Here is a 59,411-nt window from a genome sequence, read left to right as displayed (position 1 = left end):
GTAGTTTATATTGATTAATAGTTTGGCATTGCTTGTGTTGCAAGTCCAGTTTGTTCCATAGTTTTACTCCGCACATCCATCCATCATCCATCATATTCCGCTGATCCGAGGTCGGGTCGCGGGGGCAACAGCCTAAGCAGGGAAACCCAGACTTCCCTCTCCCCAGCCACTTCGTCTAGCTCTTCCCGGGGGATCCCGAGGCGTTCCCAGGCCAGCCGGTTGGACGTGCCCTAAACACCTCCCTAGGGAGGCGTTTGGGTGGCATCCTGACCAGATGCCCGAACCACCTCATCTGGCTCCTCTCGATGTGAAAGAGCAGCGGCTTTACTTTGAGTTCCTCCCGGATGACAGAGCTTCTCACCCTATCTCTAAGGGAGAGCCCCGCCACACGGCGGAGGAAACTCATTTCGGCCGCTTGTACCCGTGATCTTATCCTTCCGGTCATGACCATAGGTGAGGATGGGAACGTAGATCGACCGGTAAATTGAGAGCTTTGCCTTCCGGCTCAGCTCCTTCTATACCACAACGGATCGGTACAACGTCCGCATTACTGAAGACGCCGCACCGTCTTTACTCCGCACACAGACACACAAAAACGTTTGAGCTTTTGGCAATGAGAAATATGCAAAACTTCTCAAGTTATGAGCCTGCACTTGTCTTTTATAAAACGTAGATTAGGCAGCAATCATTTGTTAAATAAGATTATTGATGAATATTTAACAAGATCATCAAATTTGAGCAACTTTGATTGCATAAACAGATGAGTATGTTCTAAAAAAAACAACGTGAATGATCACGGAACCTCGGGGTACACCACAAGCAATGCCAAGAGTATCTGATTGACTCATTTTTACAAACTGTACCCTCCCTGTTAAATAACTTTTTAACCAGTTTCCAGCCAGCCCCCTAATTCCATATATTTCAATCTTGTCCAGTAGATTTGAATGATTAATGGTTTCAAATGTTAGGGTTCCCAGAAAACCCACACATACCGATCAATACTAACTTTTGAACTCAGCACCCACTAGAACAAAAACTGGGCGGTATCAGAACCCAGAACACAGAGCTGACAATGTTCCCAACAGTCCACAGGCCAAAGACAAACAGCACAGGTATTTGAGGGAAGCCCTCAAAGCCTGGTTTTTACAGCTGGTCGTTTGAGAAAAGTGCATCCACTTCCGGAAAAAAACAAGAACACAGTGGGTGAGGAGAAACAAGGTGACAGACGCAAAATATATTGTCATTCCATGTGTATCAGGTCTGTGTGTTTTTAACCAACACAACTTCCCAGTACACTTCAAAGCAGGCACCACCCTGAGACAGAGACTGGTGCATCTTAAAGACCGGACACTCCACACCTACAAAAACAACCTGGTGTATGCTATCCAGTGTAATGATGAATGCAACAATTCATATATTGGTGAAACAAACAAACACCAAACTGACACATGATACTGCATAGACTGGCTACCTGCACCTCAGGGAAAAACAGCACTTATCCATCCATCCATTTTCTACCGCTTGTCCTTTTTGGGGTCGCTGGAGCCGATTTCAGCTGCATTTGGAAGGCGGTGTACACCCTGGATGAGTTGCCACCTCAAAACAGCACTCCGTCATATGTTATACTCCATTCATCCATCCATCCATTTCCTACCGCTTATTCCCTTTGGGATCGCCGGTGCCTATCTCAGCTAATATCAGGCGGAAGGCGGTGTACACCCTGGACAAGTCGCCACCTCATCGCAGGGCCAACACAGATAGACAGACAACATTCACACACTAGGGCCAATTTAGTGTTGCCAATCAACCTATCCGCAGGTGCATGTCTTTGGAAGTTACTTGGGAGGAAGCCGGAGCAGTCACGGGGAGAACATTCAAATTCCACACAGAAAGATCCCGAGCCAGGGATTGAACCCAGGACTTTCGTATTGTGAGGCAGACGCACTAACCCATGAGTGTCAAACTCTGGCCCGCGGGCCAAATTTGGCCTGCCGTTTAATTTCATTTGCCCCTTGAGGCAATATCAAATTAACATTAGAGCTGGCCCGCCGGTAACACCACATTCACATCCAACCCTCCCGATTTTCCCGGGAGACTCCCGAAGTTTAGTGCCCTTCCCGAAAATCTCCCTGGGCAACCGTTCCCCCGATTTCCACCCGGACAACAATATTGGGAGCGTGCCTTAAAGCCACTGCCTTTAGCGTCCTCTTTTCCTCCATATAGACAGCATGCTGGCCAAGTCACAGAATATATGCGGCTTTCACACACACATACTTGGCCAACAGCCATACAGGTCACACTGAGGGTGGCCGTATAAACAACTTTAACACTGTTACAAATATGCGCCACACTGTGAACCCACACCAAACAAGAATGACAAAAACACATTTCGGGAGAACACCCGCATCGTAACACAACATAAACACAACAGAACAAATACCCAGAACCCCTTGCAGCACTAACTCTACCGGAACGCTATAATATACACCCCCCGCTACCACAAAACCCCGCCCACCTCATTTTTATTTTATTTTCGAATTTGTTAGCCTGTGGAAAAAGTTGATGTTGATATTTACCTCAGAAGGCTGCAAATAGAAAAGAGGCATTATTTTTTTAAATTAAATTTTATTTAATATACCACTGATGTTTTTTCGTTTGTTTTTTGAAAGTTGATTTTGCATTATGACATTATATAAGCTCTGCCTGTTCCATGGGAGGAAGCCGGAGTACCCGGAGGGAACTCACGCAGTCACAGGGAGAACATGCAAACTCCACACAGAAAGATCCCGAGCCCGGGCTTGAACCCAGGACTACTCAGGACCTTCGTATTGTGAGGCAGATGCACTAACCCCTGTACCACCATGCTGCCCTATTTAAGCCTTCCTTGTTCAATATTTATTGCAAAACTTGTTTGGGTCCCTATTAAAAGGTTAATTTCTTCAACCTTGGCCCGCGGCTTTGTTCAGTTTAAAATTTTGGCCCACTCTGTATTTGAGTTTGACACCCCTGCACTAACCCCTCCTCCCCCGTACTGCCTATGTTATATTTTGTTTTATTCTTTTATTGTGTTGTTTTTTTATTTTAATTATTAATACTACTATTATTATTTTCTCAATTTTACGTTTTTTAACTTATTAATGTATTATCTATTATTTATATTTAATTTTTACAGATATTTTATTATTTGTTTCCTACAATTTTTTTTAGATGGTGTTCATTTGAGTTATTCTCCAGTGTGGACACTTCAAAGGTGGCGTTTTTTAAATATAAATATTCCTAAATTATAGATCCTTAAAAACAAAACCATCCTTCAGAATCTTAAACAAATAATTCCTCACAGCTGTGGAAATCTACAACTTTTAGAGAACCCCTAAATGTGTTTTTATTTATTGTTTCTTTTCTTGTATTGAGCATGTCTTTTCCTTTTTTTCATTCCTGTGTGTGATGTGCGCGTTGCCATGCATGCCATATCGGTGGTTATTGTTTCACTTTGTTGAATAAATGTTTAATAAAAATCCTACTTCCTGAAATGCGAAACACGAAAGGGCCCAGAAGCTATTAAAGTGTAGTAACATCATCTCGCCACAAGATGTCAGTAAGAGTCTACAGCTGTGTCTCAATTCGGGGTCCGCATCCTTCCAAGGACCCTGCCCATGGGGTCGACAAAGTGTGGGTCCTAGCGAGAGTCCTCCAGCAGTGGCTGGAGTGATATTAACTGGGACAGTATTGCCCATAGACATATTTTAAGTAGACGCAGCATTGGCTGCTGTGACGCGAGAAATTCGGCCACCATCTTGAAGTGGTGATGAGGAGCCTGCTAGCAGCTTAAACTGACAGTTGAAAGGTAGTAAACAGCCCTGTGATGAGGTGGCGACTTGTCTAGGGTGTACGCCGCCTTCCGCCCGATTGTAGATGAGATAGGCGCCAGCGCCCCCGCGACCCCAAAAGGGAATAAGCGGTAGAAAACAATGTTTTCCTGCTCAAATGAGCGGACTGTTGAAAATAAGAATCGGGGCATTACTTTTCACAAGATTTTACATTAAGGTACTATTGGTTGTATTTTGTGAAAGGAATATTACCACAGATTTGAGAAGGAGCAAAGATCTTCAATAGTACTGAAATCGTAGCCGCATTACCATAATAGAACTGCTTGTCAATTAAATTAACAATACTTTCTTTACAGTATAATTGTAACCAGGAATAAGTCTTTAAGTAAAAATTTTCAAATAATAACATTGTTGGGTAAGACAGAATTTGGTTTTATTCTGAATCCAGTGAAACAGATTGGTGGTTTTAGCTGATATAAAGACTTTCAGATGTTTATATATGTTTATGTTTAAGTATTTGGCAGACACTTTTATCCGAAACGACATACACAAGAAAATAAACATAAAACAATCACTGTAAACATTATCATTTAAGGGAATAATGAAATACAAAATATCAATACAAAGTGTCAAGACAGAATAAAGTCCCTAAGATATATGGAAATCTAAGGTATTCATACATTGTTTGTGTAGGATATACGCATGTATATACAACTTAATCATATTTTTCTTGAATTTAAAGATAGCTGACCGTTTTTTCCCCTTTCTCTGGGATTATTTTCCCAGTTTTGATCTCTTATAGCAGTGGTCTCCAACATAAAAAACACAATATACTTACAAATAGTGCACCAACCACAAAAAACTCCCCTTTTCATGACAAAAACGTCCCTTTTTCATGACAAAGAAGAAAGAAAAAAAAGAAAAAAAAAAGGACCCGCCCCCCCCCAGGGCCGCGGGACAAATTATTAAGCGTTGACCGGTCCGCGGATACAAAACGGTTGGGGACCACTGTCTTATAGCATATGAGAATATTCTATTACTGTTAAGCAAACTATGAATAATAAAACATGCCAAAAAATGTGTCCTTCATCATACCTGTAGCTATACGTATGACAAAAAAGCGCAATAACAATTACAGTAAGTGTAACCAACTTTAGTTGAAGCATACATTACTTACTGCATAAAGGTCTGTGGAAATACATTTAAAACATTGTTCATATTACAAAGAGCAATAAAGATAATGGAATGGATTATCAGGACCCAACAAATGATTCATAAAGTCGCACATTTTAAAAGTGAATGATCTTCTATAAGATACAAATGGTAAAATTATGTATGAAGTAAAAAAAATATGCTTCCAGAAGAGGTCCAGAAGATGGTTCAGTTGTGAACCAGTAAATATGAACTAAGAGAGATGTATGTGTACTCAAAAGCAAAGGTATGAACACATGTAAAACAAATGTGTATTATCATATCTAAAGACATGACAATATATAATACTTTATTTCAAAACTCTATATAAATCATTACTATACAAACGTATAAAAGTGAATTATGAATATCTATAAACAGAAAACATGGTTATTGTACGTCACACATGTATTGGACTGTTTACCCAGGCCTTTTAGGTCAAATTGCTGTTCAATTAAAACTAAGTACACAATGGTGTTTATCAATGCATGTACTTGACTTAAAAAGCATCAATTTAAAATCTCTAACCCATACTTAGTAAAAGAATATTAACAAGTTTGAAAGGGACAAGCTGTAGAAAATGTATGCATGGATGGTGTTACCACACAACAACGTCAAACGTTATACATGCTCATGTTGTTACAGACGCAAAGTCTTGAAAGTTTTTTTAAAGGCCTACTGAAACCCACTACTACCGACCACGCAGTCTGATAGTTTATATATCAATGAGGAAATATTAACATTGCAACACATGCCAATACGGCCGGTTTAGTTTGAAAACGTCGCGGAATGATGACGCTTATGTTGACGCGTGCTTGTGACGTTATTGGTTGGAGCGGACATTTTATCCCAGCACCACTCAAGGCTAAAAGTCGTCTGCTTTAATCGGATAATTACACAGTATTTTGGACATCTGTGTTGCTGAATCTTTTGCAATTTGTTCAATTAATAATGGAGACTATAAAGAAGAATGCTGTTGGTGGAAAGTGGTGGATTGCAGCTGCCTTTAGCAAACAAAACAGCCCGTGATTTTTTGTTTGTTGTGAAGCTTTAATATGGAACAGAGCGGTCAAGCGAACATGTTTCTTTACCACATGTCAACCGTCAGGTTTCAGTGAGAAAATTGTGGTAATAAGTCGGCTCTTACCGGAGACACGAGCGGAGCTTGCGTCCTCCTGCAGCTGTCAAAGAGGCAGCTGCGACTTTCTTGGCTCCTCCATGGCTTCCATCAGAGACACTGGCGGTCACCACACCCCTCTGACTTTCAGGTATGACTTTATAATCTCACTAAAACACGAGTAACACAATAAGCAGATAAGGGATTTTCCAGAATTATCCTAGTAAATGTGTCTAATAACATCTGAATCGCTCCCACTGCCATCGACTTTTTTTTATTTTTTTGTTTCTAGTGCTTCACTCTAACTTTCCTCATCCATAAATCTTTCATCCTCGCTCAAATTAATGGGGGAATCGTCGCTTTCTCTGTTCGAATCGCTCTTGCTGCTGGTGGCTATGATTATAAACAATGTGAGGATGTGAGGAGCCCTCACACCGGTGACGTCATGCGCACATCGGCTGCTACTACCGGTACAGGCAAGGCTTTTTTATTAGCGACCAAAAGTGGCGAACTTTATCGTCAATATTCTCTACTAAATCCTTTCAGCAAAAAATGGCAATATCGCGAAATGATCAAGTATGACACATAGAATGGACCTGCTATCCCCGTTTAAATAAGAAAATCTAATTTCAGTAGGCCTTTAAACCCTGCAGCTTCATTTGCTGCTGCTGTTCTCACCAGCACACTTGTGTTTCTTACACTGGTACTCATAAGAGAATCTTTCATCACACACACTGCAACTCAACACTTTCTTTCCAGTGTGAGTTCTCATGTGAATTTTTACATATCGTCTTCGCATAAAATGCTTACAGCAGATTGAACAGGTAAAATGTTTTTCTCCAGTGTGCATTTCCATGTGAATTTTCAAACAGTTTGCATCTTTAAAACTTTTACCGCATATTGAACAAGACAACATTTTTTCTCCAGTGTGCATTTTCATGTGTGCTTTTAAATATTGTCTCCGTACAAAAACTTTATCACAGACTGAACACGAAAAAGGTTTTTCTCCGGTATGTATTTTCATGTGTTCTTTCAGCACTTTGTTTTGTCCAAATTCTCTACCACATTCTGAGCAGGAAAAAGGTTTTTCTCCAGTGTGTGTTCTCATGTGTGTTATCAAATGCTGCCTTTGAGTAAAATCTTTACCGCAGACTGAACAGGAAAAAGGTTTCTCTCCAGTGTGTATTCTCATGTGTGCTACAAGGTTTGATCGGCCACAAAAGCTTTTGTTGCAGTCTGAGCATGTAACAGTTTTTTCACCAGTGTGTGTTCTTGTGTGTTTAACAAGTGCTGATCGGTCAGAAAATAATTTTTTGCAGCTTGAACAGGGATATGGCTTTTCTCCAGTGTGTGTTCTCGTGTGTCTCTTCAAATCGTGACTTTGTACAAAACCTTTACCGCAGATTGAACAGCGAAAAGGTTTTTCTCCAGTGTGTATTCTTGTGTGTTTTTTCCAACACTGTCTTTGTGTAAAACCTTTTCCGCAGATTGAGCAAGAAAAGGGTATTTCTCCAGTGTGTCTTCTCATGTGTACTTTCAGATAGCTTTGGTCATTAAACGTTTTGCCACAGTAAGAACATTTAAAGGGTGTGTTGTCAGTGTGACATGTCTTCTCATCTTTAGAGTCTTCATCATCAGTGTCAGGAGAGTGTGACTTTGTGTCATCACTATCTGATAGTGGAGCTAAGAGCTTTTCTGCTTGTGATCCTCCACATTGGTCTCCATCAGCTTCTGTTGTCATGTGTTGAATTGAGCTGCTGGTTGGAGGCTCCACCTCTCTCTTGTCCTCACTTTCACCTTTGACCTCATCTTCTTCACTCTTCACAATCACACCAGTCAATGGCATCTTGGTGACATCAACCTCCTCCAGTCCTTCAAGATGCCCTCCCTCCTGACTGATGTTCTGTTCCAGCTGATCCTCCTCTTTAATGTGGTGGGAGTTATGACTTATCTTTCTCTGTAATGTGGAAGCGGGCTTTGACTCATTTTCCTCCTTAATGCAACAAGTATGGGGCTCCTCCTCCTCTTTAATGTGGGGTTGCTTTGGCTCTGGAGCTTCCTCTTTTATTTGCGGCGGCATCTCCTCTTCCTCTTTAATATAGAAAAGTTGGGTCTCATCCTGCTCCATCGTTGAGGTCCACTCCTGCTGCTCAGGGAGTTGTTCTTCACAAGAACTTGTAAATATATGCTTTAGAAAAAAAAAAACAGATTTACTCAGTCACATGAGCCATTGTCCTGCAAATGTTCTGATAATGTCATTCAAGATCTCATCAGTCTCCATGTTGGTATTTAACATGTCAAAACCATACAGTATATCGGGGAATGACAGAAGCCACAGAACAGGACAAAAAATTAAAACCTACTTTTCAGAATCCAAGAACCCAGCTGCATTTGTTTGTAATAGTGGTTTAAGAGAACATTTGAGCAAATACAATGTCTATATTTGCCACACTTTCAAATTAAACTTGTGTTTTACTTTTGAAGCCGTGTGTAAAAATGGCACCACTCCCATTTGCATCAGTTGGGGACGTCTCTGCGCTGCTAACTTGTCTCCATTGAAGAAGATTCCGTGCTGTCCCCATTATAGACTGGACTTTCACATTATGTCGGGACCCGGGGAGACCACTCTTTTGCATCAGTCGGTAACGTCTCTGCGCCTTGACGAGTCTACATGCAAGAGGATCCCCTGCTGGACCCACTATAGACTGGACTCTCACATTATTAACTGTATCCACTTGGCATCCATTCCACCAGTGCTTCATGGTCGCCTCTAAATTAATGAAAAGTTAATTCTAGATTATAAATCACACATCTAACCTGCAGTGTTTCCCCATAAAGCAATTTATTGTGGCAGCCTGCTGCAGAAAACTTAAAGTCATCACACTTTAAAAATAAGTTTATAAAAATAGTTTTATCATGTTGGTTTGTTTATCTTGTTTAGCACTTAACAATACTGCTACACAATACTTAGTGTTTCACTAAAGCTGCATCTTTTTATATCATTACATCTATACTTATAGCATGTATAAAAAATGTTGTATAAAAAATGTTGGAGGTCTTTGGATGTTTTTTAGAGTGCTTTATATGCAGAATAGGGGGACTCCCATTGACTACATTGTAAGCTGACTTTTAAAAACGTTTATTTACGAGTTAAAATCTTTTTTTTTTAAACGTGTTTTAGTCTTCCAATTTCTGAAGTGTTTTTTTCTTCTTTTCATGTGTTTTTTTTCTCTTATTTTGGCAGACTATTTGTATCTGCACTGTGAACAGATAATTAGCCCATCGTGGGATAAATTAAGTATATTCTATCCTAAAACACTTCCACACGTACATGTATGTAAACATGCGTGCACATACATTGTACAATGTGCAACTTTATATCATGTTCTAAAGATTATTTAACAACAGAAAATGAAGTTATTTACTTACGAGTGCTGCTTTCATTTTGTCCAGCAGCAGACATGCATGTGTGAGTCTTATAACACACACAGGAAACAAAAGTGTCCTCCATGTAAGTGTACTGTCATTTCAAATATAATGTACACATGATTGTACATGTAATATATCACTATATCGATGGTAAATATAAAGTATACATGATTATACTGTAATATATCACTATACTGATGTTAAATATAAAGTACACATTATTGTACATGTAATATATCGCTATACTGATGTTAAATATAATGTCCACTTGATTGTACATGAATTATATCACTACATTGATGTTAAATATAAAGTACACATGATTGTATATGTAATATATCACTATATTGATAAAATATGTGTTATGATGACATCAAGTCAGCTTTTCTGCTTGGACACAATGTGAATGACAGTGGTGAATGTTTTTATGTGAACATAGATTGTTTTTAAACTACACTTGTGTGTCTATCTACACCCCACTGAATGTCTCATATTTAATTTTGATAAACCGGATTTGGCTTAATTGTATTTGCTAAATCCAAGGTCATGCAGATTTATTGTTTTTTATATACACATCTTGCACATCCATGTATTTGTGGATGCTGATTTTTTTCAAAATGCTTATACTTTTTCAAAACGCAATTTTTTTTGTATATTGCGTGTATCTGTATTTTTACTTTATTTTATTCTTTATATTTTGAATATAAAAGAAAAAAATAAGAGAGAAACGTTTTTATTTCCCGGCATGTCCAGCACATGTTGAAAATGGACAATAAAGATGACTTTGACTCAAACTATAGTAACTATTGGAGTTTCTTTTGAGCAGTGGAGAGATGTTGAAGGAGGAAAGGATTTAAAAATCAGATGTTATGTTGGTTTACATGATTCTTACATGCATGTGCACTTCATGTGGGTTAGCTTACAACATCTCCTGATCTACAGCTACATCCGGGCAAGGAAAAACTAAAAAACACTCCAGCTAGGGAAAAAGAAGAAACCCTGAGAAGGGACCCAGATGAGGGGATCCCCATTCCAGATGTCGATGATCGTGGCGCACCACCGCGGCAAAATAAAAGCCACCCCACCTTAAAAATTTGATTTTTTTTAAGGAAAACAAATTTAGGTAATATATTAAATGAATTGACTTACTGTATATCGTCTATTATTTATGCACTATTGGCAATAATTACTTGGAAAAACATCTCAAATATCGTAAAAATGTTGCCCTGTGCTTTATTTTGAAAAACGTGCATCTGAATCGCCTGTCAGCATAAGCACTATGGCTGGTCACACGCCTGATCAACCCCGAAACGGAGTTGGCACTAACCAAAATAAAGAAAGAAAAAAGTTCAGTACAAAGGTAGTTCAAGGTAATTACTGTATTTCTTTTTTCAAACCTGTGATAAGTACCCTCATTTTGACATTATGCACAACCGACAATAACGTCTAAACTTTACTACGTAAATGTCTTCAAACATTCGTTTGGACATCTTTGTGTGCAGAGTGCATGTTGTCGCCGTGCATGCGTGTTCTTTTCGGGTACTCTGGCTTTTCCCTAAGTTTAAAAAAGATCCATGTTAGTTAGCTTCATTGGAGACTTTTTTATGTCCATAGATATGAATGTTAGTGTGAATGATTATTTGTCTATCTGCGCCCTGTGATTGGCCATATTAATTTTTCTTAGCCTGTCAATGAGCTGGTCCAACATACGTTAGCATTAAGCAAGCGGCATGATAGCCAATCTTCATCATGCATAATTGCATTGTTTTTTTCTGTTTATTCCAAACTGCATTAATCATTTCACATGATTCCTACATGTATGTACACTTCATGTATAAAATGATTACCGTATTTTTCGGACTATAAGTCGCAGTTTTTCTCATAGTTTGGCCAGGGGTGCGACTTATACTCAGGAGCGACTTATGTGTGAAATTATTAACACATTACTGTAAAATATCAAATATTATTATTTAGCTCCTTCACGTAAGAGACTAGACGTATAGGATTTCATGGGATTTAGCGATTAGGAGTGACAGATTGTTTGGTAAACGTATAGCGTGTTCTATATGTTATAGTTATTTGAATGACTCTCACCATAATATGTTACGTTAACATACCAGGCACCTTCTCAGTTGGTTATTTATGCGTCATATAAGGTACACTCACTCAGCCTGTTGTTCACTATTCTTTATGTATTTCAAATTGCCTTTCAAATGTCTATTCTTGGTGTTGGGTTTTATTCAATAAATTTCCCCCGAAAACACGACTTATACTCCAGTGCGACGTATATATGTTTTTTCCCTTCTTTATTATGCATTTTCGGCAGGTGCGACTTATACTGCGGAGCGACTTATACTCAGAAAATTACGGTAACTTTCTGCAATTTTTATTTTACATGTAGTGACTTCTTTGTAGAGAATATCAATATACCATCTCCTTACTTAATAATAATAATGGATTACATTCTATATTCCACTTTTCTTTTATCAGATACTCAAAGTGCTCATCATTCATTCACACCTGGTGGTGGTAAATAACAATCGTAGCCAAAGCTGCCCTGGGCTAGACTGACAGAAGCGAGGCTGCCAATTTGCGCCTACGGCCCCTCCGACCACCACTCATTCATCATTCATTCAACAGTGTGAGCGGCATCGGGGACAAGGGTGAAGTGTCCTGTCCAAGGAGACAACGGCAGCGATTTGGATGTCAAGAGGCGGGGAGCGAACCTGCAACCGTTAGGTTTCTGGCACGGCCACTCTGCGCCATGCCGCCCCTACTTATTTTAGTGCAGCCTGTGTTACATTTTACAATAAGCACCAATAACAAAAAAATAGAGCAACGATATGAAAACTAAAAATATGGTAGCACTAATAACACCTATTTGGTTATAAATGTATGTACAAACCCTGTTTCCATATGAGTTGGGAAATTGTGTTGGATGTAAATATAAACCAATTCAAGTATTTCATACTAACTTCATGTATTTGTTTTGTTACATGTATAAATAAAAGAAAATTGCCAAAATTGAAAAAAACTAATATTTTACAAATAAGAACAAGAAAAAATTAGTTATTTCTAATTTATTTATAATCTGACCCCGAACATTTTTTTTTTTTGTACTTTATTTTGATAAATGACCGGATTCTCTCGGTTATGTTTTGGTCACGTGAGCGGCAAAATTTAACCTAGCTAGGAAAGTGAGTAAAAAACAGACATCTTTGGAAAGTTTCTTTGTGAAGGGGAAAAGGCACAGTGAAGAGAGAGAAGAACAGCCTACGACTTCCAAAAAAAAGAAAGCTTTTAACAGACAATACCAGGAGTCTTACTTCAACTATGGATTAATCGCAACAGGTGATTCCCACGCACCAAGCCCGCTCTGCATAATATGTTGCGAGCAGCTCTCTAATGAGGCAATGAAGCCTTCAAAACTGCTTCGCCACACAGAGACCAAGCACCCTGGATTAAAAGAAGAGCCCCTGGAGTATTTTGAAAGAAAAAAAACATGAACATGAAAAACAGAAGAAATAACTGACACCACATCAGTAGATGAGAATGCACTGAGAGCATCGTACTTAGTGGCTAATCGTATTGCTAAGGTGAGGGAGAGGAGGAGAGCTTGTGAGTCGACTCGTGCACGCAAACATGCAGGAGGGAGGCTTATCTGACGGTTCAAACTGACAACTTTATTTCGGCTGTTGAAAAATAACATTCATAATGACAGTAGTGAGGAATTGGTGGTTCTTGTCTTTTATATATTTTTCCACGTGATTTTTTGATTTATGTAATGGGCTGAAAGGAAAGTACCAGAGACTTTTGATGTTATACTCATGTTATGTTGTTGGCCCAATGTGCTAATAAAGGTTCATCTGAGTACACATTGGATTCACGTTAGTTATTTTACTTTTTTCATGACAAAAAAAAAAAAGCTATAGCCAACATTCACCAGGAGATGGCGTCGCCATGGCTGTAACTTCCTCGTTCTTCTACTTGTCTCCTTGTGTGTGCAGTTTTTTATTAAAATCCCTCGATGTTGTAACGTGATTGGGCACGCAAGCTGTTTATATTGTAGGAAAGCGGACGTGAAAACAGGCTTTTCCCACTCAGGTCTGCACGGAGCTGGCGGGGGCGTGGCCTCCAGCTCCGTCTGAATTTCGGGAGGTTTTCGGGAGAAAATTTCTTCCGGGAGGTTTTCGGGAGAGCCGCTGAATTTCGGGAGTCTCCCGGAAAATCCGGAAGGTTTGGCAAGTATGGCCTTCACAGATGTGTAAGTTACCCATGCCTTGGGCACTAATGCACCCTCCTACCATCACAGATGCTGGCTTTTGAACTTTGCGCCTATAACAATCTGGATGGTTCTTTTCCTCTTTGTTCCCGAGGACACAAATGTCCAGTTTCCAAAAAAAAATTAAAATGTGGACTCGTCAGACCACAGAACCCTTTTCCACTTTGTATCAGTCCAACTTAGATGATTTTGGGCCCAGAGAAGCCGGCGGCGTTTCTGAATGTTGTTGATAAATGGCTTTCGCTTTGCATAGTAGAGCTTTAACTTGCACTTACAGATGTAGCGACCAACTGTATTTAGTGACAGTGGTTTTATAAAGTGTTCCTGAGCCCATGAGGTGATATCCTTTAGAGATTGACGTCTGTTTTTGATACAGTGCCGTCTGAGGGATCGAAGGTCACAGTCATTCAATGTTGGTTTCCGGCCATGCCGCTTACGTGCAGTGATTTCTCCAGATTCTCTGAACCTTTTGATGATATTATAGACCGTAGATGTGGAAATCCCTAAATTTCATGCAATTGCACTTTGAGAAACGTTGTTCTTAAATTGTTTGACTATTTGCTCACGCAGTTGTGGACAAAGGGGTGTACCTCGCCCCATCCTTTCTTGTGAAAGACTGAGCATTTTTTGGTAAGCTGTTTTTATACCCAATCATGGCACCTACCTGTTCCCAATTAGCCTGCACACCTGTGGGATGTTCCAAATAACTGTTTTATGAGCATTCCTCAACTTTATTAGTATTTATTGCCACCTTTCCCAATTTCTTTATTACGTGTTGCTGGCATCAAAATCTAAATGTAATGATTATTTGCAAAAAAAAAATGTTTATCAGTTTGAACATCAAATATGTTGTCTTTGTAGCATGTTCAACTGTATATGGGTTGAAAATGATTTGCAAATCATTGTATTCCGTTTATATTTACATCTAACACAATTTCCCAACTCACATGGAAATGGGGTTTGTATAACATTTGTGAAGTGAAATGAATTATATTTATATAGCGCTTTTCGCAAGTGACTCAAAGCGCTTTACATTGCAAAACCCAATATTTAACTTCCTTTTTTTTTAACTAGTGTGGGTGGCACTGGGAGCAGGCGGATGGCGGAAGCGGGGATCTCTTACTGCTTATATTATACACCCCGCTAGCACCAAACCAAACCCCCCCCTGCGCGTCGGTTGAGGTGGGCGGGGTTGGGGGCGCGGGGGTGTATAACATAAGCAGTAATCGTCATGGATGCATTGCATTCTGGGTAATTGTTATGTTGTGTTTATAATGTGTTACAGAGCCGATGTTCTCCAGAAATGTGTTTGTCATTCTTGTTTGGTGTGGGTTCACAGTGTGGCACATATTAGTTAGAGTGTTAAACTTGTTTATATCACAACCTTCAGTGTAACTTGTATCATCACCCAGTATGCCTTCCAATCTCGTCCGTGTGACGATAGAAGCGTCAATTTTAGGTTATTCCAAGCCTTCAGTGCTGAAAATAACTACCGTAATAACGTTTTTTTTTTTATTATTAAATGTGCTCTTCGTGATAGTAACCTCACATCACTCTCAATTTTTTACTGCATGCCATTGGTAAGCGCAGGGGTGAAAAGAGGTTTTAAAGTTATTACCGCCTGCTTACTATTACCGCATGCCTTGAATAGGCGCAGGAGTGAGAAGAGGTTTTAAATTAATTGGCGCCTAGGTGGCTATTCAAGGAAATACGGTATATATGATGACATCACATTGACAACGCCCCCACCACCACATATATATTGCCAATCTGGGAGGAAACCCTGGATTGGTTTATATTCTATTAATATTTGGGTACCTGTAGAGTCAGGCCTCATTTATCCACCAAGGGTGACATTTTGTTTGGTCTGTCGCCTCTCTATTAAGACACTTTGTTGACCTCCACTTTTCTGTGTAATGTAGGCTTGTCTGTGTCCTTGTACAAAGAAAAAAGAAACATTAGTCACAATGACAATAAGGAAACTGTGTTGCCTACTTGTACTACAAGTAGTTGCAGTGCTTTACAAACCTTTACTTCTGGTATGTGCTTGGAGAGTCTTTATGGCAAGTTGTGTCCTATCTGAGCAGGTCTTTGGTGATTGTGTCTGGCAGCGTGTGTCAGTAAATAGCTGCTGACTTTGTTGTATCTCTCTGTGGAAACACATTTCATAATGCACTTTGTGAGCATTACTGCTCTCCAATATCATTCACACACGAGTGTTACTTCAACTGTCAGCTAACTAAATCAAAGGCAAACATAATTGAGCGCTGAAATTGTGTAGCTAATTACAGAGCAAATATGTTTATATGCCCACGGGGATTAAACCAAGAGATTTGACACATTTTAGTAAAACACCAAACAGCTTGATAAAATAATGATGTTAAATGTGTGTTTAACAAAACTTACACAAGGATATTTTGATACCAACTTCACTGCTGCTTTGACCCAATTTGTAAACAATAGGTTAAAGCTCCTAAAGTTTTGTTTTGTTTGTCTAAGCATGGTGCAATCGTGTGTGTAATATGTAATTTGGAAGGTTGGTGAAGCGGTTGTCCTACATTAGAAGGCTAAGCTAAAAGCTCCACTACAAATGGAACTAACATTGTTAATGTTACAGGTCCCAAGGTACCAGGACAGTGATAACAAATAGAAATCTTGGTTGGTGGACAGGTGTTCTTCCTTCTCTAAAAAATAGGTATATTTTAACACAGGAACGAAGCAACGACACTGTTATTTTTTTCATCCGACATCCGTCTCTTTATTCCACAATTATGAAAATAATTAAAACTTTTCCCTGGTTCACATGTCTATTTAAATATCAAAGGGTTGATTGTCAAACACAACATAAATAATATACGAACACACAGTAAGGTCTATATTTAATAATTCTGCTCACGCACATTCAAATACACATATAAGTTGAAGCGCCTGTTTTCAGTGTATTTGCTGGATCTTTATAAAGCTATTTCACATAGTGCAATTAAAGGCCTACTGAAACCCACTACTACCGACCACGCAGTCTGATAGTTTATACATCAATGATGAAATATTAACATTGCAACACATGCCACTATGGCCGGTGTAGGTTATTAAATTGCAATTATAAATTTCCCGCGAGGTATCCTGTTGAAAACACCGCGGAATGATGACGCGCGCGTGTGACGTCACCGGTGGTAGCGGACATGTTCTCCCAGCACCGAACACGGCTAAAAGTAGTCTGCTTTTATCGCATAATTACACAGTATTCTGGACATCTGTGTTGCTGAATATTTTGCAATTAGTTCAATTAACAATGGAGACTACAAATAAGAAAGATGTTGGTGGAAAGCGGTGTATTGCAGCCGGCTGTAGCAACACAAACACATCCGGTGTTTTTTTGTTTGTTGTGAAGCTTTAATATCGAACAAAGCGGTCAAGCGAACATGGTTCTCTACCACATGTCCACCGGCAGGTTTCGGTGAGAAAATTGTGGTAATAAGTCGGCTCTTACCGTAAACATGAGCGGAGCTTGTGTGGTTCCTCCTGCAGCCGTCAAAGAGGCAGCTGCGACTTTCTTGGCTCCTCCATGGCTTCCCTCAGAGACACTGGCGGTCACCACACCCCTCCGACTTTCAGGTAGGACTATTTAATCTCACTAAAACACTAGTGACACAATAAGCAGGTAAGGGATTTTCCACAATTATCAGGGTATCTGCAAGTTTCAGAAAGTTAAAATTAAGACTTTTTAAGACCTTTTTAATGCCACCTTGAATGAAATTTAAGACCGAAAAAAATAATAAAAAATCTATAAATATAAGCGATGGTTGGGGATCCCACTGTACTACAACCTCAATGACAATCAGTCAAGTTAACTTTTTGTATGTTTATTAATAAACAAACTGATAAGCACCACTCTGCCAAACAGCTTATTAAAAATCTTGAGAGATCCAAAAACTTTTGACATCCAAAACAAACAAACCAACACCAACAGCAGTAAAAACATGATAACCGAGGTGAGGGTAAAGATAAATTACATCTGGTCAATAATAGTGCAAAACAGTATTATAACATCAACAACAAAACACTGAACACACACTCAAATGAGCCTCAGTTGAGCTTCAGCTGGCTGTTTTCATTTACGAGTTCTGCCTCTATTTTTTTCAGCTCACTTATTTTTTCTTTGTATCTCTTGAAGAGATACAAAGAAAAAAAATGAGTGAGCTGAAATCACTCACTTTTACTCAAAGACGTGCCGTAACTTTTACTCAAAGACGTGCCCCGAAAAAAAAAAAAAAATAAACTGGCCGGACAATTTAAGACCATTGAGTACTGAATTTAAGACCATTTTAGGAATTTCTAATAAATGTAATACTTTTTAAGGCCTTAATTTTAGATACATGAATTTAAGACTTTTTAAGGATCCGCGGATACCCTGATTGTCCTAGTAAATGTGTCTAATAACATCTGAATCGCTCATGCCCTCGTCTTTTTTTTTCTTCTAGTCCTTCACTCTCACTATCCATATCCACGAATCTTTCATCCTTGCTCAAATTAATGGGGAAATTGTCGCTTTCTCAGTCCGAATCGCTCTAGCTGCTGGTGGCTATGATTGTAAACAATGTGAGGATGTGAGGGGCTCTACAACCAGTGACGTCATGCGCACACTGTCTGCTAAATTCCGGTAAAGGCAAGGCTTTTTTATTAGCGACCAAAAGTTGCGAACTTTATCGTTGATGTTCTCTACTAAATCCCTTCAGCAAAAATATGGCAATTTTCGCGAAATGATCAAGTATGACACATAGAATGCTATCCCCGTTTAAATAAGAACATCTCATTTCAGTAGGCCTTTAAGATATGAGCCCTCTTTTAAGGCAACACTTGCCTTGACCTTAAAAAGTTTAAATTCGAGGCCTGCTGCGTGTGTTTCCACAATATTGTGTGGCGAACGGCCGCGGCCATTTTAAACACGGCCGTTTGCTGCGACATCTCAACAAAGGACTTTCAAACTAAATGATTAACTCAATATTCCAAATCTGAAATCCAACATGAAGTTTGTCAAGCGTTCATTCGTGAAAATAAACATTTCTGTGATTGTCACCTTGTACCAACCTGAAAAGCAGGTAAATATTAACACAGGAATGATGCACCGAAGATGTTTCTTCAAGACATCCGTCCTGCGGGAGGCGGAAGTGCCCTTAACCATAAAAGTCCGGCGGGCCTAGTTGGGACTACAACTTTCGTTCCGCTTCCCCAGTATTGTTTTGTTTCACACCAAATATTGCAATAATTACTCCCGGTCCTCACAACAATATCAGATCGTAATGTTATTTGAAACATAAAATAATCCGCAATTTGATTAATCATCAGTTGTCAAAATAGTTCTTAAAGCTGAAATGGTGGTCTGTTATTACTTACTGCAGTGGTCCCCAAACTACAGCCCACGGGCCGGATATGCCCCGCCAGCCTCCAAAATCCTGCCCGCACGATGTCTCAAGTTATATATATATATATATATATATATATATATATATATATATATATATATATATATATATATATATATATATATATATATATATATATATATATATATATATATATATATATATATATACATATATATATATATATATATATATATATATATATATATATATATATATGTTATGAGAGTAGCGTATGTGTGTGGCAGCGGGTGAGAGACGTCAGTGAGTGAGTGGGCAAGCAAGATAGGAAGCGGTCGCGAAGGGCGGGGGAGTGGCTAATGTTTGTGTGTGTGGGATTTGACGGTGGAGAGAGACCAGAATAAAAGAGCCACGTTTTTGCAACTAATAACTGGACTCGTCATTATCTCCAGAGAGTCGGGAATTGTGAAGACCCACTGCCGGTTAAAGCGAAGGGTGTTGCCCCGAGAATCATCGGCCCTGGAGAAGTATCTCCCCTGCGCTCCTTGACTACGGTCTAGGCGCCGGAAGCAGGAAAGGTGCAACATATATATCAATTAATCAATCAATCAATGTTTATTTATATAGCCCTAAATCACTAGTGTCTCAAAGGGCTGCACAAACCACAACACAAACCACTACGACATCCTCGGTAGGCCCACATAAGGGCAAGGAGATCTCACACCCAGTGGGACGTCGGTGACAAGAATGACTATGAGAACCTTGGAGAGGACCACATATGTGGGCAACCCCCCTCCCCCTCTAGGGGACCGAAAGCAATGGATGTCGAGTGGGTCTAACATGATACTGTGAAAGTTCAATCCATAGTGGATCCAACACAGTCGCGAGAGTCCAGTCCAAAGCGGATCCAACACAGCAGCGAGAGTCCTGTTCACAGCGGAGCCAGCAGGAAACCATCACAAGCGGAGGCGGATCAGCAGCGCAGAGATGTCCCCAGCCGATACACATGCAAGCAGTACATGGCCACCGGATCGGACCGGACGCCCTCCACAAGGGAGAGTGGGACATAGAAGAAAAAGAAAAGAAACGGCAGATCAACTGGTCTAAAAAGGGAGTCTATTTAAAGGCTAGAGTATACAAATGAGTTTTAAGGTGAGACTTAAATGCTTCTACTGAGGTGGCATCTCGAACTGTTACCGGGAGGGCATTCCAGAGTACTGGAGCCCGAACGGAAAACGCTCTATAGCCCGCAGACTTTTTTTGGGCTTTGGGAATCACTAATAAGCCGGAGTCCTTTGAACGCAGATTTCTTGCCGGGACATATGGTACAATACAATCGGCAAGATAGGATGGAGCTAGACCGTGTAGTATTTTATACGTAAGTAGTAAAACCTTAAAGTCACATCTTAAGTGTACAGGAAGCCAGTGCAGGTGAGCCAGTACAGGCGTAATGTGATCAAACTTTCTTGTTCTTGTCAAAAGTCTAGCAGCCGCATTTTGTACCAACTGTAATCTTTTAATGCTAGACATGGGGAGACACGAAAATAATAAGTTACAGTAGTCGAGGCGAGACGTAACAAACGCATGGATAATGATCTCAGCGTCTTTAGTGGACAGAATGGAGCGAATTTTAGCGATATTACGGAGATGAAAGAAGGCCGTTTTAGTAACGCTTTTAATGTGTGCCTCAAAGGAGAGAGTTGGGTCGAAGATTATACCCAGATTCTTTACCGTGTCGCCTTGTTTAATTATTTGGTTGTCAAATGTTAGAGTTGTATTATTAAATAGAGTTCGGTGTCTAGCAGGACCGATAATCAGCATTTCCGTTTTTTTGGCGTTGAGTTGCAAAAAGTTAGCAGACATCCATTGTTTAATTTCATTAAGACACGCCTCCAGCTGACTACAATCCGGCGTGTTGGTCAGCTTTAGGGGCATGTAGAGTTGGGTGTCATCAGCATAACAGTGAAAGCTAATACTGTATTTGCGTATGATGTCACCTAGTGGCAGCATGTAGATGCTGAAGAGTGCAGGGCCAAGGACCGAACCCTGGGGAACTCCACACGTTACCTTAACGTAGTCCGAGGTCACATTGTTATGGGAGACACACTGCATCCTATCAGTAAGATAAGAGTTAAACCAAGACAGGGCTAAGTCTGACATACCAATTTGTGTTTTGATACGTTCTAATAAAATATTATGATCGACGGTATCGAAAGCAGCGCTAAGATCGAGGAGCAGCAATATAGATGACGCATCAGAATCCATCGTTAGCAATAGATCATTAGTCATTTTTGCGAGGGCTGTCTCCGTGGAGTGATTTGCCCTGAAACCGGATTGAAACGTTTCACATAGATTGTTAGATGCTAAGTGTTCATTTAACTGCTCCGTAACAATTTTTTTTAAGGATTTTTGAAATAAAGGGAAGGTGAGACACCGGTCGGTAGTTTACCATGAGGACAGGATCGAGGTTAGGTCTTTTAAGAAGAGGATAAATAACCGCTTTTTTGAATGCTAGGGGAACAGTGCCCGAGGAAAGTGATAAGTTTATAATATTTAGCACTGATGGACCTAATAATACAAACAGCTCCTTGATCAGTTTCCCAGGAAGAGGGTCAAGTAAACATGTTGTCTGTTTTATTCCATTTACACGTTGTAACAATTCCTCTAATGTTATTTCCTCAAAACGAGAGAAACTATTTTGGAGGGCAGTATCCGCCGTATATACAATCGTATCAGTGTTAATAGAACCCCGTTGTAACTGGGACGCATTGTCTTTAATCTCCTTTCTAATTACTTCAATTTTCTTACTAAAGAATTGCATAAAGTCATCAGCTGAGTGGGTTGAGCTACTGGAAGGGGTCCCTTGTTGGGTTAGCGATGCTACCGTACTAAACAAAAATTTAGGATCGTTTTTATTACGGTGGATGAGATTTGAGTAATATTTAGCTTTAGCTAAGGTAAGCATGCGTTTATAAGTTATTAAACCATCACTCCATGCTTGATGGTGCACCTCAAGTTTAGTCGTGCGCCATTTGCGTTCCAGCTTTCTACATAATAATTTCTGAGCTCTAGTTTCTTCTGTAAACCACGGGGTGCGCTTTTTTGGAGCCTTTTTTAACTTTAGCGGTGCTATGTTATCAATGGTTTCGCGCAGGGTGTCGTTAAAGTTGTTAGTGAGGTTATCAATAGATATATATATATACATATATATATATATACATATATATATATACATATATATATATATATATATACATATACATATATATATATACATATATATACATATATATATATACATATACATATATATATATATACATATATATATATATACATATATATATATACATATATATATATACATATACATATATATATATACATATATATATATATATACATACATACATACATACATACATACATACATACATACATACATACATATACATATATATATATAAATATATATATATATATATATATATATACATATATAAATATATATATATATATATATATATATATATATATATATTAGGGCTGCAAATCTTTGGGTGTCCCACGATTCGATTCAATATCGATTCTTGGGGTCGTGATTCGATTATAAATCGATTTTTTCGATTCAACACGATTCTCGATTCAAAAACTATATTTTTCCGATTCAGAACGATTCTGTATTCATTCAATACATAGGATTTCAGCAGGCTCTACCCCAGTCTGCTGACATGCTAGCAGAGTAGTAGATTTTTTTTTTAAAAAAGCTTTCATAATTATGAAGGACAATGTTTTATCAACTGATTGCAATAATGTAAATTTGTTTTAACTACTAAACGAACCAAAAATATTACTTATTTTATCTATGTGAAAACATTGGACACAGTGTGTTGTCAAGCGAGATGCGGTGCAAGTGTAAGCCACCGTGACGCTATTGTTCTTTTTTTTTTATTTTTATAAATGTCTAATGATAATGTCATCCATCCATCCATTTCCTACCGCTTAGTCCCTTGTGGGGTCGCGGGGGGCGCTTGCGCCTATCTCAGCTACAATCGGGCGGAAGGCAGGGTACACCCTGGACAAGTCGACACCTCATCGCAGGGCCAACACAGATAGACATGATCATGTCAATGAGGGATTTTTAATCACTGCTATGCTGAAATTAAAACTAATATTGATACTGTTGTTGATAATATTCATTTTTGTTTCACTACTTTTGGTTTGTTCTGTGTCGTGTTTGTGTCTTCTCTCAATTGCTCTGTTTATCGCAGTTCTGAGTGTTGCTGGGTCAGGTTTGGTTTTGGATGTCCAATGTCTAATGATAATGATCTTTCTGTGTGGAGTTTGCATGTTTTCCCGTGACTGCGTGGGTTCCCTCCGGGTACTCCGGCTTTCTCCCACCACCAAAATCATGCACCTGAAGATAGGTTGATTGGCAACACTAAATTGTCCCTAGTGTGTGAATGTGAGTGTGAATGTTGTCTGCAGCTGAGATAGGCTCCGCAGCGACCCCGAACGGGACAAGCGGTATAAAAATGGATGGATGGATAGATCTACATACATATATATATATATATATATATATATATATATATATATATATATATATATATATACACATATATACACACACTATATATATATATATATATATATATATATAATTGTATTTAATCTGTCCTTTCTAATCCATTTTCCACTCCTTGCTACTCAGGCAAATCCTATTGTCTAAAAATGCATTTTCCCATCGTTAATATGGGAATATTCAGTGAGGTAAAATGATTAAATGCCCTGACAGTTCATTGCTTCTGCCAAATGAATTGCACTGCGTGGCCCAGATCACCACTCCAAGACGGCGGCTCCGCGTCTCGTCGGCGCCAGTAGGCTGTCGCTCTTATCAGATGTCTTCGGCACGCAACGTAGCAGTGTGTTCTCTAAGGCTGCATCATTTCCTTCATTGTTTACCCTAATACGTATTTTTTCATCGATTTAAAAACTAAACTTTATTAATTGTTCGTGTCAGGATCAACTCAACTCGTCTCAGTGAACTTTGAAGCTTCTCTTCTCAGGCTTAGCTGGCATGCTAGCTTAGCTTGTTAGCTGCTAACAAAGAGACGACCGGGTGATCAACACATCGCTAAGCAGAGATCAAGTGTGAGTATAAAGTGTCGTGATTGTGAGGAAAATATGTGAAAAAGCAACGATGAGAGTGTTGGTGAATCGGCGATTAACTGGCTGTTGGAGAAACGTTTGTAGTGTTAGAAATATGGATATCAGGAACTCTGCAGGGACAGAAAATAAGCTCACAGCTTTAAGCATGCAGCCAAAACATGACATTGCACAGGTGTTTTGTTAAGAAGTGAAAGTAAAATAGTTGGTCATCGAAATAAAATCACATTTTAATTTGCACACAATCAATTAATAATATAGTATATAATTAGAACTGCATTGTTTATTTTTATTTTATAAACTGTAACATTTACAAAGAATTACCTGTTTCATTACTTCCACAGTTCTCCAAAATCATGGAAAAAATATTCAATAGCAGATTAGATCAACTTATCAACATAAGTGGAGAATCAATTTGGATTTCGAGCAAATATCTTAACTTCAATAGCATTAATCAAAATAGGAGGAAATTACCAATGCAATAGACAGTAAAGAATGCGCAGCCGCATTATTCATGGATTTAACAAAAGCATTTGACACAATTAATCATGATATTTTAATACAAAAATTAGAACGATATGGCATCAGAAATTTGGTATTGAATTGGGTAAGAAGCTATTTAACCAACAGGAAGCAATATGTGAAGATGGGTGAAAATATGTCAACACGGTTGGATATATCTTGTGGTGTACCCCAGGGATCAATACTGGGACCAAGATTGTTTATAATCTTTATATAAACGACATTTGTAAAGTTACAAAGGACTTGAAGTTAGTTTTATTTGCAGACAACACAACTGCTTTCTGTTCAGGAGAGAACACACAGAATATAATACAAATAATAACGGAAGAAATGAACAAATGAAAAAAAATAGTTTGATAAAAACAGACTATCTTTGAATCTCAGTAAAAATAAAATAATGTGTTTTGGTAACAGTAAAAAAGAGCATCAGACAGGAATACAAATAGACGGAGTAAATATTGAAAGGGTAAAAGAAACCAGATTTTTGGGAGTAAAAATTATGATAAAATGAACTGGAAATCTCATATACAAAACATACAACATAAGGTGGCAAAAAACATTTCAATAATGAATAATGCAAAATACGTCCTGGACCAAAAATCACTTTATATTCTCTACTGTTCGCTAGTGTTACCATATCTGAGCTATTGTGCAGAAATATGGGGAAACTACTACAAATGTGCGCTGCATTCATTAACTGTGTTACGAAAAAGATCAATTAGAATAATACATAATGTTGGATATAGAGAACATACAAACCCTTTATTTATTGAGTCAAAAATATGAAATGATGATTTGATTTGATAAAATTGCAAACAGCTAAAATGATGTACAAAGCAAATTATAACCTGCTACCAAAGAATGTACAAGAATTCTTCTCAACTAATGAGGAGAAATATAACCTTAGATGAAAATCTAATTCAAAACATTTGTATGCACGTACAACACTTAAAATCTTTAGCATATCAGTATGTGGAATTAAATCATGGAATGGATTAAGTAAATAAGTTAAACATTTTACTGATATGTTCCAGTTTAAGAGGCTGTTCAAATTAATAGTGCTTACAAAGTACAAAGAAGAAGAATGAGAAACACTTTCAACCATATTGAAAATAAGATATTCTTCATCTCAGTATGTTGGTAATGATTGAATTAATTGATTACATGTTTCAGAACTGTTGTATTACTCATTCACGGATGTCATTCTACTATTTTACTGTAAAAAGAGTCAGCAAATGAATGTATATATTGTGGGCGCTCTGACGTGGGAAAGGGGTAGGATTAAATAAGCTTTGCTTCTTCCTACTCCTTTTCGGACATGATGTGATGTGAGGTGATATGAAACTGTGTGATGTATTGTGTTGTAAATGTGCTCAGGTTCGAAATAAACTAAGAAAGAAAGAAGAAAGAATCGAGGAATAATAATAATCAAAATAAGTACAACAACAGTACAAAACAGCGCCAGGGGGTTGCAAACTTAATAAAATAGAATGCAAAATATATGTATATATGTTGATTGATTGATTGATTGAAACTTAGTAGATTGCACAGTACAGTACATATTCCGTACAATTGACCACTAAATGGTAACACCCCAATAAGTTTTTCAACTTGTTTAATTCGGGGTCCACGTTAATCAATTCATGGTAAACAAAGTGCAAAGCCATAGGCTCACCCAATTTCTGTAAATCATTTAAATTTGGAACCCAGCATCATCGTTTTCAAAGCTTTTTGCTTGTTAGAGGTTGATTGGTTGATTGAGACTTTTATTAGTAGATTGCACAGTACAGTACATATTCCGTACAATTGAGCACTAAATGATAACACCCAAATAAGTTTTTCTACTTGTTTAAGTCAGGGTCCACGTTGATAAATTCATGGTAGAGAGTGTTTAACGTAGAGGTCTAATTCTTTTTTAAAGGCACAAAAAACAGTTCGGGTTTTGAGAAACTTACAACAATGAATATAAAATTTAGCCAATAGTGTAATGAGTTTGCAAATGTAGAATTCATTTTCAAATTGCTTTTCATACAGTGTAAATCCAAACAAAGCACACATGTCATGAATATTGTCCAGGATGAAGCGACAGATGCCTCCTTGCCATAATGATCGAATGCTTTCACAAGTCCAAAACAGGTGGTAAACAGTCTCTGGATCATGTTACATAAGGTGCAGGTAACATCGATGTCCTTCTAGAACAACGGCATTGTCGATGGCGCAGCAGTATTAAGCATACATCGTTGGACCCCGACTTAAACAAGTTGAAAAAAATATTCGGGTGTTACCATTTAGTGGTCAATTGTAAGGAATATGTACTGTACTGTGCAATCTACTAATAAAAGTTTTAATCATTATAATTTGCATAATAGCTAAGGGGCTTTTTTAAAATTAATGTATTTTTCTTAAATTTTCAAATGCATTTTGGCAGATGAGTAAACATTCCTTCAAGATGAACAACAAATTATTTATTGATGTTGTCCAAAATGAAGTTAATCTAAAGCAGGGGTGTCACACTCATTTTAGATCGCGGGCCACGTGGAAAAAAAATCTACTCCCAAGTGGGCCGGACTGGTAAAATCACGGCATGATAACTTAAAAATAAAGACGACTTCAGATTGTTTTCTTTGTTTAAAAATAGAACACGCACATTTAAATTGTACAAATCATAATGTTGTTGGGTTTTTTCAAACTTACATGTTGCGGTTAATAGTGTTCTATCTTTACCTGTCGTTATTTATATTTTCTGAATAAATTATGTGATAATGTTCATCAGTCAACACATTGGTGTTAATTTTCAATCTATCAATATAAACAAACAAAAAAACGTATTTCCTTGAATTGCCGCAGGGCATATAGTATGCGCCTGCCTTGAATTACTGCCGGGTCAAACTCACTTCCCAAAATAATTAGCGCATGCTTAGTATTACCGCCTGGTCAAACTTGTGACCGAGTGACACTTCCCCTGTCGTCATTTTCAAAATGGAGGAGGCTGATTTCAATACTGGTAATTTGAAATCGCATAAAAGGAAGAAGATTAAGAGCTATTCAAACTTTTACTGCATACCTTTGGTAAGTGCCTAAGTGAGAAGAGGTATTAAAATAATTAGCACATGCTTACTTTTACCGCATGCCTTTGGTAAGCGCAGGAGTGAGAAAAGGTTTTAAATTAATTAGCGCCCCGGCGGCAATTCAAGGAAATACGGTACATCAAAAACAAACTACAGTATGTTATTTATGTAGTTTGATCTTTTTCCTCGACTGGTGCACTAACATCATATGTTTTTTTTTTTGTAAATATGTAGCATCATCTACAATGGGGGTGTCAAACTCAAATACAGAGTGGGCCAAAATTTTCAACTGAACAAAGCCGTGGGCCAAGGTTGATTAATTTAACCTTTTAATAGATAGTACTTTATTGATTCCTTCAGGAGAGTTCCTTCAGGAAAATTAAAATTCCAGCAGCAGTGTACAGAGTTGAGATCAATTTAAATAAAAGTAAAAAGTAAATAATGGGGGTTTAAATGAAAACAAAATAGAGTATATTACAATAAGAATCCATCCATTTTCTACCGCTTATTCCCTTTCGGGGTCGCGGGGGGTCGCTGGCGCCTATCTCAGCTACAATCGGGCGGAAGGCAGGGTACACCCTGGACAAGTCGCCACCTCATCGCAGTACAATAAGAATAAAAACTAAAAAGCAACAATGGGAATAAAAATATAACAGTAAAATAAGAATATCACAAGACAAAGTAGGCAGTAGTGACCATGTTATGAAAACGTATTGCACTGTTATTGTTTTGCATCCCCTGTCATCCTAGTACCCTCCGCCCCCTGCCCCAGCGAGGAGTTGTACAGTCTAATGGCGTGTGGGACAAAGGAGTTTTTGAGTCTATTAGTCCTGCGCTTGGGATGAAGCAGTCTAGAACTGAACAGGCTCCTGTGTCTACTGATAACGCTATGCAGAGGGTGACTGGCATCATCCAGGATGCTCACTAGTTTGTCAATTGGGACCCAAACAAGTTTTGCATTGAATATTGAATGAGCAAGGCTTGTATAACTTTATAGTGACATGCAAAATCGATTTTCAAATATTGTAGCATCCTGGAAGAGTTAGTGCTGCAAGGGATTCTGGGTAATTTGTTCTGTTCTGTTTATGTTGGGTTACGGTGCGAATGTTCTCCCTAAATGTGGTTGTCATTCTTGTTTGGTGTGGGTTCACAGTGTGGCGCATATTTGTAACAGTGTTAAAGTTTTTTATACGGCCACCCTCAGTGTGACCTGTATGGCGGTTGACCAAGTATGCTTGCATTCACTTGTTTGTGTGTAAAGTCCGCATATAGTATGTGACTGGGGCGACACAATGTTGGGATGGGGAAAAAGCGGACGGGACGACAGGTTGTAGAGGACGTTGAATGCAGTGCCTTGGGGGCACGTCCCCAATGAGGTTGTTTGGGTGGAAATCGAGAGAAATTCGGGAGAATGGTTGCCCCGGGTGATTTTCGGCAAGGGCACTGAAATTCGGGAGTCTCCCAGGAAAATCGGGAGGGTTGGTAAGTATGAGTATTAGCGGTGAATGCGGTGTTATAATACCGGCGGGCCAGCTCTAATGTTAATTTGATATTGCCTCAAGGGCCAAATTAAATTACACGGTTGGCCAAATTTGGCCCACGGGCCGGAGTTTGACACCCATGATCTACAAAGATACAAAGAATTGCTATTGCAACATCTAGTGGACATATTTAGAACAGCAGTGTATTTCATTAAAAAATGTCAGGTTAATTTTTATACTTAGCAACCTCATCCCGCGGGCCAGATAAAACCTGTTTGCGGGCCTGACTCGGCCCTCCGGCCGTACGTTTGACACCCCTCCTCTAAAGGAAAGCACACAAATGAAAGTACATTAATATACACATACATGTAATAATCATGTTAACTACCATAAGTTATATTTTTAAATCTTCCTTCGTCATTATGTCTCTACTGGTAAAAAAAACCTGCCAATAATTACCCTAGTTTGAATTCTGAATGTTGTTTTAATGGCCCAGGCGTGTCAAAGGACGCACACACGTCTGACGTAAATAATTTCATGTTCTGTTAGGTTAAAGTAGCACTGATAGTCACACACACACTAGGCGTGGTGAAATTACTCTCTGCATTTGACCCATCCCCTTGTTCCACCCCCTGAGAGGTGAGGGGAGCAGTGAGCAGCAGCGGTGGTCGCGCTCGGGAATCATTTTGGTGATTTCACCCCCAATTCCAACCCCTTGATGCTGAGTGCCAAGCAGGGAGGTAATGGGTCCCATTTTTATAGTCTTTTGGTATGACTCGGCCTGGGTTTGAACTCAGGACCGATTTCAGGGCGGACACTCTAACCACAGTGCCACTGAGCAGTGTTGTTAGGTAAACTTAAAAACACGAGATAATGTTGCACATTTTCAGTTGTTGACGTCTCTGGGACTACTTTTTATGTGCATGTGCGTGTGTGATAAAGCCGTATCCGACAACCATAAAAGCCGACGTTTCATTTGGTCCATGCGGAAGTGTTTTACAAAGTTTGATAAATATAAACATTTATGTATCAATGTGTGTATTTATTAATCTTAAGGTGAACCTGCATTTTTTTTTTTAAAAAGAGTTTGCCTATTGTTCACAATCATTAAGAGAAACAAGAAGACCTTTTTTTGTGCGCTTTCCAAAATATGAAAAATTGGCTTGTTATTATTGGTGGCTAGCAGTGCAGCTAATGATAGCAATCAAGTCTACCTATAAATGCCTTTAAATATGCACTGAAAAACCGTCACCGATACTTCATTCACGTTCCATAACCAACCTGTAGCAACATTGTTATTGTAAGAGCAGACACTGAGAAACTTTTTTCTAGCATACTACGGTATTAGCCATAAAAGAGTTTGGAATACACAAAAATGCGATATGACAGTTTTTTTCAACCTTTTCTGAGCCGAAGCACATTTTTTTCATTGAAAAAATGCGGAGGCACAGCCCCAGCAGAAAACTTAAAAAAAAAAATGAAACTCAGCAGCCTATATTGACAGTAAAAAGTCGTTCTCGCAATTGTTGGATACAATTCAAACCATAACCAAGCATGCATCACTATCGCTCTGGTCTCAAAGTAGGTGTACTGTTACCACCTGTCACATCACGCCCTGACTTATTTGGAGTTTTTTTCTGTTTTCCTGTGTGTCGTTTTTAGTTCTTGTCTTGAGCTCCTATTTTGTTGATTGTCATGTACGGATGTACTTTGTGGACGCCGTCTGCTCCACACGCTGTAAGTCTTTGCTGTCGTCCAGCATTATGTTTTGGTTTATTTTGCAGCCAGTTCAGTTTTAGCTTCGTTTTGCATAGCCATCCCTAAGCTTCAATGCCTTTTTTGATAGCGGCACTCGCCTTTTGTTTATTTATGGTTTAAGCATTAGATATACCTTTTTCCGACACGCTGCCTCCCGCCTATTGTCATGACGACAAACCATGTTCCCGACATCTACAAAGCAATTATCTCCCTGTGGACACCTACTGATGTGGAAGAGTATTACACGGTTACTCTGCCAAGCTCTAACAGGCACGGACACTCAACAACGGCACATTTGCGGATTATAATTACTGGTTTGCAAAAAATATATTTAACCCAATTAGGTAAAATTACATAATATCCCACGGCACACCAGACAATATTTCAAGGTACAGTAGTGTACCACGGCACAGTGGTTGAAAAACACTGCGATAGGATACCAATTTGTACTGACTGAAAAATGTGGACAATTATATTACAGTATCTGTGAAGTGTTATTTCATGATTTTTTTGTACACAGCTGGCCAGACAGCGTATGTACTATGGCTGCAGCGATTAGATGACAAATGTTGACAAGAAAATCTGTTGGAGATAATTATATTTGTCGACAATAGTCTAGAAGTAATCATTCGTGCTTTTCCGGGGCGGAAGTTCAGTTCGATTTCAGTTTATTTTGAACATGCATACGATACAATGTAATTCATCACACATTTTCAGTTGTTTCATTACAGCACGTCCGAAAAGGAGTAGGAAGAAGCAGAGCTTATTTAATCCTAAAAGAGTGAGACAAAGCTTTGTGAAAAATAACTATCTTTTTAGCTAAAGTCAGCCAGCTAAATTTTGTCTACATCAATTCAAGTTTTTTTTAAAGCAGCGTCAATTTGCAATGCCGGAAAAAAGGCACTTTTATGCGCAATTATTTGTATTTGTTACCTTCTTGAGACCTCCAAAAAAGGCCAACCTCTTTAGGATCACCCTTTTTAGATATATAAAGATGTGCATTTACAACATTATTAAGATATACATACTATGCAAATAGGAAAAAGATTGTTGTGAACAATGAGTTGGAATGTCACAAGAAAAAGGTCACAATTTCACAAGAAAAACTTAGATTTTTGGCAATGCAAGTCAACATTTTACAAGAAAAACTGAAAACATTTGTGCAGTCTTATGATAAAAGCTGGAATTTTACTCAATAACAGTCGCAATTTTTCAAAAAATGCTTAAAATTTGGCCAATTTTATTGAAAAGAGCAGTAATTTTACTTGACAAAAGTCACAATTTTATAAGAAAACTTTAAAATGTTTGGCAATATTAATATAATAATCTGAATTTTACCTGGCAAAATGATGTCAAATGTCATAATTTTACTCCAAAAAATGTCACTATTTCACAAGAACAACAAAAAAAAGATAACATTGTGACAAATGTCACCATCTTGCATTCAAAAGTATTTTTTTTTACATAAAATAGTAATTTTACAATATTGCAATATTACAGAAACTGAAATAATGATAAATTATTCCCAATTTTATAAGAAACAAGTTGACACATTGTGAGAGACTGATTTTAGTTAATTTATTTTAGTTTTTTGTTTGTAATTGTTTTTTAATCTATTATTTACTTCAAGTTATTACAGTATGTCGCTATATACATATTTTTTTTATTAATTTTGGCCTAAGGGGGGGCGCATTTCAATTTTTTACGAACACGTGTTATTACATATGTTGGCCAGAAGGGGAGCACTTCAAATTTGCCCACACACTTGTTATTTCATTTGTTGACCACAGAGGAAGCACTTTTAAAACAGACACCCAGTCAATTTAAAAAATCCCTCCTTTTTGGGACCACCCTAATTTGTATAGATTTCACTACCAAGGTTGCAAATGAGACATTCTCTATTAGATGCAATGGTTTTCTGTATTGGGACCATGATTTATGTCCTAACTTGTTCACCGCTCCTCATATGGAAGGTACTTTTCTTTGTTGATGTCTCAAGAAGGGTAGAAATACGAGAACACACATTTCTTTGTTGATGTCTCAAGAAGGGTAAAAATACGAGAACACACACAGAGACAGACAGGCACCAATGTGGAGGTATCACAAGATTAATCATATAATCTATTAAAAAGCCAACATTTTCAGAATTAATCAAAGATAGAACTCGACACATTGAGTCATTTTTGCAATGCCGTCAAAAAGGCATTTTAGCAAACAAAGGGTATATAGTGGGGCAAAAAAGTATTTAGTCAGCCACAGATTGTGCAAGTTCTCCCACTTAAAATGATGACAGAGGTCTGTAATTTTCATCATAGGTACACTTCAACTGTGAGAGACAGAATGTGAAAAAAAAATCCAGGAATTCAGTGTAGAAATTTTAAAGAATTTATTTGTAAATTATGGTGGAAAATAAGTGTTTGGTCAACTATTCAAAGCTCTCACTGACGGAAGGAGGTTTTGCCTCAAAATCTCACGATACATGGCCCATTCATTCTTTCCTTAACACGGATCAATCGTCCTGTCCCCTTAGCAGAATAACCGCCCCAAAGCAAGATGTTTCTACCCCCATGCTTCACAGTAGGTTTGATGTTCTTGGGATGCAACTCAGTATTCTTCTTCCTCCAAACACGACGAGTTGAGTTTATACCAAAATGGATACATGGATGATACAGCAGAGGATTGGGAGAATGTCACGTGGTCAGATGAAACCAAAATAGAACTTTTTGGTATAAACTCAACTCGTCGTGTTTGGAGGAAGAAGAATACTGAGTTGCATCCCAAGAACACCAAACCTACTGTGAAGCATGGGGGTGGAAACATCATGCTTTGGGGCTGTTTTTCTGCTAAAAGGAAAGGACGATTGATCTGTGTTAAGGAAAGAATAAATGGGGCCATGTATCGTGAGATTTTGAGCCAAAACCTCCTTCCATCAGTGAGAGCTTTGAATGGTTGACCAAATACTTATTTTCCACCATAATTTACAAATAAATTCTTAAAAAATTCCTACAATGTGAATTCCTGGATTTTTTTTTCACATTCTGTCTCTCACAGTTGAAGTGTACCTATGATGAAAATTACAGACCTCTGTCATCATTTTAAGTGGGAGAACTTGCACAATCGGTGGCTGACTAAATAATTTTTTGCCCCACTGTACATAGTGTCCTCTTTAAACATCTTCTGGCTCCAGATTAAACAAATATGACGACACTAGTAAAAGCCCCCCCGCTCCAGCATTGTCTTCTTTTCCTGCGAATAATGTAAAATGTTTGTCACCCATGGATATTCAGAGCCAGTTAATGCAATAACTTGTTTTTTCTCTAGTACATGTAAACATTCTGAATGCCTCACGTGAATAAGCAAATTTGGACACATGTGTCTTGCAGACATCTGTGAAGAACATCTTCTCCCAGAGCAGGAGGAGTGGAGCTTCAAAATGGAGCATGAGGAGCTGCTGCCCTCCCACATTAAAGATGAAGAGAAAGACACACTGACCCCCCACTTTAAAGACAAAGAGGAGGCACCGCAGAACCGGCATCTTCAAAAGGAAGAGGAGGACCCACTGACATTCCATGTTAAAGCGGAAGAGGAGGCGCCAGTGACCCCACACCTTAAAAAGGAAGAAGAGGAGCCAAAATCCCCTCACTTTAAAGAGGAAGAGGAGGAACACAGGATCAGTCAGGAGGGAGAGCATCTTGAAGGACTGAAGGAGTTTGATGTCACCAAGATGCCATTGATTGGTGTGATGATAAAGAGTGAAGATGATGAGGTCAAAGGTGAAAATGTGAACAAAAGAGAGGCAGAGCCTCCAAGCAGCAGGTCAACTCAACACATGACAACAGAAGCTGATGGAGACCACTGTAGAGGATCACAAGCAGACAAGCTCTTATCTCCACTATCAGATAGTGACGTCACAACGTCACACTCTCCTGACATTGATGATGAAGACTCTAAAGCTGATAAGACATGTCACACTGACAACACACCCTTGATATGTTCTCACTGTGGCAAAACCTTCAAACAACCTAGTTATCTGAAAACACACATGCGAAAACACACAGGAGAAAAACCGTTTTCCTGCTCAGAATGTGGTAAAGGTTTTGCACGGAAAAATACTTTGAAAGAACACATGCAAACGCACACTGGAGAAAAACTCTATTCCTGCTCAATCTGCGGTAAGGATTTTGCGAATAAACAGTATTTAAAAATACACACGAGAATGCACACTGGAGAAAAACCTTTTTCTTGTTCAGTCTGCGGTAAAAGTTTTATTCAAGGTCAATATTTGAAAGTACACATGAGAACACACACCGGAGAAAAACCTTTTTCTTGTTCAGTCTGCGGTAAAAGTTTCACACAAAGTCAGTGTTTGAAAATACACATGGGAACACACACTGGAAAAAAACCCTATACCTGTTCAGTATGTGGTAAAAGTTTTGTTCAAAGTAACAATTTGACAAAACACATGAAGATACATACTGGAGAGAAACCTTTTTCCTGTTCAGTCTGTGATAAAGGTTTTATACAAGGTCAATATTTGAAAATACACATGAGAATGCACACTGGAGAAAAACCTTTTTCTTGTTCAATCTGTGATAAACGGTTTACACAAAATCAATGTTTAAAAAGACACACCCTATTACACACCGGTGAAGAACCTTTTACCTGTTCAATCTGTGGTAAAGGCTTTGTACAAAAACAAAAATTTAAGGAACACATGAGAACACACACAGGAGAGAAGGTGTTTAGTTGCAGTGTGTGTGATGAAAAATTCTCTTATAAGTATCAGTGTAAGAAACACAAGTGTGCTGGTGAGAGTAGCAGCAGCAAATGAAGCTGCATGATCTGACCTCAACTGTCACGACTGACAGGATTATATAACATGTGGCATCATATGTGTATGTGTGTAACATACTTGTTAAATTGCTAACAGTTATAGAATATATTTAGTGTTTGTGTCAGTCAAGCACATGCATTAATATAACATATTGTATACTTTTTTTTTACAAGAGAATAAATAAAAATTGTGACAGAAATATTTGATATGTATATATATATATCTATATATATATATAGATATATATCTATATATATATAGATATATATATAGATATATATATACACACACACTCACAGGTATATGCATCTATATATACTTACATCTATATATATGTATATGTATAAACATGTATAAATACATATGTATATACATATATTAAAACAAACTGTTGTACATAACTCATAATAGTGTTTTTATAAAGGTTTTTGAAATAATGAAGTATTATGTATTTTCATTTCTAATTGTAAATGATTCCATAGATGAATTCCTTTGTATGATACACATATTTGTTTTACATGTGTACAAACCTTTTTGCTTTTGAGTACACATAAATCCCTCTTTGTTCATATTTACTGGTTCCCTATCTGAAACATCTTCCGGACCACTTCTGGAAGCATATTATTATTTTCTTTATACATCATTTGAGCAGTTGTTTTATACAAGATCATTTACTTGTTGTTGGGTCTTGATCACACATTGTAATAGTTATTTTTATTACTCTTTTGTGTTATGGATATTGTTTTATATGTATGTCCCCAGACCTTTATGTAATAAACAATGTATTCAACTAAAATTAGGTTCAATAAATGCAGTTAATATTTGTTGAGTTTGTATTTTGTTTTATTTAAAGGGGAACATTATAACTAGACCTATGTAAGCGTCAATATATACCTGGATGTTGCAGAAAAAAGAACCTTATGTTTTTTAACCGATTTCCGAACTCTAAAAGGGTGAATTTGGCGATTTAAACGCCTTTCAAATGTTCGCCTGTCGGAGCAATGACATCCGTGACATCACATCTTGAAACGACCCGCAATTTTCTCAAACACATTACACACACCAAGTCAAATCAGCTGTTATTTTAAATTTTTTCGACTGTTTTCCGGTATCTTGGAGACATCATGACTCGTCGGTGTGTTGTCGGAGGGTGTAACAACATGAACAGCAATGGATTCAAGTTGCAACAGTGGTCAAAAGATGCGAAAGTCCACTCGTTTGTTCTGCACACTTTACCGACGACAGCTATGCTACGACAGAGATGGCAACGATAAAGTCAACGTAATCACAAAGGTGAGTTTTGTTGATGTCATTGATTTATGTGGAGTGCTAATCAGACATATTTGGTCACGGCATGACTGCAAGCTAATCGATGCTAACATGTTATTTAGGTATGTACATTTTGCATCATTATGCCTCATTTGTAGCTATATTTGCATCCAGCCTTTCCCTCCACCCGCATTTAATGCCAAACAAACACATACCAATCGTTGGTTAGAAGGCGATCGCCAAATTCGTGCTCGCTTCCTCCCGTGCCGCTGTCTGTCGTGATATGGCTCAAAAGCTTCTGTTTCTTCTTTAATTTTGTTTTCGGTACCTGCCTCCACACTCCAACCATCCGTTTCAATACATGCGTAATCTGTTGAATCGCTTACAGCGCTGATATCCGAGTCCGAATTCGAGCTACTATGCTATACCTTTCTGTGCTATCCGCCATGTTTGTTTCTGGTGGCTTCACGCAGTGATGTCACAGGACAATAGACGGATGGATTTAGCAATGGCGTAAATCAGGCACTTTGAAGCCGTTTTTCAGGATATTGCGTGATGGGTAAAATTTTGAGAAAAACTTCGAAAAATAAAATAAGCCACTGGGAACTGATTTTTATTGGTTTTAACCATTCAGAAATTGTGATAATGATCCCTTTTAACATTTCAGTAATTTTTGGTATTTTGTTCTTCCTATGATTTTAAGTAGTTTTCAGCTTAGTTACTATAACCAAGGTGGAAAAAAACGTGTCATCTGTGTTTGTTTAAGCCAATCACAGTTGGCTTTACTGTATGTCTGACATCCCGCAGTCACATGGGTCAGGGTCGTTGCTAAGGATGCTGGTCCCCTTGAAAGAGTATCGATGTGGTAGTCTCAGCTGCATAAATAATAAATGAACCCACGCATCGTAACGGTAATACGATATATCTAGTCCTTGTCAGCGGTGTCACCACCTCCAAAGTTATGATACTCCCATACACTGAAGTAATGTTTGGTCATTACCTTTATAAAATTGGAAGTTCTGACTCATTGTCAAAAAGCTACTAATAACTACTGCTTTAGTAGCTGCAACATTAATGCTGTCACAACTATGACTTTTGCTGGCCTACTGCCTTCAGTAATGGCGCCATTCCCAAATTTATGTGGGCTCTGTCGATAACCTCAACCTCACAACACCATTGATAGTATAGCACCGCTAAAGCTGAAAAAGGCCCCTAAAAGGCGGAACACCTGGTTTGTAGAAGAAACCAGAGCTGTTAAACTATCATGTAGAAAGCCGGAACGCAAATGGCGAGCGACTAAACTTGAGTGTGAAGTGAAGTGAAGTGAATTATATTTATATAGCGCTTTTCTCAAGTGACTCAAAGCGCTTTACATAGTGACACCCAATATCTAAGTTACACTTAAACCAGTGTGGGTGGCACTGGGAGCAGGTGGGTAAAGTGTCTTGCCCAAGGACACAACGGCAGTAACTAGGATGGCACAAGCGGGAATCGAACCTGCAACCCTCAAGTTGCTGGCACGGCCACTCTACCAACCGAGCTATGCCGCTTGAGGTTTTCCATCAAGCTTGGAGTGATAGTTTAATAACTTTTAAATGCACGCGTACCTTAGTTCAAATCAATTACTACTCCAACTTCAATAAAAACTTTCCTAAATATTTGTTCAGTACAGAAGCATCGCTAATCCAACAAGGGACTACTCTCAGTAATTACATATTAAAAAGGAGATTAAAGATAATGCATCCCAACTACAACTGAGCTCTATTAAGGAAGATACAAATGTAGGTACAAAACCCATTTCCATATGAGTTGTGAAATTGTTTTAGATGTAAATATATACGGAATACAATGATTTGCAAATCATTTTCAACCCATAATCAGTTGAATATGCTACAAAGACAACATATTTGATGTTCAAACTGATAAACATTTTTTTTTTTTTTGCAAATAATCATTAACTTTTGAATTTGATGCCAGCAACACGTGACAAATAAGTTAGGAAAGGTGGCAATAAATACTGATAAAGTTGAGGGATGCTCATCAAACACTTACTTGGAACATCCCACCTGTGTGCAGGCTAATTGGGAACAGGTGGGTGCCATGATTGGGTATAAAAACAGCTTCCCAAAAAATGCTTGGTCTTTAACAAGAAAGGATGGGGCGAGGTACACCCTTTTGTCTACAACTGCGTGAGCAAATAGTCAAACAGTTTAAGAACAACGTTTCTCAAAGTGCAATTGCAAGAAATTGAGGGATTTCCACATCTACGGTCCATAATATCATCAAAAGGTTCAGAGAATCTGGAGAAATCACTCCACATAAGCAGCATGGCCGGAAACCAACATTGAATGACCGTGACCTTCGATCCCTCAGACGGCACTGTTTCAAAAACCGACGTCAATCTCTAAAGGATATCACCACATGGGCTCAGGAACACTTTAGAAAACCACTGTCACTAAATACAGTTCGTCGCTACATCTGTAAGTGCAAGTTAAAGCTCTAGTATGCAAAGCCAAAGCCATTTATCAACAAAATTCTGGGCCCGAGATCATCTAAGATGGACTGATGCAAAGTGGAAAAGTGTTCTGTGGTCTGACGAGTCTACATTTCAAATTTTATTTGGAAACTGTGGACATTTGTGTCCTCGGGAACAAAGAGGAAAAGAACCATCCGCATTGTTATAGGCACAAAGTTCAAAAGGCAGCGTCTGTGATGGTATGGGGGTGCATTAGTGCCCAAGGCATGGGTAACTTACCCCTCTATGAAGGCACCATTAATGCTGAAAGGTACGTACAGGTTTTGGAGCAACATATACTGCCATTCAAGCAACATTATCATGGACGCCCCTGCTTATTTCAACAAGACAATGCCACACCACGTGTTACAACAGCGTGGCATCATAGTAAAAGAGTGCGGGTACTAGACTGGCCTGCTTGTAGTCCAAACCTGTCTCCCATTGAAAATTTTGAAGCCTAAAATACGACAACAGAGACCTCGGACTGTTTAACAACCTAAGCTGTACATCAAGCAAGAATGGGAAATAATTCCTCCTGAAAAGCTTCAAAAATGTGTTTCCTCACTTCACAAACGTTTATTGAGTGTTGTTAAAAGAAAAGGTGATGTAACACAGTGGTGAACATGCCCTTTCCCAACTACTTTGGCATGTGTTGCAGCCATGAAATTCTAAGTTAATTATTGTTTACAAAAAAAAAATAAAGTTCATGAGTTTGGACATCAAATATGTTGTCTTTGTGGTGAATTCAATTGAATACGGGTTGAAAAGGATTTGCAAATCATTGTATTCCGTTTATATTAACCTTGAACACAATTTCCCAACTCATATGGGAACGGGGTTTGTACGACAGATGTTACCCTCAAAAATAATCTGTCTCTTTTTGAAGAAATACAAATTAGCCAAACTCCTACAACTTGGAAATGGGACAAAACAAACATGTTCACTTGACCCACTTCCTGGGAAACTTATCAATAAACATTTTTTTATATTAGGACCATCAGTAATAAATATTAACTTATCACTTTCTTCTGGCCCTGTTCCCCTCGCATTCAAAAAAGTGGTTATTCATTTGGTCAAAAGACCTAACCTCGATCCTGACCTCATGGTAAACTACCGGCCAGTGTTCCACCTTCCCTTTATCTCCAAAATCCTTGTAAAAAAGAAGTGTTGTACAGCAGCTAAAAGAACACTTAGGGTTTAACAATCTCTGTGAACCCTTTCAGTCTGTTTTCAGGGCAAATCACTCTACGGAGAGAGCCCTCCCAAAAGTGACTAATGCTCTATTGCAAACTATGGATGCTGATGCGTCATCTATGTTGCTGCTACTTGAACTTAGCGCTGCATACGATACCGTCGATCATATCATAACACTTTATTCGAACGTATCAAAACATGGATGTGAAACTTTGCCTTTTCTTGGTTAAACTCCTTTCTTACTGACAGAATGCAGTGCGTCTCCCATAAAAATGTGACCTTGGAGTCTGTTAAGGTAACCAACAAGGCTACTCACTACTTCGTAGTCGCACCCTACTAATTAGAAAGCAAAAATAAAGTACATGTTTGACCACAACAACTAGTAGGATCAGTGTTGCCAACCCCTCATTAAGGTAAGCAGCTATTGGCTGTCCTACAAGTCGCTAGAGGACGTCAACTCATTTACATAATCCATTGCAATGGATGCTGTAGAAGAGAGGAATAATGTCCCTGGAGGGATAAATAGTGACTTGAAATAAAAGATTATCCATCCATCCATCCATCTTTTTCTGCTTATTCAAGGTCGGTTCGCGGGGGCAGCAGCCTAAGCAGGGAAGCCCAGACGCTCCGCTCCCCAGCCACTTTGTCCAGCTCTTCCCGGGGAATCCTGAGCCGTTCCCAGGCCAGCTGGGAGACATAGTCTTACCAACGTGTCCTGCGTCTTCCCCGTGGCCTCCTACCGGTCGGACGTGCCCGAAACACCACCCTAGGGAGGCGTTCGGGTGGCATCCTGACTAAATGCCCAAACCAACTCATCTGGCTCCTCTCGATGTGGAGGAGCAGCGGCTTTACTTTGAGCTCCTCCCGGATGGCAGAGCTTCTCACCCTATCTCTAAGGGAGAACCCAGTCACCCGGCGCAGGAAACTATTTTCGGCCGCTTGTATCCCTGATCTTGTCCTTTCGGTCATGACCCAAAGCTCATGACCATAGGTGAGGATGGGAACGTAGATCAACCGGTAAATAGAGAGCTTTGCCTTCCGGCTCAGCTCCTTCACCACAACGGATCGATACAGCGTCCGCATTACTGAAGGCACCGCACCGATCCGGCTATCGATCTCACGATCCACTCTTCCCTCACTCGTGAACAAGACTCCGAAGTACTTGAACTTCTCCACTGGGGGCAGGGTCTCCCCCCCCCCAACCCAGAGATGGCACTCCACCCTTGCCCGGGCGAGAACCATGGAGTCGGACTTGGAGGTAATGATTCTCCTCCCAGTCGCTTCACACTCGGCTGCAAACCGAACCAGTGAGAGCTGAAGATCCTGGCCAGATTAAGCCATCAGAACCACATCATCTGCAAAAAGCAGGGACCTAATTCTGCAGCCACCTAACCGGATCCCCTCAACACCTTGACTGTGCCTAGAAATTTTGCCCATAAAAGTTATGAACAGAATCGGTGACAGGGCAGCCTTGGCAGAGTCCAACCCTCACTGGAAACGGGTCCGACTTACTGCCGGCAATGCGGATCAAGCTCTGACACTGATCATACAGGGAGCGGACTGCCATAATCAGACAGTCCAATACTCCATACTCTCTGAGCACTCCCCACAGGACTTCCCGAGGGACACGGTCGAATGCCTTCTCCAAGTCCACAAAGCACATGTAGACTGGTTGGGCAAACTCCCATGCACCCTCAAGGACCCTGCCGAGAGCAAAGAGCTGGTCCACAGTTCCACGACCAGGACGAAAACCACACTGTTCCTCTGGAATCCAAGGTTCGACTATCCGGCGTAGCCTCCTCTCAAGTACACCTGAATAGACCTTACCGGGAAGTCTGAGGAGTGTGATCCCACGATAGTTGGAACACACCCTTCTTAAAGAGAGGAACCACCATCCCGGTCTGCCAATCCAGAGGCACCGCCCCAAAGTCCACGCAATGCTGCAGAGTCTTGTCAACCAAGACAGCCCCACAGCATCCAGGGCCTTAAGGAACTCTGGGCGGATCTCATCTACCCCCGGAGCCTTGCCGCCGAGGAGCTTTTTAACTACCCCAGCAACCTTAGCTCCAGAAATAGGAGAGAGCCCACCCCAGATCCCCCAGGCACCGCCTCATAGGAAGACGTGGTTTAGTTTGCAGAGTATAAAAATAAGTTGACATTTTTGAATGAAAAAAACTGCTGTTCTAAATGTGTCCGCTAGATGTCGCAATAGCAATTCTTTGTAGATGATGCTACGTATGTAAAAAAACAACAAAAAACACCCACCTGATAGTGCACAAGTCGAAGGAAATGAGCAAACTACATAAATTCCATCCTGTAATTTGATGTTGGTATATTTTTTTATGTTGAGAGATTGAAAATGAACACCAATGAGTTGACTGATGAACATTATCACATGATTTAGAAAGTATAAATAACAAATACAGGTAGAATACTATTAACCGCAACATGTAAGTGTAAAAAAACAACAACATAATGATTTGTACATTATCAGAATGTGCTTGTTCTATTTCTAAACTAATAAAACAATCTGAAGTTTTCTTTATTTTTCAGTTATCATGACGTGATTTCACCAATCCAGCCCACTTGGGAGTATATTTTATTCCATGTGGCCCCCGATCTAAAATGTGTTCGACACCCCTGTTGTAGAACAACCAGTGCCCCAGTTTGCGCCCATTTTAAGACTGCATTGAACTGTATTATGACGCTTTCAAGTTCTACTCTGTAATTAAAAATTACCTTTGTCATATTCTCATAATTCTTCAACATGGGCATTATTAGCTCTCTGTGACCACTGCCAAAAAATAGTTTGTGTGCATTAGCGCTTATATCGCTAATAGCTCTTCATTCCTTGTAACTTAAAACATTATTCCTCTTTTTTCTTTTCAATCAATAAGTTGGTGAACAGTAGAAAAAAAGGTCTTAGAGCAATCGCCACTACATAATATACGTACATACATATCTCCAGTGAACAGTCTTGTGCTCAATGGCAATATTTTATTGTACCATGTACTTTCACCTTTTATGTTACAACACATCCTGTATTCAACCTTAATCCATCTCCTCTTCTCTCCATTTCTCTTTATCCATTTTCTCTCCATCATTACGTCTATTCACACATTCTCTTCATCTTTATCTCCATTCATACCTCCACATTGTCTCCTGTTCAAATGTGGCAACACTTCCTATGCGGAGCTTCCAGAGGAGTCTCTCCTCCAGAAGACGTCGTCTTCTCCGGACACCTGCTTTGCGACAGGTTTCAACCTCGAGAGGGCCGACCTGTTTTGGAGGAAAGAAGGCAGGCGGCTCTTGGAGGACGTGGAGCACGGAGAGCTGCTTCCCAACCCCGACGGAACTTTCCAGATGTCGGTGGACCTGAAAGTATAGATGACGGCAAGTACGAATGTGTGTTTGAGCTGTCCGGCTTCAAGGAGGACCTGGTCACCAAGCTGGGGAGAAGAAGCATCCTGAGCAACTCAAGCAATAAAAGGTGAGAAAACGCAGTTGCCATATTTTCCGGATTATAAGGCGTACATAAAATCCTTTTTTTAAAACTCGGTGTCAAGTTCTTCAGGTTTTTTTCACAGCCGTGCCCAAACTTGAAAGGGCCAGTTGGACTCAGGAATGACACAAAGGGCCAACTTAATCCCCTTTCCTTGTGATTAATTGATGTTTGATTTGAAGCAATCAAACAAACTGGGTTTTCGGTGTAAATGAATGGATGAATTGAATGAATAGTCGAATAGTCAGTAGTTAAATAGAATAGTTGAAATATAGAATAGTAAAATAGAATAGTTGAATAATTGGATCGTTGATTAGTTTGATAACCTTAATCAAACAGAAAAAAGAACAGTGTTTCTTAGACATACATCAAAATACATGCTTTCCTTTTCTTTTAAATCAATCCAACCAAAATTAATTTCCACTGATAAGGACTAGTTTTAAGAATAAACTTAAACATTTCCAATATTATGATGGAAATTAAATTTAAACAATCCATCCTATTTATAAGAATAAACTTAAACATCATGGATAACTTTCTAAATTTACTTCCAGTCAACTTGAACAATTTGTAAACATCAGTGAGTTTATCTTTAAACATGTTCCCCAGTGAAATTTTTTTCTTTAAACATTCCCCTCAGTCCAAACAAGCAAACAGGCACTTTTTTCCTTTGGTTTTCTCACCAGTTGCGTCTTCTGAGTCCACACAGGAGCTGTCTTCCTTCCTTTTAGCAGCATGTCAAAAAGAGGTGACTGACTGACTGACTGAAGCTCAAACATTTTGAGCATGTGCTCTGAGCAGGTGAACAGGTGAACTCAATCAAACCAATCTGTTGGAAGCAGGTGGAGATGTTCAGCCCTCAGCTCTCACTGTTGCCCCTTCAGGCCTGGAGTGTGCTCTACAACTCAGTGGTGTTTGTGCTGCTCTGTACTTTGACTTGACATGCGGTATAACCCAGGGTGCCTAATGTATGGAATAAGTTTGGTTGAGCTTACCCACCTCAAAGCTTTTTTATTTGGTACATGGTGTAAGGTGTTGCGTTTCGACCAAATGTTCCTCAGAGGGAATTTTAAGCTGCTGGTCACCCCCAAGTTCTTTTGATGACACATAAAATGGTTTTGAATTAATCCCAGACAGAGTAACTATTTTGACATTTTATTCCAAAGCTTTGGGAGACCATTCTATGAACAACACATTAAAATCCCATCGCCCAAGTTGATCTGACAATACTACAGAACATTTGCCTTTTTCCCTACACCGCTCGCCACCCTCCCCTTCCCCTCCAGAGCGAATCCACTGCGAATCCAGAGCGACTGCGGCGGTCATCACTGTGGCAGCCCTTCTGGCGGTCGTCATCATCAGGCGTCACAGAAACAGACAATGTGAGGGACACCAATATTCATCTTATTCTTTTTCTTCTTCTTCTCCTCCTCCTCGTTGTATTCAATCGAGGCCAGGAGTTGATGCTTTCATTCAAGATGCAAAGGTGCGGCCATGTTTTCGTTGCCTTTCAGCCAAACAATCAAAGATCCACAGACTCTTCCATAGAAACACAGCATGTTAGGAAGTTAGGAAGTAGAAGAGCAGCACTCTGCTTCTTGATGTTTATAAGTTACACCTCATTGATCTGATGTGAGCAATGAGGCACCTTCTGAATGTTCTTCCTTCACTAGTGTGAGGTGTTTGCTCAGCTGGAGTAACCGGCTCAGAGTGCATTTGCGTTTGTCCCACTTGCTCGACATGGTAGTGCCGAGCCTTCTGAGAACATAACAGTTGAAGTGTCATGGTTATTTGGTGTTGACGAACCCCAAGATGCAGAGAAGGAGGCAGGCATTTGATAAGTAAACATGATTTAATTAAATAATAAGAAAAAAACAAAACCAAAAGGGTACAAACAAAAAGCGCGCACATGGGCGCAATAACAAACTAAGGGTCTTTAGAATAGAAGCTAGCAAAAAACAAAAAAGGACCTAGCGTGGAAGCTAGCGGGTAGCAAACAGGAAAAACTGGAAATGGTTAATGCTAACAGAAACAGCTTACTGCTACGACGACCAGGACAAAATGTAGCACGACAGGTAGTAGCTGTAACAAAACGACACAAAAAGAGCAACATGTGCCAACGATAATACAAATGACATTACAATGATCCAGCAACTAACACAAGACAAAGCAGGTACAAATAGGAGCAGGCTGATTGGCAACGGGTGTGGCCAGGTGCCAATCAGCCGCAGCTGAGGAGGAACACAGCACTCAGGGAACAAGACAGGAAGCTGACAAAATAAGAGCACTAGACAGGAACTAAAGACAGGAGATACTAAACACAGAGGAAACAGACAAATGCAGAGGAAAAAACTAAAACATAGATAAACTGTCAGGGGAAAGCCTTACATGAAGAGAAGACTGAGTGGGACGCAGCAGCCAACACGTGGTGAGTTAGCTCACAAGGACTGTTTGCACCTCCAAATGTCGACGTATTTGTTTCATCTGGAGCCAGAAGATGTTTAAAGAGGACACGACGCATAAACTTAAAATCAGAAGTATTTATTCCCTTTTGGATACAATTTTAATACAATTTGTCTCAGCACTATCTGTTGCTAGTAGCATTCAATACGGCGCCCTTCCCCTATTTTGTCTTTACCCTAACAACTTTCCATGATTAAACACTTTGAGAAACGTCTTCTTGTCCACATGTTTATTGACAGTATAAAAGGTAAAACGATGATACTTTGTTCGAGCAAATGAAAACGTTTGCAATCGTCACCGAACTAGCTTAAAGGCCTACTGAAATGAGATTTTCTTATTTAAATGGGGATAGCAGGTCCGTTCTATTGTCATACTTGATCATTTCGCGATATTGCCATATTTTTGCTGAAAGGATTTAGTAGAGAACATCGACAATAAAATTCGCAACTTTTGGTGCTGATAAAAAAGCCTTTGCCGAACCCGAAGTCGCAGACGATGACGTCACAAGGGTGAGGGCTCCTCACGTCCTCACATTGTTTATAATGGGAGCCTCCAGCGGCAAGAGCTATTTGGACTGAGAAAACGACAATTTCCCCATTAATTTGAGCGAGGATGAAAGATTTGTGGATGATGATATTGATAGCGAAGGACTAGAAAAAAATAAAAAATAAAATAAAATAAAAAGCGCTGGCTCCGGGCGGCGGCAGTGTGAGCGTTTCAGATGTGATCAAACACATTTACTAGGATAATTCTGGAAGATCCCGTATCTGCTTATTGTTTTAATAGTGTTTTAGTGAGATTATAAAGACATACCTCAAGATCGGATGGCTGCGGTGAACATGCAGTGTCTCAGAGAGAAGCCGAGGAGCCAAGCTCACAGCTGCCTTTTAAACAGCTACTGCAGGACGAATAATTCAATGATGTCTCCGGTAAGATATATATCACAATTTTCCCATCCAAAAACAGGCTGGTTGACGTAGAGAAAACATGTTCGCTTGACCGCTCTGTGTTAAAAACAAAGAAACACCGGCTGTGTCTCGGTGCTAAAGACAGCTGCAATACACCGCTTTCCACCAACAGCATTGTTCTTTATAGTCTCCATTATTAATTTAACAAATTGCAAAAGATTCAGCAACACAGATGTCCAGAATACTGTTTAATTGCGCGATGAAAAGAGAAGACTTTTAGCCGCTAATAGTGCCGGGCTAATATTTCCCGACAGTCCGTGACGTCACGCGACGTTTTCAACAAGAAACTCTGCGGGAAATTTAAAATTGCAATTTAGTAAACTAAACCGGCCGTATCGGCATGTGTTGCAATGTTAATATTTCATCATTGATATATAAACTATCAGACCGCGTGGTCGGTAGTAGTGGGTTTCAGTAGACCTTTAAAGTAGATCTGAAAGGAACTCCTTGTTGTTCACTGCTAACATGGACGTTGCTGTAAACTGGGCAATGCTGCCTCCCGCTGTCTGAAGGAGGAAGTGCACCTCTCTATTGAATTCCAAAGTGAACTTAAAGGCCTACTGAAATGAGATTTTCTTATTTAAACGGGGATAGCAGGTCCATTCTATGTGTCATACTTGATCATTTCGCGATATTGCCATATTTTTGCTGAAAGGATTTAGTAGAGAACATCCACGATAAAGTTCGCAACTTTCGGTGCCAAGAGAAAAGCCCTGCCTCTACCGGAAGTCGCAGACGATACCGTCACATGTTGATGGGTCCTCACATATTCACATTGTTTTTAATGGGAGCCTCCAACAAAAAGAGCTATTCGGACCGAGAAAACGACAATGTCCCTATTAATTTGAGCGAGGATAAAAGATTTGTGTTTGAGGATATTAATAGCGACGGACTTGAAAAAAAAAAAGATTAAAAAAATAAGTTAAAAAAAAAACACGATTACATTGGGACAGATTCCGATGTTTTTAGAGACATTTACTAGGATAATTCTTGGAAATCCCTTATCTTTCTATTGTGTTGCTAGTGTTTTAGTGAGTTTATTATTACCTGATAGTTGGAAGGGTGTCTCCACAGATGTCTTGACGCCAATGTCTCAGGGGTGTCGACGGCAGCTATGGACGGCACGAGCTCAACTTTTCTCCGGTAAGAACTGACTTTTTAACCACAGTTTTCTCACCGAAACCTGCTAATTGACATTTGGTAGGGATCCATGTTGGCTTGACCGCGCTCTGATTCATAGGAAAGTTTCACCTCCAGGAATTTTAAACAAGGAATCACCGTGCGTTTGTGTGGCTAAAGGCTAAAGCTTCCCAACTCCATCTTTCTATTGTGACTTCTCCAATATTAATTGAACAAATTGCAAAAAATTCAGCAACACATATCTCCAAAATACTGTGTAATTATGCTGTTAAAGCAGACGACTTTTAGCTGTGTGTGTGTGCAGCGCTCATATTTCCTTAAAACCTGTGATGTCTTGCGTACACGTCATCATTACACAACGTTTTCAAGACGAAACTCCCGGGAAATTTAAAATTGTAATTTAATAAACAAAAAAAGGCCGTATTGGCATGTGTTGCAATGTTAATATCATAGTCATCATTGTCACCGACGTCCCACTGGGTGTGAGTTTTCCTTGCCCTTATGTGGGCCTACCGAGGATGTCGTAGTGGTTTGTGCAGCCCTTTGAGACACTAGTGATTTAGGGCTATATAAGTAAACATTGATTGATTAATTGATTGAAACTATCAGACTGCGTGGTGGGTAGTAGTGGGTTTCAGTAGGCCTTTAAACACTGGTTTTACATATATAATTAATAAATTGAACAAACAAGACGGAACAGTATGGATATGCAATGAGGTGTCTGCTTCCAGGCGTGGAATCTTCCTTTGCCTTCTCCTTCCTGGAAGCCGACTTCAAATCTGGTGTTGTCTTTCGAACCTTGAACTTGGACCCAGTTTTATCTGGAACAGATCCGGTGGCCATGGATGAAGTGCTGGCTGTCCAGAATCGGGACCCGGGATGGACCGCTCGCCTGTGCATCGGTTGGGTACATCTCTTGCGCTGCTGATTCGTCTCCGCTTGGGATGGTCTCCTTCTGACACCACTATGGACGGGACTCTCGCTACTATATTGGATCCACTATGGACTGGACTTTCACAATATCATGTTAGACCCGCTCAACATCCATTGCTTTCGGTCTCCCTTAGAGGGGGTCGGGTTGGCCACATATGTGGTCCTCTCCAAGGTTTCTCATAGTCATTGTCACCGAGATTTTCCTTGCCCTTATGTGGGCACTGTGCCACGGATGTCGTTGTGGCTTGTGCAGCCCTTTGAGACACTTGTGATTTAGGGCTATATGAATAAACATTGATTGATTAATTGATTGATTTAATGATTTTTTGGAATGCACAAGTATGTGCTCCAATCACTCTGTCACAAAAAATAAGAGTGGTAGAAATTGGAAACTCAAGACAGCCATGACATTATGTTCTCTACAAGTGTATGTAAACTTTTGATCGCGACTGTATATATTCATTTATATCTGAAGGAAGATAGGAACAGTTTTTTTTTTCTTCAGAAAGATGATTATCAAGGTTTAGGACAGGCTGATTGCAAGGAATAAAAACCAGACAAATATAGGACAAAATGAGTACATTTGAATAAATGTAAAAAGAAAATGATCTTGTAATTCACGACGGTCATTGTGGTTGGAATGCTGCGCCGTCCTGTGGTGAATTCGAATTCTGCTATAGCATGTGCTCTTTTCTATTTTGTTACCAATGAATATAAAAAAACTATGGAGACTTTTAAAACTACTTTACTTATGTATTATTACTATTTTCAGCCGAGTGGAATTGTGATAAATAGAAACCAATGATGCATCGTGATGCAACCGTGCTCTTTACAAAAATGTGTCAAAACAACTGTATTGCACCTTACACTCCACACATATAGTTGACTTGTTGAGGACTTAAAAAACAGCTGACTTAAACAAAAATTATCATATATATTTTTACATGCAAACACTAACCTTGTACGATATTTTGTCTGAGACTAGGGACTAAATCTGGCATATTATTCCCCTACAATATATATATATATATATATATATATATATATATATATATGTATGTGTGGGAAAAATCACAAGACTACTTCATCTTTAGAGAACTCTTTCATGAGGGGTTCCCTCAATCATCAGGAGATTTAAAAAAAGAAAATCTCCTGATGATTGAGGGAACCCCTCATGAAAGAGTTCTCTAAAGATGAAGTAGTCTTGTGATTTTTCCCACACATACATATTGTGGTCTACCACGGTATCGAGCACTATTCTGAGATAGGCGCCAGCGCCCCCCGCGACCCCGAAAGGGAATAAGCGGTAGAAATGGATGGATGGATATATATACTCTCTTGACATGTTTAAAAATTAACTAACTTCTCCAGTTGTGCCCTCTACTGGATGAAATGGGACATATACAGTCATTTATATATATATATATATATATATATATATATACACTGCAGTACTATATACATATATATATATACATACACATACAAGTCAATTCAAGTGTAGCATTTTATTTATAAAATCTCTTTAAAGAGTTATCAAAAACAGTTTTTATTACCTTTTGTTGCCTCATAGCTGCCTGCTATGTACTACATGTTGCACCCTTCTTGAACCTGGTAAAAATAAAAGAAGCCATTTTTCCAGTTTGTCTTTATTTGAATAGCAACATGGAGATCCTACAGAGAACACATGATGCGTTAATACAAAAATCTACAAAAAAATGATAGTGACAGCCATTTTTTTTTCAATCTCTTTTGTTTGTTCGACAACTGTACAGTGTAAATGATACAATACTGCTGTGCATGATTTGAATGATTCATCTATATTTGGCACTTGACCACAAGATGCTATGGAAGTAAAAGGGGTTTGAAGTACCTGATTAGGCAAACTAAATACAACATGCCTTTTTTTTTTTTCAAATATGTTTTTCATTCAACTGCAGAAAAACAAAAATCAGGGACGAATAGATGGATGGAAATGAAAAAAATATATCAGTGAATGCCTGCTTGGTTTGAAATTTGTTGTAAAAAAAAAGAAAAATGGAGGAAAAATGTTGCAAAACTTCACCTGAAAGTTGTCAAAGCATGTGGTCCTCTCCTCTTCCACGTGTTTATCATAAATAAAAGTGAATACACTGTACAATATTTTTTTCTTCTTTCAAATAAAAGAAAATAACAATGCAATAATTTACACATTTAAAATTTTAAAGTGAATGTCATCCACCATAAAATAATACATACTTATAACATTTGTTTTGCTCCACAAGTATTCTGTTTATGTATTTACCCCTTTAAAATGTGTAGTTCCAATTTCAATTAAACAAGGAGGATGCTGTCAAAAATATTCCCTTTCTTTTATCCATGCACACTTAAGCCCAAAATGATTAATGATTAATAATTAGGGTTTAATGATTAAATTAGTACCATTTATTATGTGACTAAAAACTGTAGAAAAACTGCAAATATTTTCCTTTAATTTACCCGTATTGTTCCTGGATAAATTTTCAATTATTTTTTTTACATTTGTTTATGATGATTTAGGGAAAACACAATTTTTTTGCAAGACATTCAATTAGTTTTTAAAATGAATGTTTAGGGTAACATAAAAACCCAAGTTCCAGAATAGTCTTGTTAAAATTGTTGATGGCGTTTGTTAGCTATGCTCCATCCAAATGATGTAATATTGCTTTTTTGTCTTGTTTTTCTTTTTTTTTTTAAATAATCAAAATATATACTCTTGTTATTTTCTGGTGTCTTTTCAAACTAAAACCAAATAAAAATGGGCTTAACTGCGAGTGGGTTGACGTAACACTCCTCCAAGATGTGCATTGAACACATTAAAACCTACATTTCCCAGATGCTGAGGTTGGCGGAAGAAGAGCGAGCATGGATCCAGTGCACTTCCGCAGGGTGCAGCAAACATACTTCATAAAAATATGTTTTGGACAGTCTGTTGGATTCAGTTTTTTCAAAAGTCCTGCATTTGTACCGTGTGAGTGCCGCCAGCCGCGCAGCATTTCCTTCGAGTTGTCCTTCAAGTGTTGATCGACAGCTGGGAAAGGCTTTTTTCTGAAATTTCTTGAACGACGAACTAAACTGCAGTGAAAAAACCCCAAATAAGGTGGGAGAAAATATGAAAGAGTCCTGGCTGTCTACTGGCCAACGCTGCCTGGGTCGCACTGCAGCAGCCGCACGATGGAGGGGTCGTTCTTGGCCCCCTCCACAAACTCCTCCAGGGACAATTTACCTGAAAGACAGGAAGAAGAAACAATCAAATTTCTATCGGTTTGTTTTATCCATGACTCATTTTAACTGTTGTTTTGGAAACAGAATTTTAAGTCTGAAATTGATTGAATGAGTAATTGTGTGGACTAAAAATGTTGTGGACTACTAGGCTGCAACCACAAGAGGCGCTGGTGTGTGTCGCAGTTAGTTTGCTTTCTGCAGAAGAACAACGACGTTGGCTTTCCGATTCGTGAGTGAAACGGATGTTTAAAAAAAAGATTATGACATAAAGTTCAAAAATACATTTTTATAAAATGTTTCTTCTATGGAAAACGTATATAAAAATAATATGTAGATAAAATGTCTTCTGGGAGGATAAAATAATACATTATGGTCATAATTTTAAATAAATGCATATGTTAAAACTCCTTTTTCTTTTTTAAATGTAACCTCAAATATATATTTACACACTTAATTTATTTAATGGTTTTTCTATTTTTCAAATTACTATATTTTTTTGTATTTTGGTGGGCATGATTTTTTGTGTTGTTTTTCATTTTGGTTGTTTTGTCTGATTTTGCATGTGTTGAAAAAAATTATTTAAAATTTCCCAAATAATACAGTTTGACCAGCTCATTTATCAAACTATTGAAGCCACTTATTTACCGTGAAACAAATCAATGATGATACAGTGTAAGCTTTGCTTCTTTTTGCTCCTTTTCGAGCACAATATGTTCATGTTTGAAATATCTATTACCATTTTTTGTTTATTATACAAATGAAGATATTGTTTTGGGGATGCTAATTTTCTTCTTTGAATCGTTTAAATCAGGGGTTCTTAACCAGGGCCCCCTCAAATATCAACCCTGAATGCGTCATCTTACTCTTGATTTTAATCATATTCCATAATTATATTTAGCCTACTCACAGTTTAACAAGATACACCTTATCAAATGATTTGAAAGCATGCGTTAATCACCAAAATATTATCAAGGCTTGAATCTGGCTGATTACAGAAAAAAATTAGTAAATACTGAATCAAATATACTGCAAAATAAGTGACTCATAAAAATAAAGAAAAATAAATTCACCTACAATTATGCAGAGCAAAAATAAATACATAAAAAAAAAGATATCAATGATGATAATGTATGTTTCTTGTATAAATTGTCACTACAATTAAAGTGCATGTGAAAATACAGCTTCGCCACTTATTCAGGGGTGTCTCATTTTAGCTCAGGGGCCGCATGGAGGAAAATCTGTACACACGCAGCCTGAACTATTAAAATCATGGCATTAAAACAAAAAAAATAAAGACAACTTCAAATTGTTTTCTTTGTCTTACTTTAGCCAAAACAACAAATACATTCTGAATGTATTACAATAAAAATATAGAAAAAAATACGGGCAGTGGTGAAGTTTAGATCCATGAAGGAAAGAAGAAAGAGAATGATTGTTTATAACTGAATAAATTTACACATGCATAAAAATGTTTTGTTTTCAAAATGGTTACAAATAAGTGGGACCCCAAAAATGTACTGTAGGACCCCATTTTTATGACTTGATGGGGTCCCTGGGACCCCATTTTGAAAATCCCTGGCTCCAACAGTGATGGAGTATCGGTGCGTGCAAAACAGCAGCAGGCGGCTGTGGCCTACGGGCCGGTTCTAATACTAATCAAATATCACGGGGGGCCAAAGATAATTCATTCAAGGCCAGCGGGTTGGATGGCCTTGACTTTGACACATATGACTTAAGTTATATATTTTGTGCTTAAGAAACTTCACTATGATTTTAGCTACTGACTTATTTTGTTTGAGATCTTCATTATTGCCACAAATGGTGGAAAAGTGTATTGCAACTTAGTACCAGCGCGGTTCATACAGACCACAGCTGAAAAAAACAGATATTTTTGGACGGCCCTATAGGAAGCGCTTGTGGGACAACTATGGTAACAAAAATGGTGTGGATGAAAAGTATTTTGGTTTGTTGTGTCCAATATAAATGTTGAGAAAAAAATGTTACACTTGAATTCTTCAGCCATTCGAAATCTAGGAAAACTTTTTTCAACCCACTCAAAATTAAATCAGATTTTCCTACATCTGAACATATACCGTATTTTCCGGACTACAAGGCGCACATAAAATCCTTTTTTTCTTCCTCAAAACTTAAAAAAGCCCCTTACCACACTGTGCGCCTAATGTACGGAATAATTTTGGTTTTGTTTACCGACCTCGAAGCAATTTTATTTGGTAATTGGTGTAATGATAAGTGTGACCAGTAGATGGCAGTCTAAAAAATATGTGTAGACTGCGATATGATGTAAACACCACCAACATTTTATATGTTCCATTGAAAATATAGAACATTAGAGACGGAGCTCAACAATCGATGAAATTGTTTTAGTAAGACTTTGGTAAGCTATGAAGCCGCACCACTTGATGGATTTGTCTGTGCATTAACCATGCGAGTAATATTATGGTGTGTGTACAAGGTAAGACATTATCTGGCGTTTTGTTTCGCAATATCATGCAAAAGCAACTTTTCTTACCTTCTGGTACCTGTTGATCTGTATTTGGGATCTGCATAAATACTGAAAAATTGCGCACCTCCGCCTTTGTAGTTTGTGCTGATTACGTACTTGATAAGTTTCTTCTTTTTCTCGATCTTGTTGTTATGGGACATTCATCCTCTGCTGTTGCCATTTCTAATATAAAGTAGTGTAAACTTCTTACTTATATCTGTCAGTAAACTCGCCATGTAAACTCTAAAACAGGGGTCGGAAACCTTTTTGGCTCAGAGAGCCATGAAAGCCATTTATTTTAAAATGTATTTTCGTGAGAGCCATATAATATTTTTTAACACTGAATACATCTAATTCTTACCATTAATGGGACTTCTTGAACAGGTGGGTATAAAACGGATGGATGGATTAAAATGCATGAGAAGGTTTTATATTTTGAACCTGATTTTTAACACTGTGATTACCAGCGGAAATATTAATTACTTATTGTGTTAAGCAATGTCAGCTAAGATTTAACTGAGAGCCAGATGCAGTCATCAAAAGAGCCGTAACTGACTCGAGAGCCATAGGTTCCCTACCCCAGCTCTAAAACATACTGGTGTAGTGAGTTTACATTACTCACTCAAGCAACTTTAGTTATTAGAGAGTTCCGGTCAGACGGTTTTTCCGAATGAGGAGATGCTGCTTCGTTATTGATTTAAGTAAAGTCTGAATGTCATTAAAACAGTTAGCTCCATCCGGAAAATACGGTAATATGGAAACAAACACAAAACATAACTTGAATACACCTGACACACACTTTAAAATGTTTCCTATAAACAGTTGTACAAATTCCCTTATTAGAAAGACGGTTACGCGTGTTCACATGAGGTAATTTTTGACGTAAGAGAGAAAGAAATGGTCTTACCATCTCGATTTGTGTCCATCTGCCTGAAAATCTTATCTGTGCGCTTCTCAGGCGTCGACTCGTCCTCGGGCATCTTCATCACCGAGGAGACCATCTTGTAAATGGCCTGCAGACGACACAAGTTGTTACACTGTGCAAACTCAGTGACCAGCAGAGGGCACGATCAAGAAAACCCTAAACAGGCTGCTGCAGTGATCCTGAACCAGTAAACATTACCTGTGAAGTGAGGTCCTCCAGGCTGGCAAAGTTAGCAGGTCGGCGTTAGTGGCTCATAGTGTGCAGCAGTGAGTGTTGTGTTGTTCTACTGTGCTGCAGTTGTGGAATGTGAAGTGGTTTAGCAGGAAACACTGTTACTTTTGAAATACAATCAATAAAATGTATGCAATACAAATTTGTATTTTGACTAAATTAGTATACAAAAGCAAGAAATTATTGTGAGAGGATTCTTGAGAAGGACAAAGGGTGGGCGACGCTGAAAGTGCACAGCAGCGGTATGCGGTGCTGAGTCAAGTTGTGGATAAGAGTAGCACCGCTTGCTTCTGGAAATAAAACACCGCAGGAACTGATGCCGTCTAAAATTACACAGCGGTGAAGCGGCGGGCAGCTGAGCAAAACAAACGTCGCCTAGCAGACTCACCGTCACGATCTCCAGCATCTCGGCCTTGCTGATGTAGCCGTTGCCGTCCAGGTCGTACATGCTGAACGCCCACTTCAGCTTCTGGTCCAGGCGGCCGCGCGAGGTCACGCTCAGGGCGATGATGAACTCCCGGAAGTCTATGGTGCCGTCCCCGTTGGCGTCGAACGTGCGGAAGACGTGCTCTGCAAACTTGGACGCGTCGCCGTACGGGAAGAAGTTGGCGTAGATCTTCTTGAACTCCTCCATGGAGAGGGCGCCGCTGGGGCAGTCCCGCAGGAAGCCCTTGTACCACTCGGTGATCTCGTGCTCGGTGAAATCGGTGTTGTCCATCAGGTCCTGCATGACGTCGGGACGCAGCTTACTGTTCTGTTTTCCCATGGCTGGCGACGACAGTGATGATGGGGCTTGGACAAGAGGGTGGCGGCGATTTCGACTGCTGAAAGAATGACAAAAAACACTGTTGAAAACCAACTAGGCAAGAAGAGACCTCTAACTTAAAGTGAGATGCCCTCAAGTAACTTTTAATGAACTTCTAAAAATAAAATGTCACCCTAGATTAGAGCACCAATCGTAGTAAAAAATCCATCACTTCTCACTATTGAGAAAAGAGGCCCACAAACACCGGCTTTACATGGCGGTGTGAACAAAAAAATCGTGTTCCTCCTCATCTACAAATTAAACTCAGGCCTGGACCTATAAAATGTACACTTTAGTCTTGGCCCTGTTTTCACTCAATCCCTGTTACCTCAACACTTAACCCGCACCCCAGGTCCGAAGGAAGTTGCATCATCATTCAGATCCTCTGCCGGCCGTCAACGACCAAAAGTCAATTAATGTATTTTTGCTGTATATTCGATTATATTGTACCTATGCGGACGTTGTATCGATCCGTTGTGGTGAAGAAAGAGCTGAGCCGGAAGGCAAAACTCTCAATTTACCGGTCGATCTATGTTCCCATCCTCACCTATGGTCATGACCGAAAGGACAAGATCACGAGTACAAGCGGTCGAAATGATTTTCCTCCGCCGTGTGGCGGGGCTCTCCCTTAGAGATAGGGTGAGAAGCTCTGCCATCCGGGAGGAGCTCAAAGTAAAGCCACTGCTCCTCCACATTGAAAGGAGCCAGATGAGTTGGTTCAGGCATTTGGTCAGGATGCCACCCGAACGCCTCCCTAGGGAGGTGTTTAGGGCACGTCCAACCGGTAGGAGACCACGGGGAAGACCCAGGACACGTTGGGAGGACTATGTCTCCCGGCTGGCCTGGGAACGCCTCGGGATCCCCCGGGAAGGGCTGGACGAAGTGGCTGGGGAGAGGGAAGTCTAGGCTTCCCTGCTTAGGCTGCTGACCCCGCGACCCGACCTCGAATAAGCGGAAGAAGATGGATGGATGGATGGATGGATGGATTTTACCTATGACTAGCATGTGGTGTTAAAATCCATCCATCCATCCATTTTCTACCGCTTGTCCCTTTCGGGGTCGCGGGGGATGCTGGAGCCTATCTCAGCTGCATTCAGGCGGAAGGCGGGGTTACACCCTGAACAAGTCGCCACCTCTTCGTAGGGCCAACACAGATAGACGGACAACATTTACACTCACATTCACACACTAGGGACCATTTAGTGTTGCCAATCAACCTATCCCCAGGTGCATGTTTTTTTGTCGGTGGGAGGAAGCCGGAATACCCGGAGGGACCCCACGCAGTCATGGGGAGAACATGCAAACTCCACACAAAAAGATCCCAAGCCCGGGATTGAACTCAGGACTACTCAGAACCTTATTGTTTTGAGGCACATGCACTAAACCCTGTTCCACCATTAAAATGTCAACACAAAATCAACACAGTCTTGATACCTACTGTATTAATTTAAAGTTTTGTTTGTTTTTCTAAATATTGTTTTGCAAAATAACTGAAAGGTTCTCAGTGTCAACAGGCTATGAGCTATCTAATGTTCAGTGGGACGTCGAAAAAAAACTATACAGCATTTTTGTAGTTTTGCTAGCTCAATGTGCGTCCAGAAAAAACAATAGACGAATGATTTGTGGTTTGAAACATTCAGTAAATATCCACAGCGTTG

General features: G+C 39.2%; 3 protein-coding genes across 7 annotated transcripts in view; 1 reads left to right on the top strand and 2 right to left on the bottom strand.

The window, feature by feature from the left end:
• Positions 1 to 3,917: 3,917 nt before the first annotated feature.
• Positions 3,918 to 19,061, bottom strand: LOC133539911 (zinc finger protein OZF-like). Of its 3 annotated transcripts, none has more exons than XM_061882242.1 (5): positions 18,935 to 19,061; positions 17,337 to 17,488; positions 15,875 to 15,996; positions 15,665 to 15,781; positions 3,918 to 8,323 (listed from the first exon to the last, which is right to left on the bottom strand). In XM_061882242.1, exon 5 carries the CDS (start codon positions 8,261 to 8,263, stop codon positions 6,791 to 6,793), a length of 1,473 nt encoding a protein of 490 aa, XP_061738226.1. In that variant the 5' UTR covers positions 8,264 to 8,323; positions 15,665 to 15,781; positions 15,875 to 15,996; positions 17,337 to 17,488; positions 18,935 to 19,061; the 3' UTR covers positions 3,918 to 6,790. The 3 variants fall into 3 exon arrangements, with proteins under 3 accessions (XP_061738226.1, XP_061738225.1, XP_061738227.1); XM_061882241.1 differs by having other exon boundaries at positions 17,337 to 17,537; positions 18,935 to 19,026; XM_061882243.1 differs by lacking the exon at positions 17,337 to 17,488 and having other exon boundaries at positions 18,935 to 19,050.
• A 5,010-nt stretch (positions 19,062 to 24,071) lies between these two features.
• LOC133539913 (gastrula zinc finger protein XlCGF57.1-like) lies at positions 24,072 to 36,886 on the top strand. Its single transcript, XM_061882246.1, has 2 exons — positions 24,072 to 24,384; positions 34,612 to 36,886. Exon 2 carries the CDS (start codon positions 34,662 to 34,664, stop codon positions 36,057 to 36,059), a length of 1,398 nt encoding a protein of 465 aa, XP_061738230.1. The 5' UTR covers positions 24,072 to 24,384; positions 34,612 to 34,661; the 3' UTR covers positions 36,060 to 36,886.
• A 14,793-nt stretch (positions 36,887 to 51,679) lies between these two features.
• LOC133539898 (neurocalcin-delta B) overlaps positions 51,680 to 59,411 on the bottom strand; it is a 22,373-nt gene continuing 14,641 nt past the window's right edge. For 2 of the 3 annotated variants that reach the window (XM_061882203.1, XM_061882205.1), the window contains exons 2-4: positions 57,337 to 57,772; positions 56,700 to 56,805; positions 51,680 to 53,290 (exon numbers count right to left, since the gene is read on the bottom strand). In XM_061882203.1, the coding sequence (XP_061738187.1) occupies positions 53,196 to 53,290; positions 56,700 to 56,805; positions 57,337 to 57,714 (579 nt within the window). In that variant the 5' untranslated portion in view covers positions 57,715 to 57,772 and the 3' untranslated portion in view covers positions 51,680 to 53,195. The remainder of the gene's footprint in view (positions 53,291 to 56,699; positions 56,806 to 57,336; positions 57,773 to 59,411) is intronic. The other variant, XM_061882204.1, reaches the window with a different exon arrangement.

Source organism: Nerophis ophidion, linkage group LG21, assembly GCF_033978795.1.
Source record: "Nerophis ophidion isolate RoL-2023_Sa linkage group LG21, RoL_Noph_v1.0, whole genome shotgun sequence".
In the NCBI taxonomy this organism is placed as follows: Eukaryota; Metazoa; Chordata; class Actinopteri; order Syngnathiformes; family Syngnathidae; genus Nerophis; species Nerophis ophidion.
This window is presented reverse-complemented; position numbering and strand designations above follow the sequence as displayed.

What these genes read in the sequence shown, in the direction of transcription:
- LOC133539911 (XM_061882242.1), bottom strand. Translation starts at nt 8,263, where the DNA reads ATGGAGCAGGATGAGACCCAACTTTTCTATATTAAAGAGGAAGAGGAG.
- LOC133539913 (XM_061882246.1), top strand. Translation starts at nt 34,662, where the DNA reads ATGGAGCATGAGGAGCTGCTGCCCTCCCACATTAAAGATGAAGAGAAA.